The sequence below is a fragment of the Alexandromys fortis genome, unplaced genomic scaffold (genome assembly GCF_014885135.2).
Source record: "Alexandromys fortis isolate MF-2015 unplaced genomic scaffold, M_Fortis_MF-2015_v1.1 scaffold_83, whole genome shotgun sequence".
NCBI classification, from domain to species: Eukaryota; Metazoa; Chordata; class Mammalia; order Rodentia; family Cricetidae; genus Alexandromys; species Alexandromys fortis.
In genome coordinates this window covers 4,743,269-4,807,076 of record NW_026068001.1, presented here as the reverse complement: position 1 = coordinate 4,807,076, position 63,808 = coordinate 4,743,269, and the positions used below count along the sequence as shown (strand labels likewise).

The 63,808-nt window shown below is 37.6% G+C and overlaps 1 long non-coding RNA gene across 4 annotated transcripts; it reads left to right on the top strand.

Moving 5' to 3' along the window:
- The first annotated feature begins 17,392 nt into the window (after positions 1–17,392).
- Positions 17,393–59,225, top strand: LOC126512841 (uncharacterized). 4 transcript variants are annotated; one of them, XR_007595159.1, is made up of 8 exons: positions 17,393–19,238; positions 20,266–20,342; positions 37,075–37,462; positions 39,235–39,283; positions 52,323–52,579; positions 53,407–53,476; positions 54,540–54,674; positions 58,412–59,225. It is a non-coding gene; the product is annotated as an uncharacterized lncRNA (long non-coding RNA). The 4 variants fall into 4 exon arrangements; XR_007595160.1 differs by having other exon boundaries at positions 17,393–19,248; XR_007595161.1 differs by lacking the exon at positions 39,235–39,283.
- Positions 59,226–63,808: the final 4,583 nt, after the last annotated feature.

Sequence of the window (63,808 nt, the reverse complement as noted above, 5' to 3'; positions counted from 1 at the left end):
CGCGCCGGGGGCTTCGTCGCTCCCCGTCGCGCGTTTCGCTATGCCCACCGTGTGTGTGGTCCGTTTGGCCCTCCTCCCTCCGAGCCGTGGGAGGGGTCGGCTGATGTGCTGCGTCACGTGCCCTTCCCGACCGGGCTCGTGTGCACGCGCCTCGCTTGCGATCCTTGCGGTGCTCCTGGAGCGTTCCAGGCCGATCTTCGGAGGTGCCCGGTTCTGAGCGGTGGCGGCGTTTCCCGTTTCTCTGACGTGTATGCCTCCTGTGCGCGGTCCGGCCTTTAGCGGTGTGGTCCTCTGCGAGGTGTGTGTTCTCGTCGTGGTCTCAGATGGCCCCGCGAGGGGGTCGAGGCGAGCGGTAAGAGAGGCTCTCTCACGGCCATCTCGTGAGATCGGGTGAGCGGCCCACCACGCGCTGCCTTCTCCCTGAACATTTTCTTAAATGTCTTTCAGCAATTTTGGATTCCTACATTCAGAGTTCTCTGTTTAGGTCCGAACCCCAGTTTTCATCGGATTATTTGTTCTTTTGATGACCAGTTTCTTGAGTTCTTTGTATATTTTGGAACTCAGCCCTCTGTCTGATGTGGTGTTGGTAAAATTTTTTCCCCATTCTGTAGGCTGCCATTTTCTTTTGTTGACAATGTCCCTTGCTTTATAGAGGCTTCTCAGTTTCAGGAAGTCTCATTTATTAACTGTATCTCTTGGTGTCTGTGATATTTGTTATATATTTAGAAATTGGTCTCCTGTGCTCATGTATTGAAGGCTACTTCCTATTTTCTCTTCTATGAGGTTCTGGCTGGTTGGTTTTATATAACATACTTTCATGATAAAGGTCTTGGAGAGAGTAGGGATATAAGGAACATATATAAACATATTAAATGCTATGTACAGCAAGCTAACAGCCAACATCAAACTAAATGGGGAGAAACTCAAAGCAATCCCACTGAAATCAGGAACAAAACAAGATTGTTCACTCTCTCCATATCTATTTAATATAGTACTTGAGATCCTAGCTAGATCACTAAGACTACGAAAGGAGATCAAGGGGATACAAATCAGAAAAGAAGTCAAACTCTCATTATTTGCTGATGATATGATAGTTTACATAAATGATCCCAAAAATTCTACCAATGAACTTCTACAACTCATAACACCTTCAGTATTGTATAGCAAATTACAAGATTAACTAAAAAAAAAAATCAGTAGCCTTCCTATACATTAATGATAAATGGTCTGAGAAAGAAATCAGAGAAACATCACCCTTCACGATAGCCACAAAGAACATAAAATATCTTGGAGTAATTATAACTAAAAAAATGGAAGACCTGTATGACAAGAACTTTAAATCTTTGAAGAAAAAAATTGAGTAAGATACCAGAAAATGGAAAGATCTCCCATGCTCTTGGGTAGATAGAATTAACATAATAAAATTGGGGACCTTACCAAAAGAAATATACAGATTCAATGCAAAGCCCATCAAAATTCCATAAAAATTCTCCTTAGACCTTGAAATAGCAATACTCAATAATCTAGAAAAGCAAACAAAAAACAAAATACAAAACAACAACAAAAAACCCAGGATAGCCAAAACAATCCTGTAAATAAAGGACTTTTTAGAGGCATCATAATCCCTGACTTCAAACTCCACTACAGAGCTACAGTACTGAAAACAGCCTGGTATTAGCATAAAATCAGACAGGAGGACCAATGGAACCAAATGGAAGACCAGGATTTCAATCCACATACCCACAAACACCTGATTTTTGACAAAGAACTGCTAGAGAATATTTAACAGGGGATTGATGCGATGTTATGATCTGATTTATAGTTTACAGAAGTCTCTGCTTGCTCCATAAGAACAAATTGAGAGGGGAGAGAAGATTAGGAAAGTAACCAACAAATAGATCTAGCTTGACTTACAGTAATAATGGATGGAAGTCAACACCAGGATAGATTTTGGAGATAAAACTGATAGAGCATGTAAGGATTGATGCAGAGGACTAGACGAAGAGTTGAGGACAAATATGAAACATTTGAATTTTGGTAAACATTTCTTTTCACTTGTCCTTAAACACCAAATCAAGCATATTACCATGACATACTTCAAATCTACTTGTTTGATTCCATGTCAGCACAAACATAGTTCACAGAAAATACCTTAAACTCTAAGGCCCAGTGTAAGCACCGATTATCTCTGATAGATTGTAACTGAAAGACCCTCGAAGAGGACTTTCTCTCAGGAGGAGACCTCCCCGCTGCCAAGGAACAGGCTGAGACCATACGGATGCAAATCACAAGAGGTTTATTGGGTAAACACAGGTACCTGAGGGCGGCAAGTCTTTCTGAGGACTTGTGCGCCTGCCAACTGGAGGGCGGGTTTTTTATAGGGAAGAGCAAAAAGCAAGTTTACAGAAGCAAAAGCGTGGTTATCGGAATGAGGCGGGGGCATGAATGGTTTCCTCTCTCAGCATGGGTGTCAGCAAAAGTCATCCTGTTCCTATCTTATAGATATCCTGTTTTGCAGTCAACCTGCTTTGTTGATGTCCTATCTTATTGATATCCTGCCTTGCAGTCTTCCTATCTCATCCTGCTCTCTCTCAAGCACATGGGATGTTCTTATGAGAGCAGGCTGGCTGCTGCGGGTTTTGAGGAGGGGGTCTGTAGGGTCTTTCAGTAACAACATTCCAACTGGACTCATTCCTTCATCTCTATACTGTTCTTTAAAATTTACTCTGTATTATGCTTCTGGTCAGTTGAGCCCCTTTCATGAATTTCTAATCCATTTAAAATAAAACTTCAATTCTCCATGATATTTTTTCTTTTTTTGTGTCATGTTTTCTAATGCTCAGCATAGTCCAGTCCAAGCTCATCAAACTCCATCTATACCAACCTTCCTGGCTTTGATCATACTATGTTTACTTTCAACTTTGAACTTTCCATTTGTTATTTCCTCTATTGAGAAATTGTACTCCTAGCTTTTCAATTGACTGACCATTTCTCATCAATTAAGCATCAACCCAAATGTCACATTCTCAACATAGCTTTGTCATGAAATACAATTTGAAGTAGACAGCCCTTACTCCTAACTTGTCTTAGTCAACATCACATTTCCCGTATTTTCTTTATCCCTGTTAGATTTTACTTTGTTTACTTCCTGACTTGTTTATCTGACTTCTCTGTTCTAGAATGCAATTTCTACAAGAGCAGTACCTGCATCGTGTCCCTGAAATATGCTCAGGGCCTAAAAATTTGATATATAGTCAGCATTCACTAACATAAATAACAACTTTCAGAAGGTTTCTATTGTTAAATATTTACATCTTCCACGAACTGTTTATTTGCCAGCCCCACCTCCTATAAACACTAAAGTATTATTATATAACATTCCACCATTTAAACTTCTTCTTAGACTCATTTTTTGTACTTAATTTCTTCTCTTGCCCTTCTGCTACTATAAAGCCAGTCTGAGTTGAGGAAACTAGAAAAATAATTCACTATTATAATAACTTCTCAGGTCTGTTCTGAAGAAAAGTAACATACTTTCAACATACAAAATTATTTATAAGAAATTATATTTAAGGATCCAATGCCTATATTTACCACTAATACATTTCAAAATATTGACTTAACTCTTTACAAAAGATACAAAACATCTCTCTCTCTCTCTTACACACACACATAAACAAATAAGCATATCCCACTAACCATTTTAAAGTCACATACCTATCAGAGAATACCTTTCTTCTAAGCTAACTGTTACTTATTGCACAAATATTTGTTTCAAAAGGTTTGCCCTTTTATTTCCTGGAAACACACACACACATTTCTGCATGTTGTTTGCTGGGTAAGTCTGGGATAACGATTGGTGAAAGTATCGATTTTAAAAAGAATCCTGTTGAGATTATGTGGAAACATTAGTAATGGCTAAAAATTGCAGGCTGTTCTATAGCAGGCTTTCTTGTGACCCATCAACCAGCTCCCAAATCATGACAGGGAGACTTATCACTTATGGATGCTCGGCTTATGCTTGTTTTTGTCTAGCTTTCTTCCTTTAACTTAAATCAAACTGTTTCTCTTCATCTATGTTTTGCCTTGGGCCTTTTTACATTTCTTTTATTCTGTGTGTCCTACTTTGTGTCTGTCTGTCTGGTGGCTGCCTGACTGGCCATGAGTGTCTCCCTCTCTCTCTCATTCAATCTCTTTTCTCTCTCAGTCTAAATTCCTGCCTGCCAGTCCCACCTATCCCCTCCAGCCTAGATATTCGCTGTTCAATTGTTTATTAAGCCAATCATGTGCCTTAGGCAGGCAAAACAAAACATCTTTACATCTCTAAACAAATGCAGCATAAACAAATGTAACATACCTTTACATAGATAAAGTAATATTCCAAAACACTGCTCAGTTCATTCATTTTTTCCTTATTTATAAGATAGCCATTCCTTTATTTTCACTGTAGTTGATGTATAATAGAATGATCTCAAGGTACACAATTGAACTCCCTCCAGGTATGAGAATATATGCCTTTATAAATGGAAATCTTGCTGCCAATTTAAAAAAGAAATTATATAGGTTGAAATTAATGCTTTCCATATGTTTATGGGAACATGTTATCATCATTCTCATGACTAAAAGCTCACCCAGAAGGCAAGCAAAACTGACAATAAATTGATGTGTTTATATAAAGGCTTACATGATTTTTTGGTTATTATATGCAGATCCCGTCTTCTTCAAATGATGGAAAATGAAAGTCCCTTTATGATTTATTTCTAAGGAGCATAGATAGTATTTTTCTTTCAAATTACTCATAATCATGCTAAGGAGCATAGTTAGTATTTTTCTTTCAAACTCTTCATAATCATACTATCCATCATTGTCCTGTTCAATTCTAAATCTATGACTCTTTACAAACATTAATTCTCTCAGTGCCACTATGGAGTAAGATAGGTTGAGCTGACAGATCAATTAGTCAGTGCACATGTTGTGAGGACACTGAAAAAATTCCTGGCTTTAAAAGAACTGCCCTTTCTTATTGCATTTTCCCTACAGAGTAAATAGTTATTAGTCACTTCTTAGAGAAATTGTACTATTTATTTCTGAAGTAGATCAAACATATTGGCAGTGTTGAACTAAAATTCCATCCAAAAATGATACTGTATTAATTATGATCAATGTATTAGTTGTATGTGAAAAAGTTAGCCAAACTAGTTTATCTCCAGTTCAGTTGGACTTCCCAGATCACATACACCCTTAATTCAGATGATGATTATTCATGAACCCAGGCTTCAGGTGCAGTTGGAAGTTTAAGGTTAATTAAAGTTGGTATGTTTTTCTGATGAAATATGTCAGTAACCCTTATTTTCTTTATGAAGGGACTGCAAACTGCTTGTAGGTGTCAAAGGAAGTGAAATAAATATGTTTTTCAGAAAGTATAATACTTTGGAATTTGCAAAACTCATAAAGACTTTCTGTATAGTAACTCTTCTCTTCTATAAAGTAAAATGATACTTAGAGAATAGAATTTTTATTTTCTGGGCTGGAACATAATAAAATGCCAGTCGAGATCTGGGTATGCTAGTGTATACTCTTAATTGCAAAGTCAGGAGAATCATGAGTCACAGGCCAACCTTAGCTACATTATGGAGACCTTTTCTCAAAATATGTCAATAAGTTAGTTAATTAAAATAAATAAAATTCCAGTTGAATTCTCATTGGCTGACCTTCCTAAGACAAATCCTTCAGCTTAGGAGTCAACATTTTAATTAACATCATAAACCTGGAAGGTGATTTACAGATAAAAACAAAAATAATTGCCCAGATATTTAGATATCAATTCAGATATTTAATAGCTATTGGCTTTTGCTATGTAATGAAGTAGCCCAAGTTTAATGATTTAAACTAGAATCAATTTCATGAGTAAATAATTTGGGGGTTTGGCAGCTTAAGTTATGTTCTTCTTAGTAATTTGGTATCTGCTGGAATTGTTTATGACTTTGTGTGTTGGCTGGGTGTTGACTTTTCTCAAAGCACTTCTTGTCCAACAATTCATATCTCCTTTACGTACTGTCATACTTGAGTAGGCTGTTGAGCAATTCTTCAAAAGGTCAAGCATAAACATTCAAATCCTCCTGAAGTCTATCCTCAAACATAGTATCATTTCTGTTGGATGCTACTGGCCAAACAAAACCCTCAAAAAAAGGTTTGAGGATTGGTAAATTCAGGGAGAGTTGAAAATGTCAAAGTAGTTAGTTGCATGGATAGAAATACTCTGACCCAAGAATCTGTTTAAATTATGGAGTGTGAGGCTATTTGGACTTAAACAAAGAGAAATTATACCCATACTATAACCTCATGCTTAAAGTGCAATCTTCCAATTTTTGTTTTGGATTTGGTACACTGACAATTTCCTGACCAATATACTCTAGGGCCATTAATATTTGTTGTAAATAAGCATGTTGACACTCAGCTACATTTAACTCTTCCTTGTCCAACTGTTTTCTTCTCTTCCTCACAATACAGAAAGTAGCTTCATTCTTCCTCTATACCTTGAGTACTATGGCCCAAATATTAGGGGTATGGACTTAATTTTAGCACCGGATTCCTTGTGTCAAGATCACATGTTATGCCCCTCCCTCTACGATCAAGGGCTCACAAGCTTGATCATGTTTTCTCCAGCAGTAGTATCTGTTCAATACCCAAGTCTGATCACCTAGACTCACAGAGATTGCACCTTTCCAATGATGCAATTGCTGGAATAGGCATGGGTGCTGATTCCTACAGTGTGAATTTGAACTAATAAGAGACAGAAAGAAGTTTGCCTGTAAACTCCTGGCCCATTCTTCCAACCAAATCAGATGTTTCAGGAAATCCATAACGTCACAAAGTGTGGGGGAAAAAGTCCTTCAGGGCTGATCAACTGGCCAGGTTTCTTGTGCTTTTTGAATGACTCAGTAAAACATTGCCCTTTATCAGGTTTGCCCCCTTCCTCGACTGGATCTCCTCTTCCCTCATTCAATAATACATCATGCCCAAAGAACATGTCTGTATGGCTATGTTTTTTTTTTTTTGGGGGGGGGGAGGAATAACAGGATAAAACAAAAATGCATGAAAAACAGAAACTGTCATTCATTTAATGCTAAGCAAATATGGAGTTGGAGTACTTGGTAGTTTTGAGATTTATCCAACAAATGAATGATGGTTGTATTTAGGAATAGTCTTTATTGTCTGGAGCATATTGCAGTTTGTTGCTTTGCTGAAGCTTAACTGATCCTATGCTTTGGGACAGATTGGCAGAGTTACCTAGATAGATAACATCTGCAGCCTGCCTACAGCAATGCCAGTTTCAGCAAAAAATATATTCTGTGTTAAGACTTTTTTTTTAACTCCTAAAGAAAAAGAGACATTTTTTACTGGCTCATCACTGTGAAAAAACACTTTAAAACTATAATGGCCTATAATTGTATATAAATACAAACCCAAGGATAAACTCTTTATGATATTATTCCCTTTATAATGATGCAATATAAGTTAAAAGTTGAATTCACTGTATCATGTGACTAATAAAATTTAAGCAACATTAATCTTGTTACTTAATTTTTTACTAAAGTCAAACCAGTACATTAATATTAAATATCCAAATTGTATAGTCTGTCATTTAATGGACTAAGTTTTCTACCACTTATTCTGTTTAGAGATTTTTAAAGATAGTATTAATTGTTTCATCATATAGAATGGACCATTCACATACTGGTTTTGCCTTTGTGTTTTCCATGAGCTTCAAACAATTAAAGTATAATATTGCTACAAAGCACAAAGTAGATTTCAGGGTATCACAGAGACTATTATGTAAGCAAATATAAATGGAAATAGAATACCTTCAAAGGCTAATAGTTTTATCATTATTATTTATTGTGTGTGCTTCTATGCACACATACAGATATACAAAGGCCACAATATTCATGAGGAGTTAGAGGACAACTTGAGCTAGTTTATTCTCCTTCAAGCATGTGGATCCAAGTGTCTGAGCTCAGGTAATTATTCTTAGTGACTAATCAGGATAGGTGGAATGTGCTCTTATAATGATCCATGTCACTGTTATCTACTAAAACATTTATTAAAATACATTTTTACCTTTTAGAGTATAATATAATTACATAACTCCCCTTTCCTCTCTGAAACCCCTCCCAAGTATCCTACTCCAAACTCTCATTTAAATTCATAAACTCACTTTAAAAAATGTTGTTATTGTATGTATATGTATATGTGTATGTGTATGTATATGTGTGGTGGTGGTGGTGTGCATGTGTGTATTCCTAAATATATCAATACAGCATGATCAGTCTGTATAATGTTATTTGTATGTATATATGTTTTCAGGGCTGTCCGTTTAATATTCGATAACCAATTGTATGTTCTTCCTTAGCTGCCTGTAGTTACTCGACTAGGGACAAGGCCTTGTGAGCTTTCCTCCTTCCATGTTACCATGTCTATTGGTGCTGTCCTTGTTCACATCATATTTAGGCAGCTAAATTGTTGAGGATTTATGGGTGTAGCTTCTCTGACATTTCTCAGAGGGATAATTTCATAGCAAACTTCCTGTTCCACTGAATTATACAATCTTTCTGATACCTCTTAAACAATTATCTCTGAGCCTTAGTTATGTGCAGGAGTTTTGTTGTAGATGAATTAGTAGGGACTGGCTCCACAACTCTGCATTTTGCTGAGCTATGGTTTTCTGTAATGGTGTCCATCTTCTGCAAAGAGAAGTTTCATTGATGAATAGTGAGAACTACACTTAACTGTGAATATAAAGACAAATATTTATAATGTGGTTAGAGACCATGATGTTTTAGTAATGTTGCAGTTGTAGGTTCTCCTCCAAGATCCATGACTTCACTATCTCTGGGTGAGTGCCTACGTTTCTGTTACCAGACATGATTTTCCCTTTGTTGAGTAGGTCCTAAGTCCAACTAGAGAGTTGATGGTTACTTCCAAGGCATGCATGCCACTAGTGCACCCTAAGGGTTATTGTTCCATGCTGGTTGTTGTTGTGGTTATTAACATTTTTAAGTAAGGGCAGCATAATTTACCTATTTTGGAATATTGTATCAAAAGATTCAGCACACAGTCACTTAACCCCATGTTCCAGGGCAAAGACCATGGTCGCAGGGGCCTGTGTCAGACTCTTCTCTTCAGGAACCAGACATACAAGCAATATTTTTTTTCTAAAGCAAAAATTTATGGGAATTTCCCTAAAAGAATTTTTTAAGGGAACTGGTGTTTAAGCAAAGTTAAGGGCTGAATATTTTCTTTGAGGTATTTGTGAAAGCCAACAAGTGTAAAGAGATGGGAAGAGATTATATCTCACAAATAGAGTACTTGCCTGGCATGTGCAAGACTTTGGAGTCTATCACTAACAAACATACGAAAGATTAAAGAGATATGTTAGGAAAATATAAAAATGCAGATATGTACATTTCATGTACATATGTACATTTCATGGATTTTATGTGTAGTCACCTGAGTAAAAGTGCAAACATACGCATTGAAATAATCTAGGTGATAGGTTCTAAGGTGGTCATACAGAAAAAATGGAATATGGTTATGTATATATATGTATATATATATATAATCTTAACACCCAGGAAGGTGAGGCAAGAGAATAAGAAGTTTAGATTGTGTTCCAAAACCCAGTCTTGAAACACACACACACACACACACACACACACACACACACACACCTCATAGTAAACTCAAAAGCATAGAAAACTTTCTGTAAACTCCTGGGAAGACAAAGTCTCCTTGCTGAGATGACATTCTCAAGAGCTGTGTTATTTGCTTTTTGTCTTTTATATTTATTTGTCATCTCTTTGTCAATCAGGTAAAAGTTCATTAATCCTTCTTGTTATAAAAATACATGCATGTGGTGACTGGAGAGATGGCTCAGAGTTTAACTGCACTGACTGTTCTTCTAGAGGACCCAGGTTCAATTCCCAGCACTAGAATTTGCTTTTTATCTTTATAGCTAAGACATTTAACTAAAAAATATTTCCATCTATTGAACATTTTAACACATTTTCAATCGTTTTTATTTGCCATTTCTTTCACTTACATTTCTCTTTCTTTCATTTCTATTCTACATTTATCATTTTGTCTATATTAATTTTATATCTTATTTCCTTTTTAAGATTTTTGCCTGTTGTATCTTATTTTTAATTATGTGTATGTAAATGGGTATGTATACATGAGTACAAGTACCCTTGGAGATCAGAGGCATACGATCCTCTCGGAACTGAAGTTCCAGGTAGTTGTGAGCCACCTGACATGGGTGTTGGGAGCAAACTCAACCTTAACTACTGATTCACCTTTTCAGCCCGCTGATTTCTTTTCAATTTCACATTTATATCTGCTATGACTTGTATTTATTTCTCATGTTTCCTGTTGACTCTCTTGTTTTCATCACCTGCTTAATTTATTTTCAAAAATGAGATTTCATGGGACTGGAAAGACCGTTTAATGGTTAAAAGTAGTTGTTGCTCTTTCAACAGACCCTGGGTTCAGTTCCCAGCACCCACATGATTGCTAAGCCTAGTTCCAGAGGAACCAATACCCACTTTTTGGCCTGCAAGGGCATTACATGCACATGATGCACAGTCATACATTCAGATAATACATCCATACATATAAAATAAAAATAAACAAATCTCTTAAAATGTATTTAAAAATAAGGTTGCTGTGTACTTTTTACAAATTATAGATTTGTTTTTAATCCTTAGATTTAAGTCATACTTATTGTAACATATGTTCATTATTTTACTTTTTGATTATGTTTCTGTTTATTAGTTTGTTCTTTATTTCTACTAATAAATCTGAATTTTTACTTCTTGAATTAGAGAAGTTCTGATTCAATTTAATTTAATTATGATGATGATGATGACAATGTTGATGATGATGCCTATGCCATGATTCATATGTAGAGGTCAGAGCAAAACCTTTTAGAGTCAGTTCTCTTCTTCCACTAGAGATTCTGGGTCCTACATCAATCTCATATTGTCAGGCTTGCACAAAAAGTACCTTTACCTATTATACTGTGTTGGCCTTCACCTACTCACCAAACTCTGGACTTTCATCCCAATATTTTAATGTAAAAGGATACAACTTTTTCATTTCTAAACTACTGCTTGGAAGAGTTCTTATATGAGATGCAATTCTGAATTGATACATGTCAATTATAAAGGAGATCTAGGCTCTCTCTCTCTCTCTCTTTCTCTCTCTCTCTGTATATATATTATATACCACATAATATTGACATATTCATAAAACAAGCTATAAGAAGAAGAGAGATAACTATATTTTAATTAGTAAACCTTAATTTACTTTTCCTCATTGAAATTTTACCAACTATGCCAAATTATACAAATATATGGGAAGTAAAAATTCTATAATTAATAAGGCAAAACTAATTGTTATGTCAAGCATAGTCACATAGGCCTATAATCCCAGGACTCAGGAAACTGAAACAGGAGCCACAAAGATGAGGTTAAACTAAGGTAAAGCATTTGTATAGGTCTATAATTCAAGGACACTGGAAGCTGAAACAGGACGTTTAAAGATCCAAGGCCAAGTTGAGCTACAGATTCAGACTCTGCCCATATAAGCATGCAAGTAAATAATCAAATAGATAAATAAATAGTTTAAAAGTAATTGTAATATGTTGGCCTCATATTAACTTAAGGGGGAAGCAAAGCATAGGATAATTCCAAAGAAGAATAATGTGATATTTAAACTTGACGTTTTGGCAGGCAAGAAAAGTGAATTAAAATTTACCATAAGTATTTTAAATACAGATATTCCTTTATTTTGTTCTGCCACCTTTGATTTATGGATTCATAAAGTATGTCATTATGCACAAACAAATTTCAAATCCTCATATCTTTCTTACATATAATTCTTGCATTATAAGATGTTTTTCTTAATCAGAATGCTTTATGCCATAACGTTTTCTTTGTCTGATATTATTCCAGCAACACTAGGTTTCTTCAGAAAAGTTATGGGTATTTTCTATGTTCTCTTTTTAAGTGTTTTTATTATTATACTAATGGTGTTTATTTTGTACAAAAATATGGTTGAGCTTCATTTCTTTTCAAATCTCACAGTTCAACATCTTTATAAAATTGGAGGAAGGAATTATTCTGCAAGAGGGAACCCATGCCTAGCCCTGTAAACCTGGCTAAAGATCCCTGGCTTGGAGGTCCTAGGCTCTAGAGCAGAACCTACCCACTAGCAACTCAGTGAAGTTATTTTTAAAAGAAGACATGAAGTTGGGATGTAGGGCTGGGGAGTTCTGAGAGAAGGTGAAGACAGAATAGAGGATGGATATGACCTAAGTATATTAGCAAATACTAAATTATAAAAACCTCAAAAGGCCCAGATGGGGTGCATGCCTTTTATCTAGGCATTCAGGAGGCAGAAGCAGGGAAACTCTCTAGGCCAGTGTGGTCTACATAGTGAATTCCAAAACAGCCAGAGCTATAAGTAAGACCCTGTCTCAAAATAAAAGCTACCAAACAACAACAACGAAGCACATAATATCCAAAGTATTCAAACCATTTACATGTAATGTGATTGCTTACATATTTATTACTTTCTATATAATAAGTGTTTTAGTTTTTCTTTCCTTTCTTGTTTTCTCTGCATTAAATACATATTGTTTTGTTATTATACTTCTCTTATGAAATTTCTATTGTGTTTTTACATTTATAGTTTTTAGTTATTTACTGGTATTTAAATATAACAACAACAATGGCTTTTTTTTAGAAGTTTGGTTTTTGGTTTTTGTTTGATGGTGCTTGGAATGTAAGCAAGGAGATTATACATCTACCACTGAGTCATACTCTTAGCCCCACTGTATGTGATTATTGATGGTTTAAAGCACTGGGTTATAATTTGTCCCTTCAGTGAGGATGTGCCTTTGTTTCTGTATGGCAGTGATGTTCAGATATGCAGCCAATCAGGTATGGAGCTGTTTTAAAGCTGGCTATCAGTAATTCTTAAGGCTTAACTATTTACTATTCAGTTTTATTTTAAAATTATGTGTCTTTGGGGTAGCTCATTCCTTACACTTTGCAATCTGAAATACCGCTCCCACATGTTGAAGCCTAGCAAACTTCCAGAAGCCTTAATGTTTTCAGTTTCTCAGCCACCACTACTCGCATTGTGTTTGCTTTGCAGGTGTATTCTCCCTAGCTTCTGAGTCTAGCCAAAGGCAGTGCTACATTTTCAAACGTGTAGAAGTGAGTAGTAACTTCCTATAGGACTAATGAGAGTGCTTTCTTATTATCCTAGGACCCCATGGATCAAGAATCCAGCTTCATAAATTCTCATTTGATCTGTAAACAGAAAAGATCTAACCTAAGCCTAGAGAACAGACAGCAGCAATCTGTTTAAGTCACACCATGTTGCTCGCTGCTTTGACTCTATAGAAAATTATGGTACTTACATCTTGTCTGAGGAAATTTTGGACAAGTTTCTTTGGACTACTTAGATAAACTCGGTGAGTTCAGCAGCAGGAATTTAATCTCAGTCCAGAGGTCAGAAGCATGAAATCAAAGTTTTCTCAAGGTTGGTTCCTTCAGGAGGCTGTTATTCTTTTCTTTCCTCTAGCTTCTGGCAGCCGCTGGCAGTCCTTGGCATTCCTTAGCCTGTAGCTGTGTAACTATCTGCCCCTATGTCCAATTCCCCCTTCTTGCAAGGAAACCAGTGACGTGATTACAGACCACATGAATTTATTATGACCTTATCTTAACTTGTTAGCACCTCAAAGCCCCCATTCTACTTTCAGAAGTACCAGAGCATAGACAAATAGTTTTGGAGGACACATTTCATCTTACAGAAGCAGTTAAACGCCAGATCACTGTCATCTTGGAGTTCCTTCATTCTTGTATACAGGACTTCCAGCTTTGTAGTAGCAGTTCCCATAGTAATTACTGATGTGGAATGAACAGTCAGCAATATGGAAAAAGTGTTCTATCACAATTCTGTTTGGGAGGGTGTGCAGACTTAGTGGGAAAAAAACACTGACATTTCAACATCGTGAACCCTCTGGTTGGAGCTTTAATCACAAACTTCAAGTCTCTCAGAACTGTGTGGAAACAGTTGTTTTGTTACTTAAGTTCCCCTATCTTTGGTGTTTTCTTGTGGCAGCCTAGGATGACTAACACAGGCTGAATCAGTAAATGCTGCACATAACATTCCTATCATTTTGACCTTATATTTTTAGAATTGACTGAAATGCATATTTCCTAGGTGTTTAACCACATAAAACAGAGAATCATGTGATTGCAGTTCTTTGTTGATATTTCCTTTTTTGAGCCAGGGACTTACACAGCCTATAGCTGAGTATAATCTTAAGTTCCTATTCCTCCTGCATCTAGCTCCTAAGAGCTAGATGACAGACAGGAATTGCCCTACCTTAAACTATTGTGCTGCTCTTTGGTTTTCACAGAAGCACCCAATGGGTCACACTTTGACCTTCACCTTTGTGGTTCACTGGAACTAAAGTCTAGGTAGAAATGTAGTAGCAAAGATGATTGTAGGCTAAAGAGAGTCAGTTCCTTACAAGTTAATCCCTTCACTAAAGACAGAGATAGGCTGACCTCTTCAGAAGGTACTAGAAGAGCCGATTCTGCTGGCAAAGCAGAACTTACAATGGTTAGAGGGCTCTGCCTTATTAGAAGCATCTAATAGGATTGCGTTCCAGTTTTAAAATCTCATTCTTCCCACAAAAAGGCTCTAAGTTTATTCCTAGAAGTGTTATGACACTGGGAATTTAGTTTGCATAATTGAGAACTTCCGGAAGAAACCTGGCTTACCTTTTCAGAAATCTTAGCCTTTTAGATACAAAGAGAAACATTATTTCTGGTTAGACAAAATCACTTTCCCATTCTCTGTGGAAATTCATATAAGAGTTCAGATTTCTTTACAGAAAGTCAATCCTTTCTGTCTTTTTCCCAGCACAGTTAAGAGAAACCAACCAACCATTTCATACTATTGGATACATCGTATTCTAAGGTGCCAAATATATGTTCAATCCAATCCATGATTTCTATATGGCATTATTTTATTCATCTCTAATTCTGTATGTTGATTCTCAGTGCCTTCCTACCCACTGGGAATATGCTCATTAGTGCTTTGAACTCGAATCTTATTTTCCTAACACTCAAAGTCAAACTCATTTATGATCCCATTGCTCTGGAACCGTATTTGGTATAAAAATCTGTATCTTTTTTAGTTTAATTAATGGAAAATCAGTAATTTTTCTATCTCTAGCTATGTTGTAGGAGACTGCTTGTTTGTTCCCAGTTACCCAGACTCAAAATAACCACTCAGAATGTATATTATTTAAATCACTGCTTGACCAGTCACTTAAGTGTATTGCTAGCTAGCTCTTAAATCTTTGGTGAATAAATAAATAAATAAACTAATATTTCTATTATTTTAGATTTTACCATGAGGCTTGTGGCCTATTGGCAACGTTCCAGCAGGTGGCTTCATGGTGTCTCCTGGATCTGCCTTCTTTCTCTCAGCATTCAGTTGAGCTCCCCCCAGCTATGATCTGCCCTGCTAAAGGCCCAAAGCAGCTTCTATATTAATCAATGGTAATAAAACATATTCATAGCATACAGAGGAGAATCCAACATCACCTCCCATTTTCTGTGTAAATAAAAAGGAAGGTTTTAACTTTAACATAGCAAGATTGCATATAACAAAACAGGTATCAAGCAAGAATTGCAGTGATAACATTTATATCTACTTTATCTTTTATCATAACTAAGGAAAACTATGACTATAACTATCTATTCTACAACTCCATCAAAGACTCCAGAAGATATATAATATTACCCAACTTAACAGGAAGTGCATTGTAAGCAACTTCCAAAACTCTAGAATTTACAGAGACATCTTGCTGCCTGGCCAGTCCCCCAAAGTTCTGTAATTTTGGGGCATCCATATTCAGTCCATAGGCCCAGAGTATCCTGCAGACTTTTCCACAAAGCAGGAGATTTCAAAGACAGTTCCACTTATACTGGCAATTTGTCAGTCACTTTTTTCTCTTTTTAGCAGAATCATACATTACATTTTTAAGTAAGCTGCACAAATACAATACCTTAATCAAGAGCAAAAATATACATATAACAAAATTGACCTTAAATTTGTATCAATAGATCAAGATCTATATCAATGCAGTGTATTCATATCTACAGCATATCCCACTTTCCATGTAAACAAACATTTGAAAACAATATTTGGGAATTTAGGCATAGTTTTCTCCAAATTCCTTCCTGCTTTTTTGGGTGAAGTAACTTTTAGGGGTATTTATGGTTAACTTTCATGTGGTCTTGGTCCATCAAACCACGTTAGTCTGCAAGAAATTCATAGGTTCTCTCTTCTCTGGAAATAAAAGAAGAACCTCTTTTCCAAAGAAACCAGATTTTCTTTAAAATGACGTTATTGATGATTTGGTGGTACAAATTATTTTGTGAATTGTGCAGTATTGGCAATATTTCTGGTCTTGACTTACTAGATATCAGTAGCAGAATTCACATACCCACATAGTCACAACAACCAATACTATGTTCAGACATTCTAAATATTCCCTGCAGGACAAAATGGATCCTGGTAAGAACTACCAGTATGTCTATCCTTGACATCTTGTGTATTTCTAAGTTCTGTGTTGTCACGAGCCATTTCCCCCCTAAAAATCATTACAGGAACCATCACCCTGGGGAGTCTGCAGAGAACCCCACACCCATAATTATGTTCTATTGAGAGAACCTGCCCCACACCCAATTAACTTATCTGTTAGCAGAACACGCCTCACACTCCAGCTATCCAGGGAACCAGGTGTGGCAACTTGTGAGTTCTTGGCCTACCTGTCTGAATGTAACGTCTTGGCCTACGTGATGAACCTGGCCTATGTGACCGGGACCAAGAGATCCCGTGCCCTGCCCACAAAGTCCTCATTCAGGGCCTATATAAGCAGCAACCATGATCCTAATAAACGGAGGCTTTGATAAATCTGCTTGGCCTTCTTCTTCTGTCCTAGCTCATTCCCTTCCAGGTAGCGCCCCTCTGTGACCCTGGAATAACTGATTGCAGGGTGGGTTACAACCCCTAGACTGAGTAACCCACCCAAACGCAATCGACACTGTGTCTTTCTGAGACAGGTATTTGTTATACAGTATTGGCCTCATGTGATTTATTGGAGGACCATATGTAGTCCATATATGACTATTTTCTTGCATTTGCTGCTAAGACTCTACTGGTTAGATTTTATTCCCTTTACACAAACTAGAGACAGTTGGGAAGAGGGAGCATCAACTGAGGACTTGCCTCTTTCAGACTGGCCATAGCAAGTCTCTGGATCATTTTCTTGATTAATGACTGATGTATGAGCCATCCCACTATTGGCAGTGCAACCCATGGACAGGGGTGGTCCTGGGTTGTTTTGAAATCAGGTTGATTGAGCCATGAGGAAAAAAAATCAGTAAGCATTGTTCCTCCATGGTTTCTGCTTCTTTTCCTGCTTCCAGGTTCCCACCTTGTGTCATTTTGATAACAGAAGTAACCTGTATGGCAAATAAACAATTTCTTTTCCACAAATCATTTTGGATTAATGTTTTTATCACAATAATAAAAATCAGCATATGATGCAAGTTTTTGCATCATACCAACAGCATAAGTTAGCAGAATAACATACACAGGTTGTAGAATAACCAGGCCTTCCCTTCTAGAAGCCTCCACATCTCCAGTAATATACTGTTTCATTAACCAGAGTCCAAAATGAACAAGAGAATGAAGATGGGGAAATATAGTACAATTTAAGCAAGAGGACATATTACAAATCATTGCAAGATAGTTTTCTCAAAGCAGGATTCAAAGTAAGTCAAGAGACAAATGAAAATATTGATTTAGTTGAGACATTTTGCAATTACAAAGATTAAACAGAAGAAAAATGGTGACTTTATATAAGTCAAATATATTAAATATTCAGGAAACTCCACAACTTCTTAATCCATGTTTTTCAATATAATCAAGGCCACAATGGATCCATCAACTGTGCCTTCTAGGACTGGAGCAAGGACTCCAAGAATTTCTGTAGAGTTGTATGCTGTGAATATGCATTATTACCATTGGCTAATAAAAAATCTGCGTTGGCCTATGGCAGTGCAGAATATAGTAAGGAAGGAAATCTAATTTTTTTTTTTTCAGATAGGGTCTGTTTGCTGGCAGCGAGCAGAAGTGTAGCTCCTTTAAGAGAAAGTTTCCTGACTCAGCATTAACAGAAAAACCTCCACTGCTTCTTTAATAATCAGCTTCTTGTTTCGTCCTGGCAACACAAACAGCTCTGGATTTTTCCGGAGGTCTTGTTACACAGCGCTTGAATGAGGTTTGTGGGCAGCATGTTGCAAGTTACTTGCTTCCCAGAGTTGGGGTGGTAAACATGCCTCCCAGAGCAGGTGGTAAATGGACCTCTGACATGCTGGAAAGCCAAGCAGGATGGAACCAACAGTCAAAATGGCTGCTTTGATCTTAGCCATACCTGCTTATCAATTTTAAACAATTGTCTCTAAAGTATTGCAGATATGCAATAAAGACAAATTCAGAAAAAAAATAAACCTTTATATGGATCATAATGTGTTTAAAATGTACATAGGTTTAAGAAAAAAGAAACATGTATATAGGCAGTTTTAGGAAGAAATAGTTTTTAAAAATAAGTCTTTAAAGAGACAATAAAAGCAATATAAGAGTACAGACCATCATAGATGAAAGGATTAAAGATAATAAAATAAATATTAAAAACTAATAGAGAAAAAATAAACTACATCAAGATGAAATATACACAGAGAGTCTGAATTATGTATACTATTGTGTTTTCTTTGAATATTTTGACTGTGAATGAGCTAACTATAGAGAGATATTTCATTGTATAGGCTGCTAAGCTAAACAAGCATATGTATTTTAAAATTATCTTGAGTTCAAAATTTGTATCTAAGGATATGTTACTTTGGAAAAGAAGTTCTGCTTTTGTTTCCACAGAATATGAGAACCTATGGATGCCTTCCAGGCTAATGTGGTTTGATGGAACAAGAGCCTCCGAAAGGTCTTTATGAACCCTAAAAATACTTCACCCAACAAGCAGCAGGAAAAAATTTGGAGAAAACTATACCCAAATTCCCAAAAAGATTGTATGTAAAAGTATGTTTTTATTTAAAGGGGGTGATTATAAATATTTAATGGCCACAGTCAATTTCTCAAAAAAAAAAAAAAAAAAACATAAGGGGGACTTGATATAAAGGTGGTACTTTGCATTGGTATAGATCTTGGTTTATTGATACAAATTTGAGGTCAATTTTGTTATCTGTATGTTTCTACTCTTGTTAAAGGTTTATGCTTATACATCTCATTTTAAAACACAATGTATAATTGAAAGTTAGATTAATTAGGAATTCATTTATAATAGTCAAACTTCTAGTCATGTTAGTTATGTTTTCTAGTTATACAGATATACATTCCAGTTAGATAGAGAATCTTCAACACTTCAAAAACCTACAGAATATGGAGTGTAAAAGGTTTTAAAAACTTAAACTTTTCTCAGCATGGTCCTTCAGGGTTCTTGCTTCACAGAGAAAATGACTAGACATTCTGCAGGACACAGAATAAAGTGACTGACAAAGTGCCAAAATAGGTGAAACAGTCTTTCAAATGTCCTGCTTCATGGAAAAGTGCCAGGTACTATGGGCCTGTAGGCTGAAGATGCATGCCCCAATGTTACAGAAGAACACTGGGTGATTTTCCAGGCAGTGAGATGTCACTGTCATTTCTAGAACTTTGGACGTTGCCTACAATGAATTTCATGTTTACTTAGGTAATATCATATACTTTTAGGGTCATCGATGAAGCTGAAGATAGTTATAATTTTCCTCAGTTATAATAAAAGACAAATTAGATGCAAAAGTTTAGACACACAGAGATAAGATAGATGATAAAATATTTTCTTTAATTTTTGCCTAATACAAAGAGACTAGGTATTATAACTATAATTCTTGCTTGATATATATTTATTTTGTTATATATAATTTTATTGTGTTAAAGTTAAAACCTTCATTTTTATTTAGACATAAAGGGGAGATGATATGAAATTTCCCTCTTTATGTTGTGAATGTGTTTTATTATCATGACTTATTAATAATAAGTTGCTTTGACTTATGTCAGGAAACAAAACTGAATGCTAGAAGAAAGAAGGCAGAAGCATGTAGCTGCAAAAGAAGAAAGATGCCAGAAACTTACTGGTAAGCCACAGCCTCATGGTGATACACAGATTAATAGAAATGGGTTAACTTAAGATGTATGAGCTTGCTAGGAATATGCCTATGATATTGGTCAAACAGTGTTATAATTAATATAATTTCTGTGTGATTATTTGGGTCTGAGCAGCAGGAAAACCAATGTGCAGTCTCTTCTTACAGTTTATCTTCAACAAAAGCCGTGCAGAAACTTAGTCTCTACCATGGCAATGTTTAATGGGTGGTTGGTCATGGAATCATTAGTCTTGGGGGGGGGGCTGTGTTATGAGAGTGAGTTAGCTTTTTTGGGACTTAAATGACCATGCTTTCCATGAAAATATGTTGTTGCTGAGGTTTTTGTTCTTTGCTCAGCTGGGATTCCCATACACCAATGTGATTTATTCTGAGTATGCTTGCTTCAATTTCTGTTTCTCTGCCAAATTGTGATGCAGTTTGCATTATTATAGTAATACCAGATGAAAAACATCAACACCCAACATACAGTATGTCGATTGCGTTGGGTGGGTTACTCAGTCTAGGGGTTTGTAACCCACCCTGCAATCAGTTATTCCAGGGTCTCGGAGGGGCGCTACCTGGAAGGGAATGAGCTAGGACAGAAGAATGAGGCTAAGCAGATTTGTCAAAGCCCCCGTTTATTAGGATCATGGTTGCTATTTATATAGGCCCTGCATGAGGACTTGGTGGGCAGGGCACGGGATCTCGCAGCGTGGTCCCAGTCATGTAGGCCAGGAAGTCACAAGTTGCCACACCTGGTTCCCTGGATAGCTAGAATGTGAGGTGCATTCTGCTAACAGATAAGATAATTGGGTGTGGCAGGTTCTCTCAATAGAACATAATTATGGGTGTGGGGTTCTCTGCAGACTCCCCAGGGTGATGGTTCCTGTAATGATTTTTAGAGGGGAAATGGCTCGTGACAACAGTACTGTTTCTTCCCAAGCTGATATCCACAAACCGAGGAATGGCATGATACCTCTTGCTGTAAATGCTAATGACACATTGGCGAAAGTCTGGTTTTCACCCCAGTTAGTTAAGTCTGGTGGTACGGGGTCCTTAGTTATAAAGAACAGAATGCTTTTTAAAGTATATTGGGTATTTTATCATCACTCTGACTAAATAGCTGTCAAAAACAACTTAAGAGAGAAGTTTTATTTCAACTTGTGGCTTCAGACAATTCAGCTTTTGCTCCAGCAAGTTGTTTTGCATTTAGAGCACACCAGCAACTTCAGGGTAGTGGGAACATGGAAAGATTAGTGAAAGAAAAGAGTTTATGTAGGCCCACTGCTGCACTTTTGCTTTGAAATGTGATCATGGTTGGGAACAATGCTCCTCCTCCTTCTGTTTCTTCTTGAGTAAATCTTGCCAGTCCTGGATGAAGTCACCACAAGCCCTGTGTGGGTAGGTGCTGCCACCAACTGACTGTGATTTTTCACTTTGACTACAGAACTCATCATTATTTAAAGTACTCATGACACAAGCAGGGTTCATTGGGTGACCTCTATCCACTCCCAAACAGAACACTGTTTTCATCTAGGATGTTAATCATTTACCCAAATACACAGTAATCACATTGTATACTTTATACCTAGTGCCTAAATGAAAATGTCTCATGCTGTGAGAGTTTTGCTTGGGGTAGTTGAATAATCATCACACAGCAAATAGTCAGGAAGTGGGTGTAGAGGATTTTGATAAGATAAAGAGGAGCAGAATGGGTGAGGCTGGATGGGATGAACTATTTATACAGGTTGGGTATAGTAAGCATATTAGGGGAAATGGAGAAGCAGGAGGACAATAATCAAAAAGAATAGGGTGAAAGAGTGGGGTAGAAAAATGAGAAAGTCAGAACATGGAGATGGCTCAGCTGTAAAAGCACTTGCTGTGCAAGTCTGCATACCGATGTTCAATTCCCTCAGAAGCCATGGGATAGACCCAGGTCTCCCTAGGTTAAAATGGGAGGTATACACAAGAGAATCTTGTATGTGCAATGCTCCTGTCTTACAAACAAGGGAGAGGGGGGAAAATGGTTCTCGAAAGTTATCCTCTGAATTTCATGCAGAGGTACTCAAATTCACACACACACACACACACACACGCACACACACACACACACACACACACAAATCTTAAAGAAATAAAATGGCATTAGATTCTAGGGATTTTTTCTAATTTATTTATTTTTTTATTGGAAAAAAAATTTCCGCCTCCTGCCAGCCTCCCGTTTCCCTCCCCCTCCTCTCCCTCCTCTCCCCTCGCCCAACTCCTCTCCCCCTCCCTCTCCAGTCCTAAGAGCAGTCAGGGTTCCCTGCCCTGTGGAAAGTCCAAGGTCCTCCCTCCTCCATCCAGGTCTAGGAAGGTGAACATCCAACCTGGCTAGGCTCCCACCAAGCCAGAACATGAAGAAAGAGCAAAACCCAGTGCCATTGTCCTTGGCTTCTCAGCAGCCCTCATTGTCTGCCATGTTCAGAGAGTCCAGTTTTATCTCATGCTTTTTCAGTCACAGTCCAGCTGGCCTTTGTGAGCTCCCAATAGGTCAGCCCCACTGTCTCAATGGGTGGATGCACCCCTCACGGTCCTGACTTCCTTGCTCATGTTCTCCCTTCTTCTACTCCTCATTGGGACCTTGGGAGCTCATTCTGGTGCTCCAATGTGGGTCTCTGTCTCTATCTCCATCCATCGCCAGATGAAGGTTCTATGGTGATATGCAAGATATTCATCAGTATGGCTATAGGATAGGGCCATTTCAGGTTCCCTCTCCTCAGCTGCCCAAGGAACTAACTGGGGACATCGCCCTGAGCCCCTGGGAGCCCCTCTAGGTTCAAGTCTTTTGCCAACCCTAAGATGGCTCCCTTAATTAACACATATACTTCTCTGCTCCCATATCCACCCTTCCTTTATCCCAACCATTTCATTTCCCCAAGTTCCCCCCATCCTCCCCTTCTCAATGTTCTCTCCCCATCTCCCCTTACCCCCATCTCACTCTACCTCAAAGATCCCAATTTTTTTTCTGGTAATCTTGTCTACTTCCCATATCCAGGAGGATAACTATATGCTTTTCTTTGGGTTCACCTTCTTATTTAGCTTCTTTAGGATCACAAATTATAGATTCAATGGCCTTTATTTATGGCTAGAAACCAATTATGAGTGAGTACATCCCATGTTCATTTTTTTGGGTCTGGGTTACCTCACTCAGAATAGTGTTTTCTATTTCCATCCATTTGCATGCAAAATTGAAGATGTCATTGTTTTTTACCGCTGAGTAGTACTCTAATGTGTATATATTCCACACTTTCTTCATACATTCTTTCATTGAAGGACATCTAGGTTGCTTCTAGGTCTGGCTATTACAAATAATGCTGCTATGAACATAGTTGAACAAATGCTTTTGTAATATGATGGGGTATCTCTTGGGTATATTCCCAAGAGTGGTATTGCTGGGTCCTCTGGTAGGTTGATCCCGAATTTCCTGAGAAACCGCCACACCGATTTCCAAAGTTGTTGCACAAGTTTGCATTCCCACCAGCAATGGATGAGGGTACCCCTTCTTCCACAACCTCTCCAGCACAGACTATCACGAGTGTTTTTTATTTTAGCCATTCTGACAGGTGTAAGATGATATCTCAAAGTTGTTTTGATTTGCATTTCCCTGATCGCTAAGGAGGTTGAGCATGACCTTAAGTGTCTTTTGGCCATTTGAACTTCTTCTTTTGAGAATTCTCTGTTCAGTTCAGTGCCCCATTTTTTTAAATTGGGTTAATTAGCATTTTAAAGTCTAGTTTCTTGAGTTCTTTATATATTTTGGAGATCAGACCTTTGTCTGTTGCGGGGTTGGTGAAGATCTTCTCCCAGTCAGTAGGTTGCCGTTTTGTCTTAGTGACAGTGTCCTTTGCTTTGCAGAAGCTTCTCAGTTTCAGGAGGTCCCATTTATTCAGTGTTGCCCTTAATGTCTGTTCTGCTGGGGTTATACATAGGAAGCGATCTCCTGTGCCCATCTGTTGTAGGGTATTTCCCACTTTCTCTTCTATCAGCTTCAGTGTGTTCAGATTGATATTGAGGTCTTTGATCCATTTGGACTTGAGTTTTGTGCATGGTGATAGATATGGGTCTATTTTCATTCTTCTACAGGTTGTCATCCAGTTGTTCCAGCACCATTTGTTGAAGATGCTTTCTTTCTTCCATTGTATACTTTTAGCTTCTTTATTGAAAATGATTTGTTCATAGGTTTGTGGCTTTAAAAAATGGGTCTTCTATATGATTCCATTGGTCGACTTCTCTGTTTTTATGCCAGTACTACGCTGTTTTCATTACTGTAGCTCTGTAATAGAGTTTGAAGTCAGGGATGGTAATGCCTCCAGAAGTTCCTTTATTGTATATGATTGTTTTGGCTATCCTGGGTTTTTTGTTTTTCCATATAAAGTTGATTATATTCTCTCAAGATCTCTGAAGAATTTTGATGGGACCTTGATGGGGATTGCACTGAATTTATAGATTGCCTTTGGTAGAATTGCCATTTTTACTATGGTTCTCCTCCCAATCTAAGAGCAAGCAAGATCCTTCCATTTTCTGGTATCCTCTTCAATTTCTTTCTTCAAAGCCTTAAAGTTCTTGTCAAATAGATCTTTCACTTCCTTGGTTAGATTTACCCCAAGATATTTTATGCTGTTTGTGGCTATTGTGAAAGGTGAAGCTTCTCTGATTTCCCTCTCTGCTAACTTATCCTTTGTATATAGGAGAGCAACTGATTTTTTGAGTTGATCTTGTATCCTGCCACCTTACTAAAGGTGTTTATCAGCTGTGGGCGTTCTTTAGTGGAGTTTTTGGAGTCGCTTATGTACACTATCATATCATCTGCAAATAATGAAAGTTTAACTTCTTCCTTTCCAATATGAATGCGCTAGGTCCCTTTATGTTCTCTTATTTCTATTGCTAGAACTTCAAGCACTATATTGAAGAGGTATGGAGAGAGTGGACAGCCTTGTCGTGTTCCAGATTTTAGTGGCATGGCTTTGAGTTTCTCTCCATTTAATTTGACGTTAGCTGTCGGCTTGCTGTAAATAGCTTTTATTATATTTAGGTATGACCTTTGTACCCCTAATCTCTCCAAGACTTTTATCATAAAGGAATGTTGAATTTTGTCAAATGCTTTTTCAGCATCTAATGAAACAATCATTTTTTTTTCTTTTAGTTTATTTATATGATGGATTACATTGATAGATTTTCATATGTTGACCCAGCCCTGCATCTCTGGGATGAAGCCTACTTCATCATAATGGATAATATTTCTAATGTGTTTTTGGATTCGGTTTGCCAGTATTTTATTGAGGATTTTTTTGTTGGTGTTCATGCGTGAGATTGACTTGTAATTCTCTTTCTTGGCTGAGTCTTTGTGTGGTTTTGGTATCAGGGTAACTGTAGCTTCATAAAAGGAATTTGGCAATGACTCTTCTGTTTCTATATTGTGAAATACATTAAGGAGTATAGGTATTAGGTCTTCTTGGAAGTTCTGGTAGAATTCCTCATCGAAACCATCTGGTCCTGGGCTTTTTTTTTTTGGTAGGGAGGTTTTTGATAACAGATTCTAATTCTTCGTGACTAACAGGTCTATTTAGATTGTTTACCTGGTCCTAGTTTAACTTTGGTATATGGTATTTATCTAAGATGTGTCAATTTCTTTTACATTTTCCAATTTTGTGGCATATAGGCTCTTGTAGTAAGATCTAATGATTCTCAAAATTTCCTCTGTGTCTGTGGTTATGTCCCCCTTTTCATTTCTGATCTTATTAATTTGCATATTCTCTGTCTGCCGTTTGATTAGTTTGGATAGGGGCTTATCAATCTTGTTGATTTTCTCCAGGAACCAGCTTTTTGTTTCACTGATTCTTTCGATTGTTTTCTGTGTTTTTATTTTGTTGATTTCAGCCCTCAGTTTGATTATTTCCAGTCTTCTACTCCTCCTAGATGAGTCTGCTTCTTTTTTTTTTTTTCTAGAGCTTTCAGGTGGGCTGTTAAATCTCCAACATGTGCTTTCTCCCTTTTCTTTAAGTGGACACTTAGTGCTATGAACTTTCCTCTTAGGACTGCTTTCATAGTGTCCCATAAGTTTGAGTATGTTGTTCCTTTATTTTCATTCAATTCACGGAAGACTTTAATTTCTTTCTTTATTTCTTCCTTGATCCAGGTGTGGTTCAGTAGTTGACTGTTCAGTTTCCATGATTTTGTAGGCTTTCTGGGGGTAGTACTGTTGTTGAATTCTAACTTTAATCCATTGTGATCCGATAAGATACAGGTGGTTACTAATATTTTTTTGTAACTCTGGAAGTTTGCTTTGTTACCGAATATGTGGTCAATTTTCTAGAAGGTTCCATGGGCTGCGGAGAAGAAGGTATATTCTTTCCTATTTGGGTGGAATATTCTATACATGTCTGTTAAGTCCATTTGATTCATTACCTCCATTAATTCTCTTAGTTCTCTGTTAGGTTTCTGTCTTATTGACCTGTCCATTGGTGAGAGAGGAGTGTTGAAGTCTCCTACTGTAAGTGTGTGGTTTGATGACTGCCTTGAGTTTTAGTAATATTTCTTTTACATAAGTTTGTGCTTTTATATTAGGGGCATAGATATTCAGGATTGAGACTTCATCCTGATTAATTCTTCATGTTATGAGTATAAAATGACCCTCTCCATCTCTTTTGATTGATTTAAGTTTGAAGTCAACTTTGTTAGAAATTAGTATGGCCACACCTGCTTGTTTCTTAGGTCTATTTGCTTGATAAGCTTTTTCCCAGCCCTTTACTCTGAGTAGGTGCCTGTCTTTATGTTTGAGGTGTGTTTCTTGTAAACAGCAGAGTGTTGGATCCTGTTTTCGCATCCAATCTCTTAGCCTTTGCCATTTTACAGGTGAGTTGAGTAAATTGACATTAAGTGATATTAATGACCAGTGGTTGTTAACTCCAGTCATTTTTTTCTTTTTTTGGTAGTAGAGTTTGTGTGTTTCCCTTCTTCGAGTTGTGCTGGTGAGGGTCATTAGATGTCTGAGTTATTGTGGGCATTGTTGGAGTCCTTGGGTTGTGATTTTCCTTCTATTACTTTCTGTAAGGGTGGATTTGTGGCTACATATTGTTTAAATTTGTTTTTATCCTGGAAAATTTTCTTTTCTCCATTTATATTGAACGAAAGCTTGGCTGGGTATAGTAGTCTGGGCATGCATCCATGGTCCCTTAGTTTCTATAGTACATCTATCCAGGACCTTCTGGCTTTCATGGTTTCCATAGAGAAGTCAGGTGTAAGTCTGATAGGTTTACCACAAGTAACTTGACCTTTTTCCTTTGCAGCTCTTAATATTTTTTCTTTATTGTTTTGATTATTATATGCTGAGGGGATTTTTTTTTCATCCAGTCTATTTAGTGTTCTGTATGCTTCTTGAACCTTCATAGGTATATCTTTCTTTAGGTTGGGAAAGTTTTCTTCTATAATTTTATTAAATACATTTTCTGGACCATTGAGCTACACTTCTCCTTCTTCTACTCCAATTATTCTTAGGTTTGGTCTTTTTATTGTGGCCCAGATTTCCTGAATGTTTTGTGATGAAAGTTTGTTGGATTTGTTGTTTTCTTTGATCAGTGCATTTATTTTCTCTATGGTATCTTCAGTGTCTGAAATTCTTTCTTCTATCTCTTGTATTTGGTGGCTTATGCTTGTTTCTGTAGTCTCTATTTGTTTACCTAGATTTTCCATGTCCAGCCAGCCCTCTGTTTGTGTTTTCTTCCTTGTCTCCATTTCAGTTTTCACATCTTGAACTGTTTCCATTATCTGTTTGATTGTTTTTCCTTGGTTTCCTAGGATATCGTTCCCTGATTTATTCAATTCTTCAAACTTTCTGTTATACTTCTCATCCATTTCTATAAGGGCATTTTTTACATGCTCTTTAAGGGCCTCTATCACTTTCATAAAGTCAATTTTTTCTACTTCTTGATTAAGGTGTTCATGTCCTCCTGTTGTGAGGTCGCTGGGTTCTGGTGGTTTCATGTTGTTTTTCAGATTGTTGGGTGAATTATTGCCTTGGTGCCTGCCCATCTCTTCCTCTGAATGCTCCCCTATGGATCTTCTTTTACAGGATCATATTCCTTGCCCACTGATGTACCGTCCCAGTGATGGCACTCCCCAGTGATGACTCTCCTGGTGCCGAGATCAGATCTCTGTGCTGGTTGGGTAGCTTGTAAACAAAGGGCCTACCTTACTTGCTGCAGGCCTGTATTTTGTGTTATACCTTTGGTACAGTTTATGTGTCACTGTACCGTATGCGAGTGAGTTGGGTAAGGGCCTGGAGATTGAAAGATCATACAAAGAGACAAGGGTCATTTGAAAGGAGATTAGTCGAATATTGTTTATTTAGACTTGGGAAATCCTTATGTACCTAACTGTTGTACAGGGACCTCCGCCCAGGCAGGTGGGAAATTACCATATTAACAATGGAGTTATTGTTCTACAGCTAATCACCAGGTGGGGCAGGGAGAGCATAGGAACAAACAGGATGCTTAGTTAGTTGACCAGAAAATGTCCTCACAGATGTACCCCAGGAACAAGGGCAGACCTGGGCCCTACACAGGCAGGCTATTGAAACAAAGAAACTACCACCGGCCCAGTTGCCCTCACAACTTGGTCCCAGTGCCCAAACAGGCTGAGCTGGGTGATGTTATGTGTCCGAAGAGGGGAGGGGGGCAGAAGGGGGGGTTCTGGATGCAAGCTGGGTGGGATAGGAAGAGAAGGCAGTATTGGGGGAGTATAGCCCCTGCAGGAAGACCAGGAAGTATAGGGGGATAAGGAACGTCTGAGTTCCTTGTCCCGGCTGCTGCCGCCAGATTCTAGGGATATTATGAAACAGTCATTAGATTTCCTTATAAATGAACTATCAAGTGAGAAATAAAGAAAGAAATCAAATCAATGTAATTACTAAAATGTATAAAAAATACATTTAATTTGTCTCATGTGTTCTTCCTTTATTTTCAAGAGAATTGTGTTTTATGGGCTATCATCCCAACATTGTCATCGGGGGCGCCTGAATCTTTACCATACCCCCATCTGATTAAATGCTATGTGTGATCCAACCTCAACTTGCATCCTGCTTCTCTTTATCCTATCAAAACCCTCTACACCCACTTCCTGGCTATTTGCTGTGTGATGATTACTTAACCACTCCATCTAAATCCCTCACAGCATGTGATATTTCCATTTAGGCATTAAGCAGAAAGTATTCAATGTGATTACTATGTATTTGGGTAAATGACTAACATCCTAGATGAAAATAGTGTTCTGCTCAGGAAGGGGTAGAGGTCATCCAAATGAGCCCTCTTCTTGTGATGAGTACTTTAAGTATAATCACCTGCAGATCACAGTAAGTTTGTGATCACCCCTACCCACACACTGCTTGTGATAACTTTTTCCAGGGCCACCAAATTTTGCTTAAGAAGAAACAAGAGGATGTGGAGGAGCAGAAGCAGGAGGAGCATTGTTTCCGGTCATAAACACACCTCAATGCAAAAGTGCAGCAGTTGCCCTGCACTCTTGCCATTCACTAGTGCTCCCATGTTTCCAACACAGTTGCTGGTATGCTACAAATGCAAATTAGCACTTTGAAGTCAATATGACATATAGCTACTTTGCCTTGTGGGCCCCTGGCAAGAATCCCAAAATTTTGTGTATAATATTGTGGTTTGAATATGGTTTGTCCTCTCCAAAACTCATGCAGAACCTTAGTGCCTACTGTGGCAATGTTTAACAGTAGTGTCAACCATACGAAGTGTTTTGTAGCATGAACCCATTAGTCTTTGAAGGCCCTAATGCCTGTTGTGCAGGAGTAAGTTAGGTTTTGTGGAACTAAAATTACTGGGTTTACCATTATAGCATGTTGTTGTTGAGTTTACTCGTCTTTGCTCTCCTAAGCTTCCCGACTTTCCATGTGATTTCTTTTTATCACACTTCTGCTTCTCTGAAAACATTTTTTACACTGTTATAATAATACTAGATAAAGAAAATCAGCATTCAACATATGGTACTGTTTCTCCCCAAGCTGATATTCCCAAATTCATGAATGGAAATGAGAGTGGTACCTTTTGCTGTTAATGCTAATGACACACTAGCAAAAGTCTTGCTTTTACTCTGGTTGCTTCAGACTGGTGGTGTGGAGTGCTTGATTTTAAAGATTGGGATGCTTTCTAAGGAGTGTTGTTTATTTTCATCATTACTGTAACCAAATCAGGGAGAATTTATTTCAACTCACCGGCTTCAGAGGGTTCCATTTGTGCTTGCTTATTCCCACTTGATTGAACAGCATATTATGGCAGCTGAAGAACATGGCAAAGGAAAAATGCACACTTCGTGTCCAGAAAGAAGTAGAAAGTGGAATATAGGAATGGGCCACAATTTGTAACTTTCAGTCCATGATTTCACTGACATATTTCTTCTAACTATGCTCCAAATCCTTCTCCCTCACCTCAAAATAATGTTACCAGTTAAATTAAGAATCTCTAAACGGATTCAGGCAGTGACTAGATCTGAGCCCTAAAACATCAAGAGGTCAATAGTTGGAGACTAAAGATGACATTTCATATTCAAACCATACTAGTTATGAGCTAAAGAAGAGTCCTTTGAACTGGAAGTTGAAACTACTGCTTAGTCACTCAGTCTGATATGAACTAGCAGAAAAAGAAGCTACTGTCTGGCTAATTCTGATTCCCAAGTGGAAAACTGGGTTTTGTCCACTATACAATGGTTCAAGAACAAGATAATTACAACTAGGAGGTCCCTTGATGTGTTTCATGGCCAGTATAGCTATGAATATCATAGGGACATGAAAAGCAGGGTAATGGTAGACAGAGACGTAAGACTCTGAGTTAACTTCAGGAATAGGAATAAACAAGTCTTATTTTTCCCACAGCTGATTAAATATTGTTTAGCTAGCTACCAAGGATAGCATTGCAAGCAGAGCTTGAGTAACAAATCCTTTGACCCCATTATCTGAGTTCTTCTTTCTGCACTTCCTTGTCTTGTGTCTTTGTTTTGCCCTATGGACATTCCTCACAGGTCTTACCTGGTACCTGCAGTTTTCGGCAGAGTGAGAAGCACTGTCTGGATCAAAGTTTGTGCTTGAGAAAGAAACTGAAAACCATCCTGTCCCCAACGGATATGCTCCTCCATTCTCTTAGGTCCTGTAGTGAAAGTTACTGGTAAACTAGAGCATCCTAATTTAGGCAGGAATGCCAGTAGAGCACATCTTTCAGCAATGAAATTTTGCATCTCCCTACAATGTAAAGGACCAAAAGAACTGAAGTGTTTATTGAAGATGAAAGGAATATGAGCTATTTACTGAAAAATGGCAATTTTAAATGCCTGTTTATACCCTCATGGCTATTATAAAAATGAAGACTATAATATTACCTCCCAATTTTACTGTTTTACTTTAATTATTTGATTTAATAATGTTTTAGGATTTTATTCCTTTATTTGTGTCACTTCCCTATCATCTAAGAAAAAAATCGCCAATAATAGTTAACTATATCCTACCTGTTATGGTTTTGGTCCCTGGTCCATTAAGAGGCAAGCCACGCCCACTCCCAGTGACCCCTGACCTCTCATTCTCTCCATCTTGAATCTCTCTCTGGTCTCTCTCCTGGCGCATGCGCATTTCTCTGTCTCTCTGGTCCTTCTCTCTGTCTCTCTCCTTTCTCTTCTCCTTCTCTCCCTACTTTCTCCTCTCTCTCTCTCTCTCTCTCTCTCTCTCTCTCTCTCTCTCTCTCCTCTAAGTAATAAACATCCAGTTCTGATCCATATGATGTGTCTGTTACATGTCCCTACCCACGCACCTGCTTGCTATTGGGAACCTGCTCAGTTTCTCACCTCATGGCAAGCAGCCCGCCCGGCTGCTCTGTGAGTTTGCTGCCTGCTCACACCACCCGCTTAGGCCATGTGCCTTTTATCCCCCTGCCTGCTCACATCTGCCCGCTCTGGTGTGAGCCTGCTGAGGACACGACAGCATTTTTTTAAAAAATCATAAAACTACCTAATTTGGAACACAAAATAGAGAAAGTTGACCAGTCTTTACATGTGTCTGAAAGAGTGGGGGAGAGGTTTATTTTCAAGAATTGTGGCATATAATCAAACAGAGAGATATAGGCCTAGCTACTTGGGAGGCTGAAGCATCTGAGTTCACAGCCTGCCTAGGCTACACTGAATGAGCTGAAGGCCAAGATAGACAACTTAGTGAGACTCTGTCTCAAAAGTGAGTAAAACGAGAATGTAACATAGGCACCGATGTTCAATCCTAAGTACAGGAAAAAATAGCTCATGTGATTGTGGAGCCTTGGGGCTTTAGTCACTTCAGGTAGCATTTACAAAATACTGCAAACAATGCTGTCACTTATTAACAGTGCAAATATGGTTCCCCAGTTCTAGAGGTTAGAAAGTTCACAACAATGGTCAAAAACATTCAGAGTCTGATTCATAGGTTATGCCTTCTAGGTAGGTACTCATGTGATAATAGGGATAAAGCCTCTTCTTATAAGCGCACTAATATCCATGAAAGTAGAATACTCTTGACCTAATCATATCTCTAAGGCCCCTCATTCTAATATCACTTTGGTAAGGTTATGATTTCAAAATATGAACTTTAGGAGGAACGCAATCAAACCACAATATGTAGTAAGTTTATAATCATAAATGGAATGACCTAGTATCCTGGATACCTGGAGAAAAGTTGCAGTTTGAATCGAAAGCTAGTGGGGATATGGTTGCAGAATTCTTTGCTAGAAGCAGTGAGTTTTTGCTCTCCCAAACCTTCAACTGAATGATTCCGATCAACATTATGAAAGGTCATTTGCTTTAAGTAAAGTCCACCAGGTTAAGCCTTAATCTTATTCACATAACACTTTTATAGAAACATTTATATAATAATGTTTGCCAAAATATCTGAGAACCATGACTCAGACAAGTTGACCCAAACTTAACCCACACACTAGTCCTCAGGATCCTGCACAAGAAGCACATTCATCTTGGGAAAAATGAAGTGCTGTCCTGAAATGAAAGATGAATAGCATGTTCTTTGTATGAATGTACAAAGCTATGAATTGACACCATACAAAGGACTTGAACTGCCTCCATCAGGACTTCTACATGCCATACTCTGAAAAGAAATCATTCAGAAAATCAGTTAATTGTTCTGTTAGGAGGTTTTTCTCTTCCTAAGTCACTCTTTGTAGAGACTTCACTTTGGCTCTAAGTAAAAATAGCTACAGCAAACAGGCCACTTTCCCGTTCCCATTCTCTGGGGACAGAATGATTTCTGATGCACAATCTATCTCAAATGTCAGTATTCAAAGACCATTGAGGTTACTTGGTAAAGGTGAAAATCACTTTAAAAATTCTGAAATTTCAATAAACCACTGAACTTTGGAAACCAATGTTGAGAATTAGAAAAACAAGATAAGAACATGGAGATCTGAGATAGTATGCCCATGCAAAATTATATCCACTAAAATGTCAGAGCAAAACACAAATGTCTACTTGCATAATTAATAAGATTGTACCCATTGAGAGAATATCAGATAAAATTCAGATGAAGCCTAGAATTACTAAGTTTAAACATGCAGTGGAAATGGGAAAATGGGTCAAAATATACAAAAAATATAGTTCATTCAAAATAATTAGGAAAACTATGAAAGATAAAGAAATGGAAGTTATGAAGGAAATGAACGAATGAGTGAATACATGTGGTGTGTTTCCTCCATATTTTTTACAAAAGCAGATGATGCAAACAAAACACCATAAAAATTTCAGGCACACACTCTGTTTTCCTTCTTCTTCAGGTCTACACAGGGCTTGTTTTCACTGAATAATAGCAAGTTAATAAAAGGAAATAATAAGACATTGTATTAAAATTGTTTAAAAATATTGCAAAAGTGTTACAGGCTATAACTGTCCCAGAAAACTGGATTCTGATATATTATCTCCTTGTGCTTTTAGTAGAAATAATAGGATAATTATAGTGCTGTGAGATTTGTATGTTGTCCAGTGGTAGAGTGAAAAAGGAAAAACTATATGGAGCTGAGTGTGGAGCTCACTGCTAGAGTACTTGTCTAGAATATGTGACATTAATAAGGCCTGAGTTTGATGCCTTACACGAATCTTAGACACAAACATAAGAAAACAAAAAAGGAAGATATCAAAAGAATAATAGATGTGAGCAAGTAAAAACTGAAATTGGGTGCATTACCAAATGAAATAAAATGAAAAGCAAATAACAAATAAATAAAATAATTACAAAATATATTACAGACATAAATTTGATAGCTTTAATATGAAAAATTCTTCTAAAATAATGAGAAATTACAAATTGCTACAATGAAACAATAGGCAAAAATTCATAAAGTATCATTTCACATTAAAAGAAATATTATGGCCAACAGGCATATAAGATATTCAAACTCACTAGTGGTAATAAAGGATGCAAATTAAGATTTTTTCTTCTGGCCAAGATGCAATAACAGGGACTAGATTTATTCTCACACTTGAAACAATTAAATAAATGAGAATGAAAATAAATGAGCAATGACATTCAAGACACTGAGTGTCAGGTAATGAAGGACAATGATCTTTATGAGACCAGGACCAAATGAGGGAAAACCTGTGATTGTATTAATTTACTTCCTGGAGAATTCTAAACAAGCATGCTTGGATGGGAAACCCTGGAAAAACATGGAGAAGTAAATTTAGGAAACAGAGCTGGGAGGTCAGGGAGTCCAAAAATCTTATAGATCACAAGGCAAAATTCTAAGGGTAAAGATTCACAGAGAATCCTAAAGATAGAGTTCTACAGAAGTCCCTCCTTAAGTCTTTTAAAGGATATTTTTAGTGCATTGATGGTAGAAACTACTCAAGGCCAGGGAATAATCATTTGGAAAGGTCAAAGTACAGGGGACTTTTACTCAAGGCTAGGAATAGGGCCCCTTCCTACCAATTAGACAAAAAAGACTTAAAATTCACTGTACATTGCACAGAATGGTTTGAGAACTTTTTCTCCATCCAGAGAAATAATTGGGCCTTTATCCTTCACTGCACTATACCTAACAAATCATAAAAGCAAGATAAGGCATCTTATATTTTAGCCTCTGATCATGTCAGTAGGAAAAAAAAAAAACATATCCAGAACCAAAAAAGGTAAAGCCATAGTATTTACATAAGATTTAGTCAGGTTTACTTTTGTTGTTATATTGAAACATCTTGAAAAGGTCACTTATAAGATAAAGAAGGTTTATGTAGTTCAGTTTGAGAAAATCAAATTCAAAGACTGTGTTGGAGGTGGATGGATGAGTATTCTTCTGGCCTCTGATTAGGGCAGAAGGTGACAGCGTGTTGCATTTGAACTGCTGATAAGGTCATATGGGATGCATCTCCTGTGCACAATTACCTAAGAACCATTGACTAGGTTCTTACACCAGGTTCTTGCCCCTTCAAGGTTCCTCCAACTTAAAAAAAAGCACAATCCTAGAAAGAAAGTCTTCAATCACTATAAACTTTTAAGAGCCACAAAGTGTGACCAAATTATAGCAACATCAAATCACATCTTTCTAAGATTACAAAGAAGGAGGAAAGACTTATTTGATTTGACCCACATGTCCATTATCAATCAACAAGAATAATACAAAACTAACTTTGATGCTAGCATTAGCAGAAAAGAGTGTTGTAACACCAGAAGTGTATTTTGTGTGTTGACAAAGCAGACAGAGGGTATGTGTCAAATACAACAAATGAACTTATAGAAAAAGCATCTATGAAACATGAAAAAAGGGCTGGGCAGTGGTTGCACATGCTTTTAATCCCAGCACTAGGGAGGCAGAGTGAACTCTGTGAGTTCGAGGCCAGCCTGGTCTACAAGAGCTAGTTCAAGGACAGGCACCAAAGCTACACAGAGAAACCCTGTCTGGAAAAACCAAAAAAGTAAAAAAGAAAAACATGAGAAGAAAAATATACTAGGTCACATTAAAATATGCTAGTCATTTAAAAAATATCACTAAAGGATATGGGTTCAGTATCTAAAAGTGTATGAAAATGAATTTATTAGAATGAAGAAAACAATTCAAACTATAATAAAAAGAAGAGATTTAGTTTTTAAAGAAGTTCAGTTGTTGAAATAAGGAGCGGCGGGGCTGTGTCCCCAACACCCCGGCCGCTTGGCTAGCTCATGCCCGAAATAACAACATACAAACTGTATTCATTTAAAGAACTGCTTGGCCCATGAACTCTAGCCCTTACAGGCTAATTCTCGCACCTGGACTAGCCCATTTCTAATGATGTTTGTAAGCACCCCAAGGTGCGCTTACCGGGAAGATTCTAGCCTCCATCCATCGTTGCGTCTACCCAGGAGAGCTGAGCATGGCGTCTCTGCTCCAGCAGAGCTGTCGGGTCTCTACGGGAGCAGAGCAGAGTCTGACCTCACTTCCTCTTCCGCCCAGAATTCTATTCTGTTTACTCCTCCCATCTATGTTCCAAGCCATGAGGCCAAGCAGCTGGTTTATTATAACTTAACCAATGAAATCAATAGATTGATATATGACACTCCCACATCATTCAGTTTTACTTATCCAGATTTATTTTTAAAGGAGCCAGTGCTCTTAACTGCTGACCCATCTCTCCAATACCCTTTAAATAATTTAATGTATCTGCTCTGCATGTTCAGGTGAAGCCAGAAGACAGTGATGAATCCCTTGAACCTGGAGTTAGAAGCTGAACTACCCAAAATAGGTGCAGGGAACCAAACCCCTGTCCTCTTCATGCATCTGTTCCATGCATCTAGGCCAAGTTTGTGTGCAACACGGGAGCATGATTTCTACAGCCATGTGGAAGAATCTAGACCAGCATCCGCGAAGGGACTAGTGCCAAAGGAAGTCGGGGGCTCATAAGTCCCAAGCCTTCAGAGGCTGGGACACCCTATGAGTTGCCAAGACAACAGAACCACCCATTGCAAGAATGAGGGAATCTCTCAATTCAGAAAAGAGAATTTAAAAGAAAAAAACTAATGGCTTCTTTCTGCAATGGAAGAATGGAGGAAGAGAAGAAAGGAATCGGTATGTACCTAATAGTTTATACAAAAGTCATCTCAAAGAGGATCTTGGGCCTAAATGTCAAACAAACCCCTAAGGCTTTCCAAAGAAATACAGGCAAAAACCTGTCCTTGGGTTAAAAGCATGATTCATGAAATAAAGAAAAAAATGTCAAGTTGAACTTTATAAAAATTAAAAACATTTACTTTGCAAAAGGCATTGCATGCAAAATGAAGCTTCTGAGTGGGAGAAAATACTTGTGAGTTATGTATTAAATAAAAGACTTGTATATAGGTTATAAAAGCAATTTAACGAGAAGAAAGTAAACAACCCCATTACAAATAGGCAAAAAATCTGAACAGATATTTTGTTTACAAATCCATATAAATAGCAAACAAGCATATTAAATGATGCTCAGCATCACTTGGTATTGGGAAAATGCAAATTAAAACAACAGTGAGATACATCCACAGGACAATGAAGGAGGCCATTAGTATCTGGCAATGTTACACGCTGGCAAGAACATAGGGGAATAGGAGCTTTCATATGTTGGTAGCAGACATGGAAAATAGTGCAGCCCTTTAAAAAAATAGTTTGAAAGCGTCTTACCATATGACCCAACAAGTATACTACTAGGTATTTATCTTATGGCTTATGAAATTAAAGAAAAACTTGCACCCTTTTAAAACCTGTTCATGAACATTTGTAGCAATTTGAGTCATAGCCGCAAAAATCTGGATATAATCCAAATGCCTGAAAAAGTTCAATAATTCTCATCTATAAGAAGGAAAAATTCATAATATTGCTACATAAATGGATTACAAAGTTATTCTACATTATAAAAATGCCAGTCCCAAGAGATCATATATTCTAAATAATTATGTATGTATATGTGTAATTAAAAAGGAAGAGATCATGAATTTGAAAAGGAGTAGAGAGGAGGACACAATAGGAGTTGGAAGAGGGGGAGGGAGAGGTAGAAATGATGTGAACACAGTACTCATGTGTAAAATTCTCATAATAATAATAACAAAAAGATTATATATTTTTTGTGAGCCTAGCCTTTAACAGCTGAACCATCTCTCCTCCATACACAAAACTTGGAATTTCAGATAACTATTTTGAATAACAGTTGATGAAAATTTAAGGTTCAAACAATCTACAAAAAAAAGCATTTGAAAACTGAAAAAAATAAGATTATATATTTGATGAGTATATTTTTGTGGCAATTAGAAAAAACAAACTAGTAAGGACAGGGAATCATCACTGGTTACCAGTGATTATGGTTGGATGAAAGTAGTGAGTATAAAATAGCAGCATAAAGGAAGTAATAAAACCATTTTCTATCATAATTAAGGTGATAGCATATATAAATCTATACATGTGTTCTAATTCATATAACTATGAATACATGATAATGAAATACCATTATACAAAGAAACAAATGCAAACAATTAACTGATAAGACCTAAAATTTTATATAGTGCTCATACATATTTGGGAAATAATAGTAAAAGTCTAATGTCACTTACTGAATTTGAACATACACATATTCAATTCTACCACTTTTATTCCTGCATATATAGAGCTAAAGTGCATATATATATATGTATATATATATATATGTATATATATGTATTAGAATGCAGTTAAATCATAAATGGAAATATCTCAAATTTTTACCAACAGAAAAGGAAAATAATTCTGTAATATTTTAATAAAATATTAATTGATGTGAAACTAATAAATTTCCAGAGACTTGGAGTTTATGAACAACTGACATTTATTTCTTTCAGCTTTACAGCCTAGGAAATGTAAGATCAAGTTGCTGGAAAATACTATTTGGTAAGGATTCCTTTGTTAAAGGCAGTGACATTTCTTTATGCCCTTAGATGTTTGAGGGGCAATCTAGTTTTCTGTATTTTCTTCTTTAAAGGCATTAATGCCATTTATGAAGTTAGAGCTCTCATATCCAAATTATCTGCTAAAAAGTTCTGTATTCTATGACACTTAAAGGCGTAGGTATTCAATAAATGTAATTTAAGGGGACAGAAACATTCATACCAGAAAAACCTGATAGCAACAAAGGGAATTAACAAATCCCTGTTAAATCTACCAATACTGGTGAATGTCAAAAATATAAGATGGAGTAGAGTAAAACATATAAACATGTTTGTCATATAATTTTTTTAGAAATCAAAAAGTAATAAGTTTGATATATTACGCGTCAACATAGGGATTACCTTGGGGGGAAAGCGTGGTTTTATTGTTTTTTTTTTCATGTTACATACCAACCCCAGTTGCCTCCCTGTCCTATTTTTCCACTCCCTCTCCCCATATCACACCCCATCTACTCCTCAGAGGGAGTGGTAAGGCCTCCCTTAGGGAGTCAACAAAATCTGACATACAAAATCGAGGCAAGACCAAGCCCCTCCTCGTGTATCAAGGCTGAGCAAGGTATCCCACCATAGAGAATGTGCTTCAAAAAGCCAGTTCATGCACCTGGGATAAGTCCTGGTCCTATTGCCAGGGTGCACCCAACAGATCAAGCCATATAACTGTCACCCATATTCTGAGGGCCGAGTTGGGCCCCATGCAGGTTCCCCAGGTGTCAGCCCAGAGTCCCTGAGGTCCTCCTAGCGCGGGTCAGCTGTCTCTGTAGTTTTCCAAATCATGATCTTGTCTCCCCCCAACCCCCTTGCTCATGTAATCCCTCCTGCTTCTCTTCAACTGAACTTCAGGAGTTTAACCTAGTGCTTGGCTGTGGGTCACTGCATCTGTTTCCATCAGTTACTGGATGAGGGTTCTATGATGACAATTAGGCTACCCACTAATATGATTATAGGGGAAAGCCAGTTCAAGTACTCTCTCCACTGTTGCTAGCAGTCATAGATAGAACCATCTTTGTGGATTCCTGGCAATTTCCCTAGCACCAGGTTTCTCCCTAGCCACAGTATGGCTCCCTCTATCAAGATATCTCTTTCATTTCTCTCCCTTTCCATTCCTCTCCCAACTAAGGCATCTAACCCTTCATGTTCCCATTTCCCATTCCTTCCCTTCTACCCCATATCCCAGATTACCCAGGAGATCTTAACTATTTCTCTTTTCTGGGTTCCTCTATGTGTGTCCTTCTAGGGTCTTCCGTTTTAAAGCTAACTTCTCTGGGGTTCTGGATTGTAGTATGGTTAGCATGGTTATCCTTTGTTTTATGTCTAATATCCACTTATGAGTGAGTACATGCCATGTTTGTCTTCCTGGGTCTGGGTTACCTCACTCAGGATGATTTTTTTTTCTTAGTTCCCATCCATTTGCCTGCAAATTTCAAGGTGTCATTGTTTTTTACCTTGAGAAATTCTCCACTGTATAAATGTACCACATTTTCTTTATCCATTCTTCAGATGAGATGGCATCTAGATTGTTTCTAGGTTCTGGCTATCATGAACAGTGTTGCTATGAACATAGTTGAGCAAATGTCCTTCTGGGTATGAGTGTGCATCCTTTGGGTATATGCTCAAATTTAGGATTGCTGTCTTGAGGTAGATTGATTCCCAATTTTCTGAGAAACTGCCATACTGCTTTCCAAAGTGGCTTTACAAGTTTACACTCCCACTATTAGTGGAGTAGTATTCTCCTTACTCCACATGGTCTCAAACATAAGCTATCATCAGTGTTTTTGATGTAAGGCATCCTGACAGGTATAAGATGATATCTCAGTATTGTTTTGATTTGCACATTTCCCTTATGGCTAAGAATGTTAAGCAGTTCCGTAAATGTTTTTTTTTTTTTGGGGGGGGACATTTGAGTTTCTTCTCTTGATAATAATCTGTTTAAATCTGCACTCCATTTTTAATTGGATTATTTGGTATTTTGATGTCTAATTTCTTGAGTTCTTTATATATTTCTAGTTCATCCCTCTGTAAGATGTGGGTATGATAAAGAATTTTTCCTATTTTGTAGAGAGTCATTTTTGTCATATTGGCAATGTTCTTTGACTTACAGAAGCTTCTCAGTTTTAGGAGGTCCCATTTATTCATTGTTGTTCTTAGTGTCTGCTACTAATGTTTTATTTATTTATTTAGTGTCTGCCCCGGTGTGTTCAAGGCTACTATTCACTTTGTCTTCTATCAGCTTTGATGTAACTGGATTTATGTTGAGGTCTTTGGTTCATTTGGGCTTGAGTTTTGTGTATGGGGATAGAAACAGATCTATTTGCGTTGCTCTGTATGTCAGCATTCAGTCATGCCAGCACCATTTGCTGAAGATGTTTTCTTTTTTACACTGCAAAATTTTGGTTTCTTTGTCAAAACTCAGGTGTCCAAAGGAAAATGAGTAAATCTTCAAATAGGTGGATTACAATTCAGCTTTGAAATACCATCTTTATCTATGTAGGGTAATACATGCTTGTAATCTTATCTGCTAAGGAGGCTGAGGCAGGAGAATCATAAATTCCAGGACAGCTTTGACAATATAACAAGACATTGTTTTTAAACAAATAAATTATCTGTTGTGTAACAGTTTCTTTTGAGTTTAAAACCTTCCCTCTTAGGGAGAAACTGCATTAGATGTGAAAGGGGGTTGGAAAAAGCAGGTTTTTTTTTTTTTTTTTTTTTTTTTAAGATAGGATGATTCCAGGAAAGGTAAAACAGCAGGATATTCTAAGGGGAGGTAAAAATTCCATCTTACAGGGAAGCTAGTTAAGATAGGAAGTAAACAATTCACAATAGTTTTAGGAAGTCCCTAAAACTGGCTAAACTCACTAGACCATTCCTTCCTCAATATTGTATGAATAGTAAACACCTCTGAGAGTTACTCACAGACCAGCTGAACTGCTTGGGAGAATCTTAGTTGGAGTAGACATAAAGAAGCAGACAACAACTAAATATCCTGGAAGAAACTGACCAGCTGAGCTACATAAAAGAAGCTCGGACCAACTGAGTCATTGGTAAAAGACACCCTCCAACCTATTGATCTGCCAACAGGTTGAATAGTGTGCTTGATTTTGGCATTCATGCTGTGACATGGGATAGGCTTTATTAATGCAAATGTCTCTGAGTTATTTCTGCTCATTTAACTCACACTCACATTTCTATAAGTAACCCTAATAAAACTCAATGGGTGACCAAGTTGGATTTTGTGATCTTATTCTTATTTTAGTCTGTCATTGGTTCCCTATCTGGGATGATTAGACATTTGTTCAAGAAAAATGACATAATATACTAACTTCAGTATATATAAATAAATAAATAAATAAATAAATAAACAAATAAATAAATAAAGGTTTTGAAGGAGGCCAGACATGGGGAGGTAATCAGGAAAATCATAGTAAATAATTATAAAGTGCATTATACAGACTCAAGTCTTGTCTGTTCTATTTATTCTCCATTGATTAAGAGTCTCTGGAAACTTCAGACTGATTTTTCTTCTTGGCATTCAATGGGGGGAGCCATATGCTGGAGGTTTCCTTCATTGACATAAATTAACTTCACAAACTAGTTTTAGTCTATTTTCAGAGCTTTTCATATGTCTGCAATTTCTCAAAATAACCCTTATGCCTGAGGCATATTTTGGGATGGTATATTCTAGTCTTCTGCAGTACCAATAAAACCAAAATCTAAATACTGCATATAGAAAAAAATAATATAGAAATTGTCAATGTGCTCCCAACACAGTAGAGAAATGTTGAAATTTATACAACTTTTACTCACCACTGGAAAATATGTATGCCTATAGTGCTGACATGACGCAGGGGAAGAATCCTCCAAGAATACATTGTAGGAGAACCTTTAGCTAGGATCAACTGATATAAAACTTAGTCTCAAGAATGAGATTAGACCTAACTTCCATGATTAATTTGTTTGTAGATTGGTGTTCAGTAGGAAGATCATAGGCCAAAATGTAAGGAAATAGTTTCTTGGGTACATCTTCCATTTCTTGAGTACTTAATTATCCTAAAACATTTGGCTTTATTATTTCAAGACCTATTTAAACATAGGACAACTTCTTGACCTTTTTATTGTGCATACTTTTTTTTTCATTCTAAATTCTTGTCATGAATGTCACCCATGGTAAAAATTCACCAATCTAAATTTAGTCTCTAAGAGTAGAAACAAAGATGAGAATAAAAAATAGAGGCATGTTGATAGGAGTTGCTTGTTCATCCTGCCACCTGGCTAGCTTATCCCCCAAATAATCACACAGAACTGTATTTATTAAATCAATGATTGATCCATTAGCTCTAGCATCTTATTGGCTAACTCTTATATCTTAACCCATTTCTAGTAATTTGTATATCACCACATGGCTTACTGGCAAAGATTCAGCTCCATGGTGTCTCTCTGGCTCTGTCCTCCTTTCTTCCAGCATTTAGCTCTATTTTCCCCACCTACCTAAGTTCTATCAACAGGCCAAGGCAGTTTCTCTATTCATTAACCAATGAAAGGAGCACACAGACAGATGGACCTCCCATACCATTTCCCCTTTTTTGTTTAAAAAGAAAGGAAGACTTTAACATAATCAAATTACATAGGTATCTAGCAAGAATTACAATTACAATATTTATATCTACTTTATCTTTTATCATAACTAAAGAAAACCATAACTATAAATTCTTTAACTCCATCAAAGACTCCAGAAGGATATAATATTACTTAAGTAAACAGGAAGTGCATTGTAAGCAACTTCCAAAACTCTAGAATTTACAGAGACATCTTGCTGCCTGTACAGTCACCCAAAGTCCTTCTGTATTGTTGGGGCATCCATCTTCAGCCTACAGGCCCATGGTATCCGGTAGACTTTTTTTTTTTTATGAAGCAGAAAATTTCAAAGACAATTCAGTCACTGTCTTCTGTATCCTGCAAAATGTTTTGCAGACTCTTTCATAAAGCAAAAACCCTGAAGGATCATCTTACTTTTAGGAAAGTTCAGCAGTCATTTCTCTGTGGATCCTGCATGTCCAGTTCATCTAACAAATTCCATAAGGAGCCTCTTTGATGCCCATCATCCTCTTGAAGTAGATTGGTACTGCCAGGAGCAGATGTGACTCATTGTCATAAAAAGTCCTAAGTTATTAAAACATTTTAAATGCCATATTCTGAAGGTCTCTGAAAGATTTGAAGAACTCCTATCTAAATGAAATACATCTCTGTACATCTAGAGAATCTAATTAACATGGCTACAAACTTGGCTATTATAGATGATTATCTATTACCCTCTATTTCTAAATTGTACATTACATTTTGAAATGAACTACACAATCACAATACCTTAAACAAAAACAGACATATACATATAACAAAATTGACCTTAAACTTGTTTCAATAAACCATGATTAATACCAATGCAAATCTCTATAGCATATCCCACTTTAAATGTAAACAAACATTTATATTTGGTAATATAGGCACAGTTTTTTTTATATTTTTTTTTTTTTTTTTTTTTTTTTTTTTTTTTGCTGTTGGGGGCACTGTTAATCAGGTCTTTTATGGTGTATCCTGTGCGCTAGGTTTATCTCAGTCAGCAGTTGAGCAAAGTATTTTTGTGGTGGTGTTTACAGCAACCTTTTAGGGGATCTTGTTTCATGAAACCAGATTTGTCTGGAAGTAATTCATAGGTTCTCATCTTCTGTGTAAACAAGAAAAGAAAAATTTAAAGCAATATATCCTTAGACCCCAGTTTGAAAGTCATGACACATTTATAATATACATTCTGGTTTAGCTTAGCAGCCCATACAATGAAATATCTCTCTATATTTAGCTCCTTTACAGTAAAAAAATTTAAAGAAAACACAATAGTATACATAATTTAGACTGTGAATTTTAAATTTTTACATGGCTTTTTTTTTACTTCATTTAGTCTATGACTGTCTATACTCTGTCTCTTTAAAGTCTTTATCCTTTTTTAAGCATTAACTTTATTTTATAATTTTATACTATTTTTTAAACCTACATACATTTATCCAACAGTATGACTCATTTGGATTTATTTTTATTGTATATCTGTAATTCTTTACTGTCTAGGAGTTCTTTTTAAAATACTAAGCGTTTTTTTAAAACTTAAGCTGTGTCATTTTTAGGAGAAATATGAAAGTGCTTGCTTGCCTGTCCAATCTAAAACTTAAGTTGCTCCATTATCATGGTATATACATCACTATCTGCTCACTCTGCACAGTGTAGCATGGCAGAGGCACTTGTGTCTCTGAGTTACGCACACTGCCCCAGTTATAGGCACAAAGTTGGTCCACATTGCCATCAAGCAAGTTGTAGCACGATGCTCACAAACCCCATCCAAATGCTCTGTTTCTTACAAGAGCCAGGGGTCATGCTGCCAGAATAGCTCAGAAAACTGGCATTATAAAACAGCCATTTTTTTCTGGATGAGTAAGGAAAATCTTTCTTAAAGGATCAGTGGCAAGCTTCCAGCACACGGAAAGAAACTATGTTAAACTCTATATTTTGTGTCTAGAATTTCTTTTTAAGCCCTCTTAGGTTTCATATGGATTTAGCCCCATGTTGGGTGCCAATTCATTGCAAGGAGTTGCTTGTTCATCCTGGCCACCTGGCTAGCTTAGCCCCAAAATAATCACACAGAAACTATATTTATTAAATAACTGATTAACCCATTAGCTCTAGCATCTTATTGGCTAACTCTTGCATCTTAATTTAACTCATTTCTAGTAATCTGTATATTGCCACATGGCAGTGGCTTACTGGAAAAGATTCAGCATGCCTGACTCTCGTGGCTCCATGGTGTCTATCTGGCTCTACCCTTCTTTCTTCCAGCATTCAGTTCTATCTTCCCTGCCTACCTAAGTACTATTGACAGGCAAGGCAGTTTCTTTAACCAACGAAAGCAACACATAGACAGATAGACCTTCCATACCAGAAGCATGTTTCCTAGGAGCCCTATGAAAAGAAACTTATGTGTAGTTTTAGGGTGAAAAGAACTCCCTACTTTCTGAAAATTTGACAATTTGGATATATAGAATATTGGACGCCTAAATTGGCAAATAAAAATTTCATATAAGTTTATTAACTTTGCAAGTGCCCAGGAATCATACATGAGTGTGAAACTCCAAGCAAGGTCAAAGTTATGAATATTATATGTAATCTTAAATGAGGAACTTGAATGGGCTCTGTAGAAAACTTTAAAGAAACAACAACTAACCTTGAGGAAAGAGAAATGCTCCCCATAGAAAAGACACTAACAGGAAATCAACTTTGCCTGTGATATGGCATAGTGTCAACTGGAATTTCTTCTGAAGCATGTGCCCTGTTAGCAGACAAATTACTTTGAGGGTGTTTTTGGAGGCAGAAGCTGAAAGATTGTAAATTTAGGGCCAGGCTGATCTACAATGCAATAACTTTTCTCAAATAGCAGAAAAAAGAAGGAAAGATTAAAGAAAAGAAGAAAATGGACAGAGCAGGGAGAATTAAAAAGAAGGGGGAGGAGACAGAAAGCAAACAGGGATGGAGGTTGGAGGGTATATTTTAGAAGAATGAAGGAAGTCATGGTCATGCTCCAGGAGAAAAAGAGAAATACAAGAAACAGAGATCAGGAGAAAGTCAGAAAAATCCTGAGGGTATTCATTATCAGCATGCTAATTATTATACTTTGGAGTGGAATTTCCTAAGCCCCAAGAACTGAATAACAATAATGCAACATTTGAAATGGAAACACTCCTTAAAAGTTCTAGAGTTGAACAATGACATGAATCTTTATATAAAAAGGCATTCAAGTAATAAACAAAAGGATTCAAAATAAATTATCAAGATAGATCTTTTTGAAATAAGAGAAACCAAGAATAAAGATGAAAATGTTGAGAGAGAAGAAAGGATGCTCTTTCCATAGAAAATAGAATGCCCAGATGGTATCATAATTTTGTGCATTAAAACATCTACTCTGCTTCAAGCACATAAAAATGATGGATAATATACTAAAAAAAAGAATGTAAAGATATAAAATTCAGTGTATGAGCATGATACATATTTCCAAAACAAATACACACAAGGTAAAACAGACAGTAGGAATGAACAAGACTGAAGACACATACTGGCTAAATGTTCAGTCTGAAATCCAAGATGACCAAAGTTTTGGTGACTAATGACAGCAAAGATTTGTTATTTCTACTTTCATGTTAGCCAAGATCAAGACCCATCTCTGAAATCACCTCACCCCCTAAAAGGAGAATGAATACTGTTTCTTCCTGGTTTCTGTTCATGACCCACAGAAGTGCTGAGACATCAGATTATGGAGCTGCTAGCCTTCATGCAGCTGAATCAGCCATATGTCCAAAATTACTATGAGAGAAGCCCTGCCAGTTACCAAGTTTGAATTAGTTTCAGATGGGAAGATTATACAATTCTCATTGAGGATTAAGGGGAGAGAGACAACAGAAAAAAAATGAAGGAATAGTTTTTGGTAGGCTTACATTGAAAGAATGATCCTCTTGCCTACTGCTGTCAAAGGACCAAACTGTGAGCCAACTCAGTTTTGGCTCATAGAGGATAAACCCACGAAAACCTCCAGGAATCCTGATTCTCCTTTCAACAATGGCCTTGGTGAATACTGTGTCCCCTGCTTCTTTCCATGAAATATAACCCCCTGGGGGATCTTCTGATTTCATGAAATTCTTCCATTCTGACATGCCTCTCTCAATGACTCCTATCCTTTCTTCCTCCACTTTTTACCTTGGCAACATAGACACAGCCACTTTGTTCAGCATGTGCTGACTTTTGGCTCCTAAGAGATACAATAGCAGAAATTTACTCCATTCACTGCAATCTTTGTCTGGGTATTGCTTTATTTGTACTTAAGGGAGTGGTCCCCATGTTAATAAGCTCCTGATTGTCTTTAGTACCTAATCAAATACCCTTACAATCCAATCCCATATGTATTTCTCTGGTTATTGCAAGTAATGGTAGCTAATTCCTGTGACTCTTCTATTTCAGTCTTTTTTTTTATTTTATTAGGCTGAACTGAATATCTTCCTGGGTATATTATATTAGAATGTAACTCTAGTATCAGTTTGGAACCCAAGAGAGACAAGTGTCATAGTTGTACTGGTACTTTGACAAATACCATGACCAGGAGAAATTTAGAGAAATAGTGGGTTTATTTCATCTTATACTTCCAGAACACAGTCTATAGTTGAGGAAAGTCAAAGCAGCAAGTCAAACAGGAAATTGAAGCAGAAAACCTGCAGAAAGTGTGTGTGCTGGCTCTCTTGCTGACCAGTATTTCTCCAGCTTTCTTTTGTAACCAGGACCATATTTTCAAGAAATTGCAATGCCCACAGTAAGTTAAATCCTTATACATCAATTAAAATCAAGACTGTGCCTCACAGATATGTTCACAGGGCAATCTGATATAGACAATTTCTCTCTAAAGTGATTCCAGGCTCTATCAAATTGACAGTCAAAACTAACTAGGACAGTAATAGAAGCTTCTGGGACAAGTACCCTAAAAGCTTAGGGGACTCAGAATGTTTTCACACTTAAGAATGGTTATCTTTCAGTATGGCAGCTAGGCAGCTTCTGTAGGCTCTTTAGGATTCAGAGAAGTTATTTTTTTTTAAACATTCATCTAGAAACCTACATTGCACATGTCAGGTTTCCAGATTTTTCCAGGTAATGTGTTGACTATAGTCTTCATATTACATTGTTTAAGATATCTAATTCATTGTAATCATGATGGAAAGCATGACAGAACACAGGCAGGCACTGATTCAGTAGCTGAGAGCTACATCCTGATCCACAGACATAGCCTGTTGTAGACTTTTTATACCTCAAAACCCACTCCAGTGATACAGTTCCCCATATAAGGTCACACCTACTCAAAGAAAACCACACATCCTAATCCTTCTAATATTTTCAAAGAGTTTGGTTCCCTGATGACTAAGCATTCAAACATATGAGTCTAGGGGAACCATTCTTATTCAGACCACCACATTCCACTCCATGGCACCTATATGTTTGTTCTAATGTAATAATGAAAAACTGTATTCAGTCCCACTTCAGAAGTCCCCATAGTCTTTTCCCAGTCTCAAGACTGCTTTAAAGTCCAACGTCTCTTCTGAAACTCTTGGCAATCTCTTAAATTCCAACTCCCTGTAAAATAAAACAAGATCATGTATTTTCAGCATAAAATGCATAGAATACAAATTATCATGTCAAACAGGGATAATGGGAACATAGTGAGGAAATACTGGACCAAAGCAAGACCCAAAATCAGCAGGGCAAACTCCAAATTATGTATCTATATGTCTGATGTCAAAGCACTATTTCCAATTCTTTTCTACTTCATTGATTGAAAGGCAATTTCTCTCTCTTGGGCTGGTTCCACCCTGGTCTTCAGCTTTTCTTGGCAGGTATCCCATGACTCCATCATCTCAGACATCTCTGAGTCTCCAACATAATCCAGTCTTCACCTTCACAGCTTCATACAATAGCCTCTCTGGCCCTCAAGGAAGGGACATCCCTGACACATTCTTGACCTCAGGAACATTCTTTAGCAGTGGAGAAAGCTTCCCCAACCCCTTTGTTGTATCTTTAACTCCAAAGCCTGGAGTATGCATGTATGAACCTTAGGTTCAGGAGCAATATATACTTTATGTTGACACAGAAACCATGGTTTATGAAAATCCTACTTTCACCTTAAAAGGTAGGAGCTAAAATAAATTAATTCATAATAGTAACTAACAATAAAACTCTGATAGGTTTTGTTTCCCATGAAACTCAAGTTGAAGCATGGTCCTCAGTGTATCAGGGTGGGGAGACTGAGACTAATGGCAGGTAGTGGAACTCTCATGCATGGATTAAAGTCATTTTGTTAGGTGAGTTTTCACTCTCATGAGTCTGCATGTATTACCCCCCAAGAAATTTTGGCTTCCTTGTCCATCTCTTTTGTATGCTATGTCTTTTCTTCCATGAGCTATAGCAACACAAGAGCCTCACTCACTAGGACTGGAAACCTAAATGAACATATTTTCTTTTTAAACTATTTAATCTCCACTATGGTTCTCTAACAGTAGAAAACTTATCAGGGAGTGGAGCAAATATTGAGAGCTTACTATATGCCAGTAAGTATCTTAAATTTGTTCAACTTATCAGCCATTTGTTCTTTATAGAAATGGTGAATTATGGTTTATTATTTTTATTATATATGTAAAAAGGCAAACTAAGTTGTCACAGGGCTAGCAAAGAGTATATCCAGTGTTCAACCCAGTGAAAGGGGTGCAACAAAACAGCAGGGGAATGATATGGTACTGCTTATTTTTAGCCCTTACTTAGCCAGCTAACAAATTAAAAGAAGACTAATAAAAATCTTCTGTTCCACAGATAGAGTCCTAAACAGCACAGATAGGGGGTGGGCAATACTCAAAAGAAGATTAGAGAAGAGTGAAAACTCATACTGTAGGCTGGGGCTTTAGATAATTCTGGAAATAGTGAATGAGTCTGTTTTAAAGGAAGAGCTGAGCTATTTTTGCTGACTTGCCTGAAATGTGTAGCTTCAAGGCAGTCAATGGAGATGTTGATATTTTTAACCAGCAGTTTTCTCCCGGATTCTTTAGCTTAAAAAACAAATGAGGCAAAATGAAGTTAATGACTCTTTCTCAAGCTCTTTCCATCAAAGATTCTCAAATTCTGTCCATTGTATGAGTGAAAAGCGTATCAGTCGGAAAACTCAGTTGGTTGATAACACAGAGAATGGGGGAAGGATAAAAAAAAAGCTCTGGCTAAATAGGCTTAGAAGTTGGCTCTCCATCACACATAACAACAAGAACCACAGAAAATGGAGAGACTGTCATTGAAAGAAAGACCAATTGAACACCTGTCCAACACATCCCTTCTCAAAGCCCATACGTGATTAAGTTATGCGAAGCAACAATCACAACACACACATTAGGAATCCAGCTCTTTTCCCATTATTAAATTTGAAAAAAAACATTGTGGGAAGATCTGAACATACATAAGAACCTGGAGCTAGCTGCCCTTTGTCTTATTAGCTATGCATAGTTACAACGTCTTTGGTTTCTTATATCTTTACTCAAGAGACTTCCCTTATAACATTCTCAGAAGTAATCATTTAGGTTCCAAATGCCAAACTTATTTGGAAGCAAGCATGAACACAAAGAAATAGCAGATTGCATTACTTACACACACACACACACACACACAGAGAGAGAGAGAGAGAGAGAGAGAGAGAGAGAGAGAGAGAGAGAGAGAGAATCACTGAAATCTTCTATTCCCTAGAAAGAGTTGTATTTCCTGTGCCTTTGACAGGTAAACATTCACCATGAATGGCATGTAACATTTTACCTTTAATCTTAGGTAAAATTCATAGCCTTAACTTGAAACTACAAACTATACTAGAAGTTAATCTAAATTACATCAAAATTTTATACAGATAAGCTTCTCTATGTAGTGAAAAAAGAAACTGTAAAGAAAATAGATGTCTTTTCTCAATTATGCAATCACTACATTTTGAAAGTGGACAGGTAGGAAAAAACAGAAATGGAGAGGGATCATTCCAGAGGAGATCTGATCCAGATCCAGAGATCATTCCAGATGAGAAAAATGGAGAGGCAGCCATGGCCATCCTTTGACATGTCTTTGAGACAACAGCAAAATTGAAGTTTTCCTTTTCTCACTCTCACCCTGATAACATTCATTGACTTCTGCAATTTGGATCCAAAATGTTTGATTTGTTCCATCTCTTGACTTCTGAGCAGAAAATGCATGTAAGTAGTGGCTCTTTATGATGACAACTCAAAACCATTTGGGAACTTTTGGTGTTTGCTTATTTGTTTTGAGACAGGATCTCACAGTGTACCCCAGATTAGCCTGAACTCAATATCTTCACTTATTAATTCTTTTCAATCATCTAGAAAGAAGCTCAGGACATTTGAAAAGAGGAAACCTCAGTTGAGAAAACACCTCCATTAGACTGGCCTGTAGGCAAACCTGCGGGGACATTTTCTTAATGACTGACTTTGGATGGTGCCTCCCTTGGGTTATAAAAGAAACTATGCTAAACAAGCAATGGAGAGCAAACCAGAAAACAGTGTAGCTCCATGGTTCCTGCCTCTGTTTCTGATGAGTTCCTGCCCTGACTGACCTCAGTGATCTGCTATGATTGCAACATGTAAGCCAAATAAACACTTTCTACCACAAGTTGCATTTGGTCATGGCGTTTATTGCAGCCAGAGAAACCAAACTAGGACACCATCCTCATGCTTCAGTCCTCCAGTTCCAGGATTCTTTGTGTGTGCCATCACATTCAACTGTTACCTCTTCGTTGTTCATTTGCCTCTTCCTCTATTTAGGGCATCCAGGCAGAGTTGTCACGTAAAGTTCCTGTGCCCATCACATTTCCAAAGTTCTTACTTGCCCAGCTTGACTTACAGATTCTTGAATTTAGAGAAGAAAGATCTGAACAGCTCATAAAGCACGTCTCTAAATCAGCAAACAAGTTTTATTGGATTCAGATGGGTTTTTCTCTTGAGGATAAAAAGGGGTGAGAATGGAAAACAGTCACCACACACCACACATGATGGTCACATTGATAATGGATGTTTTTTACAATAGTCCTGGAACAACTGGGTATTTTTGCTTCATCACTTCTGTTCTTTATTAGACTAGTTCGTTAGAGAGGGACATATATACCCTATCTTTTGACATGTTCTTTACTGAATATGTGTTTATAGTCGAACTTGAAAGAACAAACAGTAGTTCAGGCCGACTTTTTTTTTTTTTTTTGGTGTCTTTATTGGGAGACATTAAGCTCTTATGCCAGGAAATAATAGTGCAAACTCAAATCAATGTATCTTAGAAAAAAGAAGTCATGAGAAACTCAGTCCATAGCCACATTTAGTGGTCACTTTTAGGAGACCATTTGTGAACCAAATTAATTCATAAATCCACAAAATATGCAAACTGATTGCAATATGAATATATGTCTCCTTCTTCCAGGCTAATTCCAGCAACTCCACAGATGTCTGCTTTTTATGTGTGTGTACTCCTAAGAAAGGCTGTTTCCCAGGTGGGTTGTCCTTGACAGGTATAATTGTTACTTTTTATCACCCATTGTCCACCGATGACAAAAGGAAACTAGTTGAATATAATTTCCAGGCTCTCATAGTGAAGGTCCTGTCTGTGACCTGAGAATTGCTTTCAGGTTTGGAATGGTGCCAACTGTGTGTTGAATCTGGGCAATGATCCTGCACGCCCATAAATTCTGAAGTTAATGGTGAGATAATAGAGTCACAACTTGTGGGAAGCATATTTTTTCTCTCCCAAAGAATGAAGACACTACACATGTGTAGTGAATGCTTCATTGTTCACTGCCACTGTGAATTTTCCTAAGGCCTCTTCCTAAATTCACAATATCTTACACAGCACTTCAAATACGTGGCATTTTCTGTTATTCTTAAGCGTGGTCTTTCCATGACTAACTTATTTAAAGCTTCATTGTACATTTGTGAAAAAATGCCTTGGCATGGTGTTTCAGTGTCTTCATTAGCTTCTCATTATGAATGAATGCTCCCAAATGTCTTTACGTCAGCCACATGTGAAATATTCCATTAAACATCTCTGTGGAGAACAGAATTTATTTATTTCTATTTTATTGTATTTATATTTATTACAGAGATGTCTACCAGCTACATGATGAGCAGTCATTAAACAATAATTTATTTGTTCTCATTTGGTTAACATTTAAGAATTTATCATTTTGTGGCTCATACTAGTTTGACCTTTAGGTTTGAGTCCATCAGTTACATATAAATAGTACCTAGTACATACTAGAAGGCCAACAAACTTCAGTAGATGAAAGCCAGTGAGTTAGTTTGGTAGGTAAAGGCATGTTGGACATTAAGCCTGATGATCTGACTTAAATCCCTGGAATCCACATGGTCAAGGAAAGAACCAATTTCTGTGTTTTTTCTCTGATCTCCATATGTGTACCACGGAATGCATACTCACATATATGCAACATGTACTTACTAAAACACACACAAAGAGAGACATGAATATCTATATACATATATATGTATATATATGTGTATATATATATATATAACAAAACATTTAAAAACTTACTACAGGTATAACCACTGAGGGAGCCAGACCCGCCAGGGACCTCCATGGGAGAAGGCCTAACCAGGGACATCTACAAGAATAGACCTGAGCCAGCGACTTCAGCTAGAGCAGGCCCAAGGCAGCAACCTCCACAGGATCAGGTAAAAGGGAGCAACTGCTGAGGGATCAGGCCTGAGCCAGAGACCTCTGGGAGCAGGCCCAAAACCATGGACCTCTGTGGCAGCATACCCAAGCCTAGGACATCGGTGGGAACAGGCCTGAGCCAGCAACCTCCACAGGAGCAGGCTTGAGCCAGCAACTTCCATTAGAGCATGCCCAAGGCAGCAACTCTCACAGGGGCAGAAGCATACTTGAGCCAGCAATGTCTGTTGGAGGCGGCGACCTCCACAGCGACGGGCCTGAGACAGTAACCTCAGCCAGAGCAGGACTGAGGCAGTGACCTCCACAGGAACAGGTAAAAGGGAGTGACTGCTGAGGGAGGAGGCCTGAGCCAGATACTTCTGTGGGACAGGGCATGAGTAAGGCACCTCCAAGGAAACAGGCCTGAGCTAGAGACCTCTGTGGGACTGGGCTAAAACAAAGAACCTCTGTGGGAGCATGCCCCTTGACCAGAGAATGGAAAAGGAAAATGTGGTACATTTACACAGTGGAGTACTACACAGCAGAAAAATAATGACATCTTGAATTTTTCAGGAAAATGAATGGATCTAGGAAAAAAAATATTGAGTGTGGTAATCCAGACCCAGAAAGACAGATATCACATGTATTCACTCATAAGTGACTTTTAAACATAAAGCAAAAACAAAGCAGCCTACAATTCAAAATCTAGATAACAAAGAGAACCCTAGATAACAAAAAGAACCTAGACAACAATGAGGACCCTAAGAGACACATACATGGATCTAATGTACATGGGAAGTAGAAAAAGACAAGATCTCTGAGTAAATTGGGAGCATGGGGACCATGTGAGAGGGTAGGAGAAGAGGGGAGAGAAAGGGAGGGGAGTGGAGAAAAATATATAGCTCAATAAAAACAATTTTTAAAAGATGCATATACCCTAACATATAAACATACAGTCACATACTCACACATACAAATAAATAAACCTTTTCTATGATGCTGATAGGAAAAATAAAATCTTACTAGAGGAACTCAGAAATGGATGAACCTCATATGCACCCTACTTACTTTATCATTTGGATCTTGGACATATTCTGCTATGCAAGATGGAAGAGTGTTTATAAGGGGAAAGCCCACAAGTTTTCCTCAAGACTCTCAAAACACTTCAGGTCACCAAAATGTGTAAAAAGTGTTTTTCCACAAACCAATTCTTTGAAACCAGCTTGGTATTCTAAAAATCTAATTCTTATGGTATCAGTTCAGACCCAATAGGTCAAGTCTCACTAAAGTAACCTACTTTTTCCAATGCTAAAAATACTACGTTCACTGGTTTCTCACAATCTGTCTAACTTGCTTGTGAACCAGTGGTTCTATAATCCCCTTCGTGGACTTGAAAATTTTCTAGAGAGGTTGAAAGAGAACTCAGAGAAGCATGTGTGTTTGAATGTGTGTGTTTGTGTGTGTGGATGTGTGAAAACATATGTAACCCAGGGCCTCACACATGCTAAGCAGCTAGTCTACCACAGAGTATCATCCCTGCTCCAGCTGTGAGATTTATATATGGGCTCTATCATAGAGATATGATTAATTATTCACTCCCCTCCAGCTGCTCTTTTTTTCCTCAAAGATGGGCAGAGTTCCATCTTCTATCTAGGGCTGGGCCTTTTGATGACTCCCCTCACTTTCTCAAAATTCAAGTCATTAAAGCAAAAGGCATTCCCATTACTCAAGAATTTCCAGAGGATTCAGAACTCTGTGTCCGGATTTCAGAGACAAAGAGAAAAGACTATAGCTCTTATTATCACATTGCAATATCCAAAATGAAAATGTCAATAACTAAACATTTTGGGAAAACTTGTCACCATGGAAAATCAAGAAATACGTCTTGTTACATCTTTCCCAGGGCACAGATGATCCTTGTTGGTTCCAATTGTCTTACAAGCAGAGGAAGCTTTCAAAAGTGAAGTTTGATATTTACTGTATGAATTATGAGCTGGACTGTGACTCTTAACACTGCCCATTATAGGATGAGCCTGGGCAACAGTTCTCATTGCCACTTTCCTTGGGGCTTTAATGCTTGCATTATCCCTGCAGGCAAGTAGACTATTCAAAAGTGCATATTTGTGGAACATTTCATTCTAACTGTGCTCTTCACGTTTCTTTGGAAACGTAGCATGTGCATAATCCTCTTTATGAATTACAAGCAATTACTGGCTCCCATGCTTGAATGGCTTGAACTGCTTCAGTCCAATTAAATTTGGCAGGTTAAATATTTGAGAGTGTAAGGTGTGTGGTTTCACAGGTAATTCTGTGAACATCAATTCTTACTAAGTGTACAAACTGCTTTTCATGTTACCAGCATTCAACGTGCTTCCCTGAGCCTTCATCAAATAAATGTTATTCCTTATAATAAGCCCTCCAACCATTTTTTTAGAACTTTACTGCCTTATTGTTTCTACATAATGCATTTATTTGGTAAATTTTTTCAAAGAATATTACATATTTTGATACAGCAGACCTCAAATGGCTTGTATTCAGAAAGCTAAACTTAGATACCAGCTATTTGTTTTTATTTTTAATACACAGTTACCTACTGAATAGAATGTTGCAACATGGGCCCCCAAAGGAGTTCGTTTTTTAGATTTATTTTTAAGTTCTCCACTTCCAAAACTTTTGCTTTGGTTTGAGATACGGTCTTGCCATGTAAAACACATTGGACTCACAGTTGCAATATGCCTGATTCAGTATCTCTGGTTCTATCATGCAGTGATGGGGGAGGATTCTACATCAATACATGTGGTGCAGTTTCTTCTACTTTCAGGAAGCAAGTTAGCTAAAAAGTTTAAAAAGCACTAATGTTTGTTTCCTTATTAAAAGAAAGAAGCAACAACAAACCCCAAACAGTAGTTTTGATGTTCACACATGAATATTATTTCCTAGATATTATAAGGGCCTAATAATTTGGAAAGAAAGGCTCAGTGTCTAGATTAGGGTGGCAACAAGCCTCTCACATCAGCTATCCAAGTGTCAACTGTGTGCCACCATATCCAGACCTAATGTGATATTACAATATCCCCAATGAAGCAAGAGGACATTTAAAACCCTTCCATGGGTTTTTGTACATTCTCCAGTGGGCTTTAAGTGTCTGCATTTCAGAGGGAGAGAAGATGCAACCTCTAGTAGTTTTCCTTTGCCAGAAGGTATCAATTGAAGAGAGCTTTCTAGTGAGGGGTGGGAGCTTAGTCCACATCCCACTCTCAGTGCGGGAAGCCTATTTGGCTACAACTTGTGCAGGCCTTGTGCCTGTTGCCAACAGTCTCTGTGACTTAGCCACCTAGGAAAGCAAAAGGTAGAAAACTAGTTTTAATGAAAATAAAGAATTTGTAATAAATTTATTTAATATCAAAAAACAAGCATAGAAACTTCCCAAGAATTTTTCTGTTGCTGTGATAAAGAACATGATCAAAAGCAACTTGGGGAGAAAAAGGTTTATTTCATTTTACAGGTGTAGTCCATTACTGAGGGAAATCAGGACAGGAACTCAAGGCAGGAACTGAAGCAGAGGCCATGGGGGAAATGCTGTTTACTGACTCGTTCTTCATGGCTTACTCAGCATAGAAACCTTTTAGTTAATATTTCTAGTGTTTGCCAGTATCCTACTGTTTGACAGTAGTGAGGACATTTCCTGTTGTGCTGCTACAGACCATAACAAGTAATGAGTGTCAGGGAAATTTTCCTATTCAATCCTTCCTTTCAGTGGGGACTCTTGAGTGATGCATTCCTGGCAGAGCTGTAGGACTGAAGCATGCTGCTGGCTCATCTTCTCATGGAAGACGGATGCATTTGACCCACAAAAGACTTCAGGTGTTAAAGGAACGATCTCCATGTGTGAATCATCCAAGATTTGGGGTCTATTTATTGTTTCCACATAATTTAATCCCAGCTTGATTGAAACCACCTGAGATGATTGGATTTTTCTGTTAGGTTGAGAAAATTACCCTTCTGTTATGTGAGAACAGTGGCATGATTTTTACAGCTGCATTTTATTACAAACAGGCTGAGCCCGTTCCTGAATAGAGATATCACGAACTAAAGGAAGATCCTAAAAGGCTGCTGTTGTGGTCTGAATATCTGTGTCCCACATGAATGTATGTATTAAAATCTGATCTCTGAAACAATTTCTCACTACGGGTGCAGCCTTGGGAAAGTGAATAGGCTCTTCATGACCGGGACAAATACGCTATAATAGGGGATTGAGGGAGCCTCTTCACCACCTTCCACCATGTAAGAATGCACTGAGAATATGTCCTATATGAAGTAGAGAACAAATACTGCTGTCTAAATTTCAACCTTCTAGCTTTCAAAAATGTGGATCAATACACTTTTCTTGGTTGTAAGTTACATAGAGAATTGTTACAGCAAGTCAGACACCTAAGATAGGAAACCATTTGGTTTAATATCTTTCAGTGCTGGTAGGACCATAGGCCTTTAGTCTTCTAAAGGAACATTGTCAGTTTTCTTTCTCATGGTATCTGTTTAATTTCATCATTCAATAAATTAAGTTTATTTGATTCTTGTAAGTTTTTATTGATATCCTTATATAATTTAGTTTTATTTCCTATTATATAACATAACTCTAAGTTATAAACATGCCTCCAATATTCATTCTAAAGTCAGGCACCAAAAGAATAAAGGCACTGACTTTCAAAACTGGCTTCATAAAATGATTTACTTGGATAAAAAAGACAGTCATGTTTATTCAAACTCCCTGTATTTTCTCTTCTAGCGTTAGTGGTTTTGACCAAGCAAACAATTTTCATTTTTCTTTCTTCTGAACACATTTGCAGAATATCTTATGGTATCAGCACATTACTTTGTGTTCTTAATATTCTTGGTGTTACTTGGGCAAGACTCCCTCTTCTCATCTTATGATGTGCTCGTAGAAAGGCTTACACATGCTGTTCGGTAAATAGAATTCAGTGTGGCATTTACTGCTTACTTGGTGTGCTTATAAACAAGCGTGTGCTTACATCTAAACGAAGTTCTGGTGAAGACTGTCAATCCCACCTGCATGTCACCGGACCTGACATTTTACTTCCTCCAGTCACAGGTTCAGTGCTGTGTACAGTTGCCATTTATTTGATTTACTGACGACCAGCCAAACTTGAAGTAAATCTGGCAGTAATTATTTTGTCTTGAATTGTCACACAAACACTTTGATTTCATTTAGTAGTGTACTTTATTTTAGCTATAAATTCTACCTAGCTTTAATATAATCATGTAGAAGTCAGTACAATGTGAGATTGTTATCAGTACATAAGAAAGTTGGGAAGCTCACAAATTTGCATATATTTCATTGTCCAAAAGTAATTTCATTTTTATTACTTAATAAATGGAAATTAAAGCCCATAGCTATATGCCCAGATATGAGTGAGGCAGAAGTGGCCGAGAAGAAATAGGAAATACTGCAGTCCAAGTAACTAGGGTATTACTTCAGGAAAATAAGAAAGAAATTTGCTGTATGATCAGCTGCTTTGTGTCCAATCTGAGTAGGTAGAAAAAGATGGCCTTTAAGAAGAGTTAGATATCCCATCCAAGGAGTGTAATATGCCAGGCTTGAGGAAAATGCTACTGTTGTTATCAATAAATCTATTATGTTGTGCTACTCCTGCTTGCTCCACTAGACTAGACTCATCTATGGTCAGAACTATATTTCTCATTTGGTGTGAAGGTCATGCACACCATGAAGACTGTCAATTACAAGTTTGATTTCTCTGAAACCTCGACACAGGGGCCAACATGCATCAGACCATGGAGATGAGTTATCTGAGTTATAGGTGAAGTAACTACATGTCCAGTTTTGTCCTGACAAGTCACGGTTTGCATCTCTTACCATAGATTATCTGATCTTCCCATTTTTAATCTTATAAATGTCAGATCAGAGAGTAAATCACATAGCCACTCTAGTTTGGGAGGAGTTTTATAGCAACAAATGTGTTTTGCACATTTTTTTTTGTGCTACTCTGTTACAAGTTTGGTTATATGTAGTCTGTCCCTGAAACCTTGATCAGAATACAATGAACTGACAGACTAATTTTCTAGTCATGAATTACTAACAGACATCAGTTTGGGAGATCCCACCCAAATGATGCCATCCTGAAAAACGCTGTTTAATATTTTCATACACACTCTAACTCATTTCTTTAGTTTCTGTATATGGAATAGAAAGAAGTTTGCTTATAGATTTTTCTGCTAGGCTCTGCTTCAGTTCCTTCTTTTGAATTGCCATAAGGGATTAAAATTTTGACAGGTGGTGTTCCTAAAACTAATGGCAACTCTTGGAAGAGACTTCAGGATGTTTGTGATTACTGGAAAGAAGATACCCTAAAGTTGTTTCATGATGCACAGAGATGAAAGACTAAGAATTTCAAGTCAAAGAACTACCTTCTAACTGATGGTAATCAGTGAGCCTAGAATATTCCTTTGGGGGGAAAATACCTAACAAACAAGAAGGATGTTAATACCCTAAAAATAGTGATCCATCTTTAACACCTTTACTGTGTAAGGTATAGATGGCTGTTCTGTTCATTCTGAACACTCCCTATATCAAATTCATAAGGAGCAATGTTTGCAGCAAATTACAAGGGCAAACAAAAAATTGGACCCTGACAGGCATGTGCCATTTGTCTGCTTCATCATTAATGGTTATTACATGTTTTGCTTTGATCAATAACTGAATATTATATTAATAGGTGGATGTTTTCTTGATAGACTTGTCACAAATATTCATACACAGAATAACATAAGACCTAGTCCTTCAGTTATATGATCTTCTGAGTTTAAGTTCATTGCTGTAGTGGAAACTTTTTTCTTTTATTTTAAATTTATTTTTACTTAAAAATTTCCACTTCCTCCCCTCCTCCCCTCCTCCCATTGGTTGTAATGTATTATTAAGTTTACAGCATTTACCTCCCCCTCCCCCACACCCTTCCCTCCCTTCTCTAGACCAAAAAGCAGTCAGGGTTCCCTGCCCTGTGGGAAGTCCAAGGTCCTCCCCACTCCATCCAGGTCTAGGAAGGTGAGCATCCAAACCGACTAGGCTCCCACAAAGCCAGTACATGCAGTAGGATCAAAACCCAGTGCCATTGTCCTTGGCTTCTCAGTCATTCCTCCTTGTCCGACACGTTCAGAGAGTCTGGTTTGATCATATGCTCCATCAGTCCCAGTCCAGCTTGCTTTGGTGAGCTCCCATTAGATCAGCCCCACTGTCTCTGTGGGTGGATGCACCCCTTGCAGTCCTGACTCCCTTGTTCATGTTCTCCCTCCTTCTGCTCCTCATTTGGACCTTGGGAGCTCAGTCCAGTGCTCCAATGTGGTATGTACTCACTCATAAGTGGATTCTAGCCATAAATAAAGGACATTGAGCCTATAATCCGTAATCCTAGAGAAGCTAAATAAGAAGGTGAACCCAAAGAAAAACATATAGTTATCCTCCTGGATATTGGAAGGAGACAAGATTGCCAGGCAAAAATTGGAAACTTGGGGGTGGGGTGGGCTGGGGGCAAGGAGAGATGGGGAGAAAAACGTGAGGAGGGGATGGGGAAAGCTTGGGGAAATGGGACGGTTGGGATGGAGGAAGGGTGGATATGGGAGCAGGGAAGCATATATCTTAATTAAGGGAGCCATTATAGGTTTGGTAAGAGACTTGACTTTAGAGGTGGCCCCAGGTGTCCATGGAGATGTCCCCAGCTAGATCCTTGGGCAGCTGAGGAGAGGAAGCCTGAAATGGCCCTATCCTATAGCCATACTGATGAATACCTTGCATATCACCATAGAACCTTCATCTGGCGATGGATGAAGGTAGTGTGAACTTTTTTTGAATTTCACTGTGACTATTCTCTGGAGATAAGAAAGAGAAAAAAATGAAGGAGACATTATATCATATCTTAGGAAGTGAAACTGTATCAACAAATTCCAAACATAAGGTCTTAACCACTAGCAGACCCAGAATGTTTCTGGATGTGAAAGTTGGAATTCTAATGAATAAATTACGGTTTTAGGAATAGGCCCTACTCCAGTCTAAGTGTTGCTCTTATATAGAGAGGGAGACACCAGACCTGAGTGCACAATGAAAACTGTATGAGAGGAAATATGAGAAAGTGGCCACCTCTAAGTCAAGGATAAAGAATCAGGGAAAACTAATCACACTGAACATATAGATGTCAAAATTATAGCCTTCAGAACTCCAAAAATATATTTCTGCTGTTTCAGCCTCTCAGTTGTTGCTATAACTTCTCATGATAGCCTAAGCAAACTAATACAGTGAACGAATATAATCATTGAGTCATATGGTGAGTCTATGCTTGCATTTTTACAGAGCTGCCAACTGTTCCCAGTAGATACAGAACTTTATATCCCATCATCAATCCAAAGGAGCCTCTCCTCTTCAAGTCCTTAGAACATTTGTTTTCACTCTGTTGCTACTATAGATATAGTGGGTCTACATGTTTTATCTTAGGTTGGTTGTAATGTTTTATTAAGTTTACAGCATCTGATATTCCCAGACTGTCTCCTATTCAAGCACTAACAAATTCTGACCCTGCTTAGCTTCTAAGACTAGTTATGTTAAGGGTGGTATGGTCTTAGCAGACCCAGTAGTTGTAATTTACCACTTCTAGACTGCGAGCAACATTGTACAACTTTTCATATATGTATTGGGCATTTTTATAACTTCTTAGGAGAACATTTATTCAAGCTGTTTGTTGGCTTTCAATGTTGGTCTGATTTTTCTATTGTTGAGTTATGAGAACTCTTTATCTGCATGCTAATCTGTGATGTGGGAGTGATTTCTTATTAATAAAGAAACTGCCTAGGCCCCTTGATAAGGCCCACCCTTAGGTGGGTGGAGAAAACAGAGGAGAATTCTGGGAGAAGGAGGCTTGGTGGAGGAGTCGCCATGGTTCTCCCGCTCCAGACAGACGCAGGTTAAGATCCTCCCTGGTAAGCCAGCTCGTGGGCTACACAGAATATTAGAAATGGGTTAGAACAATATGTAAGAGCTAGCCATAAGGAACTGGAACTATCCGGGCCAGGCAGTGTTTGAAAGAATACAGTTTCCGTGTAATTATTTCTGGGCATAAGCTAGCCATGCGGG